The sequence below is a fragment of the Carcharodon carcharias genome, chromosome 10 (genome assembly GCF_017639515.1).
Source record: "Carcharodon carcharias isolate sCarCar2 chromosome 10, sCarCar2.pri, whole genome shotgun sequence".
In the NCBI taxonomy this organism is placed as follows: domain Eukaryota; kingdom Metazoa; phylum Chordata; class Chondrichthyes; order Lamniformes; family Lamnidae; genus Carcharodon; species Carcharodon carcharias.
The window spans coordinates 150,502,528-150,567,184 of NC_054476.1; the positions used below are offsets into that span (position 1 = coordinate 150,502,528).

Below are 64,657 nucleotides of genomic sequence, written 5' to 3' on the forward strand. Positions count from 1 at the left end.
GCAAAATTCTTAAGTTGCATCCAGGAGAACATTTTTAGCCAGTACGTAGAAAGCCCAACAAGGGAGAGGGCCGTTCTGGACCTAGTATTCAGAAATGGTGGGTGGGTAGAATAAAGGAAAACACAAAGGGGTTTTTTTAAATATATAATGAGCAAGAGAATAACTAGGGAAAGAGTAGGGCCAATTAGGGACCATAGACGTAACCTGTGTGTGGACCCGGAAGACATGAGTACAGTCCTCAATTAGTACTTTGCGTTGGTCTTCGCAATGGAAAAGGACGGCGCAGGTATAGACATCAGGGTGGAGGACTGTGAAATATTCAAGCAAATTAGCATAGAGGGAGAAGAGGTATTAGTGGATTTAGTGGCCTTAAAAGTGGATAAATTCGCAGGACCAGATGAGATGTACCCCAGCCTGTTGAGGGGGCAACGGAAGAGATATCATGGACACTGGCAATAGTTTTTAAATCCTTTCTGGCCACAGGTGAGGTGCCAGAGGACTGGAGGACTGCTAACTTTGTCCCATTATTAAAAAACGGAGGAAGAGATAGACCAGGAAATTACAGGCCAGTCAGTCTAACCTCAGTGATGGGGAAGTTACTGGAAAGAATTCTGAGGGACAGAATATATCTGTACTTGGAAAGACACAGATTAATTAGGGATAGTCAGCATGGATTTATCAAGGGAAGGCCATGTTTGCCAACTTTGATTAAATTTTTTGAGAAGGTAACCAGGAGTGTCAATGAGGGTAATGCATTTGATGTGGTCTACATGGGCTTTAACAAGGCTTTTGATAAGGTCCCTCATGGCAAACTGGTCAAGAAAGTAAGAGCCCATGGGATCCAAGACAAAGTGGCATGTTGGATCCAAAATTGGCTGAGAGGCAGGAAGCAGTGGGTGATGGTAGAGGGATGTTTCTGTGACTGGAAGTCTGTTTCCAGTGGGGTTCCACAGGGCTCGGTGCTGGGGCCCTTGCTGATTGTGCACATAAATGATTTAGACTTAAATGTAGGGGTATGATCAAGAAGTTTGCTGATGACATGAAAATTGGTAAGGTGGTAAATAGTGAGGAGGATAGCTGTAAGCTGCAGGAGGATATCAATGGACTGGTCAGGTGGGCAGAGCAGTGGCAAATGGAATTCAACATGGAAAAGTGTGAGGCAATGCATTTGGGAAGGGCTAACAAGGCAAGAGATTACATTATGAATGGTAGGACCCTGGAAAGTACTGAAGATCAGAGGGACCTTGGTGTGCATATCCACAGATCCCTGAAGGTAGCAGGGCAGATAGAAAAGGTGGTTAAGAAGGCATATGGAATACTTGTCTTTATTAGCCGAGGCACAGAATACAAGAGCAGGGAGGTTATGCTGGAACTGTAAAATGCTGGTTAGGCCACAACTGGAGTACTGCGTTTAGTTCTGGTCACCACATTATAGGAAGGATGTGATTGCACTGGAGAGAGTGCAGAGGAGATTTACCAGGGTGTTGCCAAGGCCGGAGGGTCTGAATTATGAGGAGAAATTGGATAGGCCAGGGTTGTATTCCTTGGAGTAGCGAAGGTTGAGAGGGGACCTGATAGAGGTGCATAAGATTATGTGGGTCACAGATAGGGTGGATAGGAAGGTACGTTTTCCATTAGTAAAGGGGTTAATAACCAGGAGGCATAGAATTAAGGTAAGAGGTAGAAGGATAAGAGGGGATTTGCGGAGAAATATTTTCACCAAGAGGATGGTGGTGGGAGTCTGGAACTCACTGCCAGAAAGGATGGTTGAGTCAGAAACTCTCATGACATTTAAGAAGCATTTAGATATTCACTTGCGTTGCCATAGCCTCCTAGGCTATGGGCCAAGTGCTGGAAAATGGGATTAGTAGGGTAGTGACTCGCACAGACACAATGGGCTAAATGGCCTCCTTCTGTGCTGTAAATATCTGTGAGTCTATGAGTCTACTTCGTCCCTTCATCTACGTTATATAGAATATAAATAGCTGAGACCCCAGCCTGCCAATCAGAAATGACCCATCTATTCCTACACTGTTTTCTGTCCTTTGACCAATCCTCCAACCATGCTAATATATTAACCTGATCTAATAAGCCCTTATCTTTTGCACCTCATTGAAAGCCTTTCGAAAAACCAAATATACTACATACACTGGTTTCCCTTCTTCGACCCTGCTAGGTAGATCTTCAAAAGATTCTTACTATATTTCTCAAACTAAGGTTTGATCCATAAATTATTTTCACTCTTATGCTACACTGGTGTGAGGTCTCTCTGGTTGTAGAGAGGAGATGAATGCTGTTTCTGATTGATGTTCTGCACAATGTGTGCTAACAATGACCAGATTCAAATTCCACTCACAGAAGTGAAATGACATGTTCTCATTTATTTTACTACCCAGCTCGCTATTATTTATTGTTTCACAACCAGTTATAATCAACAACCCGAAGACTCCTTTAAAATATCCGTAAGATTAATAACAGTATGTGGCATTAACATACCAATAATTTCCTAGGAAGATTTGGACCATTATCTTGCCCATTCACCCCATACCCTCAACCCTTTCAAAGAAAAAATCTCAAAACACAACGTACTGGATCAGAACCAGAATCTATAGGTTTACACTGAAGTTGAATAAATTATATATCCAACTTCATTGCTTTAAAATTGTAATTTTCACTGAGCATTTACAATTATAGAAAAGATAATGACCAGATTTCATGATCAGTGTGAAGCAACAATGGCCACCAGTGACCTCTAAGGAAGCTGCCCACAAAGATCTAGTGACCTCTGTGATGTGGATTTCCCCTTTCTCGACGTTCCTTTGATACTGGAGGTAAGTCCAGGCATCAGCAATAATGATGTCATCAATCAAGCAAAGCAGCCAGTCACATTGTATAATTCTCACAGTCAGCAAACAATAAAGAAAAATGTACGAATTATCATTCACTTTTTATAAATTTTACAGAAATTGAAGTAAAGATTAGGATATACACATGGGAATAAGGTAGAAGCTGAAATATAAACTTTTTCTAAAAAGTGTTTTTATTATATTAAAAACTTAAGGAATTATTTTATCATAGTATAGAGATTTGGCATTCTACATGTTTAAGGTTGGTTTTTCAGGGCCAGAGCAGTTGCCTATCAGTAGTTGTGACTTAGTAAGGAGTTAAAACTGAGTTACTTCTCACTCAGCAAGGCATAACATTTTCCTTTTTTTACAATGATATTACAGCTTATACAAGGACATTCACATCAGTTCACTTGTTTTATAAAGATTGCCATCTGTGGGGTCTTCAATAGCATACCTTGTGGAACAGTAGGAAATCCGTGGCAACAACTTCTGTATTGCTGTGTTTAACTGGATATTTGTGGGCTGATCAATCTTCTAGGCATTCCTTGCAAGAAGGGTTGTGAATCTTTGGAATTCTCAATTGCATATGACTCTGGATGCTCAATCGTTGAGTATATTCAAGACTGAGATCAATAGATTTTTGGATATTTAGGGAATCTAGAGATGGGGGTAGGGTGGGAAAGTGGAATTGAAGTAGAAGACCCGCCATTGAATGGCAGAGAAGGCCTGAGCCTATTCCTAATCAAACCCTACTTAAGAATCTCATTATTGTATTGATACAAGTGATTGAACAGAAAGTTTATATTAAGCAAATGATTTTTAATTGGTTGCTGAGAGAAGTTCATGCAAATTGTAGGGTCAACTTCTCTTTTGACCCATTTCCTCATTTTGGCAATTATTTGAATTATGGGTTTATATGATGGGCTTCCACTTTCTTTTTGCATTTACTTTTTTTTAACAATGCAAGTTATCATTGGTGGTAAATGGAGCAGTTTTTGTCTTTGTCTCTAAGTGTCTGCACGAAGTGTTCCCAAGGGTAGTGGTAGGGCAAAAAGTGGAAGTATCCCTGCATTACTCCAGTAATATGCCTTATTTCTCTCCTGACTCCAAGAATACACCCAGCGTGCTCTTTCCATTTCTCACACAACCCATCCGCCAGGCAAAACTGAGAAAAAGTGATGATTTAATTACGTTTAGTCACAATTTATCAGCATAGCCCCTCACCCACTGGGATTTGGGTTCAAACTATGTGATCCATTGCATATTGTGCTTTTGGAGTCAGCAGAGAGAACAGTTTGGTCCCTTTTTTCTGAGCTGTGCTCAAAGCCAGATCGCAGAGCTGAAAGAACAGTGTTCTGATTCAAATCACCTCTCAGTTCCCCATTTTTGGTTAGTAAGTAATGGTTAACTAAGCTTTAAAAAAACCCATTTAATATTCCAGTTGAAGCACCTTCTTCTATGTTTATATCATGGCCCTCCCACTCCTATTTGGGTTGCTCCTTCTTTACCCCACCTTCTCCCCAACAAGTTCTTTCTATCTCTCTATTTATCATCCCCTACCCTTCCTCAGCATAGGCATAGAAGAATGTTTGTGTGTGTCTTTCTCACTCCTTCCTCAGCATCTTATCTGCCCATCGTTCTATGCCTTTGTTCAAAATGGTTGTGTGTTTTTGTCTCTGGCTCTTACCCGCGCAGCAGCATCTATCTGTTAACTCCTCACTCCAATACTCTCTACTAAAAATTGTTGACACTAGTTTTGCTTAACTGAGACAACGATATATGTTATAAGTAATGTCATAAACTGCTGGAGTTTGTGCCATGTGTCCGGATGTCATTGACACACATGGGCTTCTAAACTCTCAATGACAGATGTTTTGCAGTGGTATTTTCCAAGTGGTTGTTTTGCTTGCCAAAGCCCCAAGGTCAACACATGATTTATTACTTCTCTCCACCCCATCCCTTGCCTGCAGAATGGTTATTCTCCCCTGTCACGAAGGACAAGGTATCTAAGGTGTTTCATATTCGTGTGCATATAGGTTTGCATACTCTATGTATGCATGTGTTTCATGTGTGTTTTTTCTAGATTACCATATGTATTAAAGCCGATAACACTTCCATAAAAACACACTGATGCTTTTATTTTACCTTTAGTCCACATGCGAGATGCAAAAACATCAGTGCTAAAGAACTATGAATGCTTTGCTTGTTAAGGAATGTTTTACATCTTAAAAACAATTTCTGCACATAGTTTCTTTGCACAGGCACATAATCAAACACACTTTCTCAAATCTGTTCTTTTTGTGTTTCATTCCAGTGTTGCCAAAATACAGCCTCAGTTGGAATGCTGAAATTATTGGGGGATGGAGAAGATAATGAGAGTGGCTGGCTGTGTGAAGCTCTTGTATTTTGTAATCTGGTCTCAGTAGAATTGCTGTTGACTTCAGCTAGTGGACCAGTGAATAAGAAGCTTCAGCTTTATTGTTGGTTCAGCTAACAGGTTATAGAAAGTGATGATCGGAGATACTCATTTGTTTTCCAGTGTAAATTTTATGGTTATCTTAGTCATAGAATCAGACAGCATTGAAGAAGGCCATTCAGCCCATTATGCCTGTGCCAGTTCTCTGAAGAAGCTCCCAATTAGTCGCATACCCTGCTCTTTCCCCATAGCCTTCCATTTTCTTTCTAAGTGGAGATCCAGTTCTCTTTCGCATGTTACTATTGAACCTGGTTTTGCCATCCTTTCAGACATTCCAGATCATAACAGCTTGCTGAATAAAATATTTTGAATTGGTTACCACCTCTCCTATCAGTGGAAACTCTAACTCTTTCAAAACTTTTCATAATTTGGAACACTTCTATTAAATCTCACGATAGCCACTGCTAATGTTTGAGCCCAAAATTGGATAAATTCTCTAGTTGAGGACTAGGTTGAAATCAACAAGAGTTTTGGAGACTAAAGGAATATGACGATAGTGCAGGAAAAACTGGTAAAAGAATAGACAAGATCTCATTGAATGACGAAGCAAGCTCAAGAGACTGAATGGCCTACTGGTTGCTATTCTTATGTTAGTTTTTTATTCATTCATGGGATGTGGGTGTCACTGGTTAGGCCAGCATTTATTGCCCATCCTTAATTGCTCTCATTTAGAGAGCCAACCACATTGCTGTGGGGCTGGAGTCACATGTGTAGGCCAGACAAGATAAAGATTTCCTTCCCTAAAGGGCATGAGTAAATCAGATGGGTTTTTATGACAATCAGCAAAGATTTCATAGTCATCATCAGAATTCAAACTTTGCTACCTGCTGTGGTGGGATTTGAACCTGGGTTCCCAGCATACTAGCCCAGTAACGATACCACTATGCCACCACCTCACCATTCTTAGCTAGTGATTGGTAAGAGTTTAGCATAACTTCCTTGCTTTTGTACACTATGCCTCCATTTATTTTCTAATCTTTCTAATAACTTTTATAAACTTCCCTGCCACCTTCATCAAGGTCTAGAAGTTTGAAACAAAAATAGTTGAACGTTTTACCTAGAGCAGAAATGACCCAGTAAATTAGCAGCTACAAGAGACACAATACCAGCACCAGCAACAAACTGAGTTCAAATAAAATGTCATAAAGAGTACTTTCTGATACCAATAGTTCATGTGGGCACTTATATAGCACTTCAATAAAACATGCCAAAGTGCTTCATGTTGGTGAGAATAACCAGGAGGGAGATAAATTAACGGTAGTAACCTAAATTAAGATCAGAGAGATAGATTTTGAAGAGGCTTTTGAAGGAGGGGAGAGAGTTAGAGATATTACAAGGCACATTATTGGACTTATGGAGAGTATTCCAAAGTGATGGCAAAATGGCTAAAGGCTGTGCTGTCAAAAGTGGAGCCTTGAGGCTTCAAACACAGTTTAAAAAATATTTCTGTTAATTTGCACATATCTCAAGCTGCAGGTAGTAACAGAACTCGGTGTTCTAAATGAGGATTCATCAACCAAAGGAGAAGTAGCACTAAGGAGAGCCTTTCTTAAAACCTCCAGGCACTCAATTAAAACTGGACAAATCTGTGTATCAGAAATAAATGCAAATAGAACTGAATAGTTTTTGCTTTGTGATCCAGATTGCTAAGACTTGAGGGATGAAAATGGACCACAGGTTGCAGCTTGCAAACCCCTGCATGAAAGGAAGCATCATTTTTTTAAGTTCACCATTAAGGTCCTACATGCACTGCATGTCCAGAAATACCATAATTTGAGGTTTATTGTCAAAATATAATCTGTTGAGTCAAAACATCAAGTGCACATAAACAGACTACAATTTCTCTTTATCATATTTATTGATCAGATTAAATGCAAGTTGACAAAGAAACTGATGCAATTGGTTTAATTTAAAAAGAGCCATTGATTCTCATCGCAGAATCTTCAGAACTGGAGACTAAGGGTTTCAGTGCCTCTTTGTATAACAAAATCAGGGCTGGCAGATATCATCATTGTTATTGCTGCAACTTTTTAAAAACATTTTAAAACTCACACAAAACATACATGAAAGTAAGTTTAAGATAAGTATTTAACAAGCAATGCAAAAACAACCTCAACCATAACTGGCTGCATGAACAAGGAAGTAAACTGAACAATCATGCTACTTGTCCAAAAATAAACAGTATACTGAATGTACCTAAGACACCAACTTGAGCAGTTACGTTGGCCAATCAACCTGAAATTTATTCACCTCTGCTGTAGTATGTATATTTCTCAGCTATAATCTTGGACGAGTGTGCTTTTATTTCAAGCAGTGCCTTTCTGGAAAGGTTTTATAATCACAGCTGCAGAGCACAGGGTTTGTGGGTGATGCCAGTCTCTCCTGGAAAGATATTTTGTCTTTAAAAAAGTGTAACAAATATTTGCAAAGTCCAGATGATTATCAGAGATGTGGATGATGCAGACGAGGTCTTCTCTCTCTGTCTGCCCTGCAAAGATGGCTTGAATCACAATTTGGCATGCCAGGCCTTTTAGAGGGCATTAAGAGTCAACCACTTTGTGCGGGATGGTAGGGACCTGAAATGTAGGGTGGCAGGTTCTATTCCCTGAAGGATATTAGTGAACCGGTTGGGTTTTTGGCTCATCAACAGCTTTCATGACTATTTTCCTGGTGCTAACTCACAAATCTGAACGTTTATTGAATTCAATTCAAATTCATAATTAGTTTTTTTGGGATCTGATTTTATGAGCTGTGAATTGCCAGTCTAGTGCCCTAACCACAATGCAACAACAATCATCTTCATAAGATGGTCAAATATCATTGAGGATTATTTGAAATGCATATCTACTAATGAGAAAGTCCAAAAATTAAAACTACTGTATCGACAACTCTTTGTAAAGAGCACAACATAGAAGGAATATACTTCAATACGTCACATACCCTGCCCAAAACAAAGTTACTTCCCAGTTTAACTGTTACTTAATTACTCCAAAGGTTTATCCAGATATTAGGTAAAATATGAGTTTTAACTTGCAGGGGCATGGTTGCATGACTGCTGGTAGCCCATTTAGTCACCCGAGCAGACATTCTTCATCTGTGAGCACGCCGTGACCATCAGCTGGCTACTTGGTCATGGGAGGCATCACAGGTAGGCTTGACCCTTTCCTCACCAGCTATCCGCATGCTCACTGGTCAGCTGGATAACAATAAGAAGCAGGGACCCTGGTCATTTATTTCTCCCTCCCGAGCTAAGCAGCGCTGAGGCCAATTGTAGCATCCTAACGACTTCCCAGCTAAGATCGGATAACTTGCTACAGACTGATCGAGTAGAAATATGAACAATAGCAGACTGGAGAAACAACCCTCAAGACCACTCAGCCCGTTCCATGCAATTGCGACACCTTGTGTATCCCAGTACCTCCCAACTGAAACAGTCAGTGTGTTCTCTTGGGAGAGGCATAGGACCAGATAAATTATCCTACTCTGCAAAGTGAAGGGAAAATGTTTGAACTGTATTTGAAAATGTTCAAATGCATGTGCATGTGCAGTGCATTCAGGGGCACCGGGGAGTATGATTAAGCACAAGCATTGCCCTGTACAGAAGTGCCATGGTGCAGGGTTGGTTTCTCCTCATTCTGAGTTTCTAACCTCAGCATTCTGCTGTAAAAAAATGACCAGATAATAACTGGAAATGAATAAGATTCAGCAATGCAGCTGCATGGACTCTGCAATCTGTTCTATTGTAACATGGATATTAAGAATGGCCGAGGTAAAGTGAATAACTAAACTGTGTGGTGATTATTTTGGGAATTCTTTAGGCACTGTATGTAACATATGTCTGCTGGAATTTATGTGACCCATGTCTATTGCCTTCTCGCTATTGGTTTAAGGGGTTCATCACTCGCCCCATGAAAAGCAGCGACTGGGTGTGATGCTCGAAGATGAGGAACAGGAATGGGCGATCAGCCATAAATTTGGCCTGTGAAGAGAGAGGCATGAACCCAGAAAGAGAGATGGCAGCAACTTCGCTACCTTCCTCGTCCACCTTCAGCGCAACGTGTTGCTTCAGCTGTGGGGAGAAAAAGGGGAAAAAAATTACGAATACATCGTGCGGACAATGGTAAAATCAGCAAATATTCACAACTCACTGGATAACTCAGTTGGTGCACACCACTGACCAATGAGGAACTGAAGTTATATGGATCAGGGAGGTCTCATGGTTCTGAATTAGCTCTTCTGAATGAACTGATCTCAGCTGGGATATTGACAGAACACCTGGCCTTAGAAGGAGAAAAATTAACAAGATTCATCTTAGTCATCCTAGAATTATACAGCACAGAAGGAGGCCTTTTGGCCCGCTGTGCCTGTCCCAGCTCTCTGAAGGGGCTACCGACCAGTCCCACTCCCCTGTTCTTTCCCCATTGCCCTGCAGTTTTGCTTTCCCCCTTTTTTAGTAGAGATTCAATTCCTTTTGAAAAGTTACACTGAATCTGCTCCCACTACCCTCTTACGCAACGCATTCCGGATCACAACAACTCGCTGTTTAAAAAAAAACATGTGGGAGTTTTTTTTGTCAATTAGTTTAAATCTGCATGCTCCTGTCAGTATCTCCTGTAGCAAACGGCATGCACGTGAGTATAGAATTGGACTTGGCTGTGAATCACCAGCCCCCAACCCCACCCCTACCCCTTTCAGTCACGTAACCTCCCAACACATTGTCCATGTCTATAAATGAAGGCTGGCTGGATTAGTAGAGGGCAGCTACCATCCATACCATTGGACGCCAGCATGTGACAGGATCTTCCCAAGCAGGGAAGGTTGTGACATACTTTCACGCTACTCACTGGAACGTGCTCCACCATCACTTACTTTCCCATGAAATTTTATCAGCACAAACACGCTACACTTAAAAGCTTTCCACCCATTGCAGGGGAATCCCATCCCTCAGTTAAATGAAGTGCTGACAGTGAACTACTTTGCGAGTCCCAGGAGAATATGAGGTATGCCTATCAGTAGGATTCCTGACTTTATGATTTTACTTATTTATTCACAGAATGTGGGCATCACTGGCTAGGCCAGCATTTTTTACCTATTCCTAAGTGCCTTGAAAAGGTGGTGGTGAACCGCCTTCTTAAAGCACTGCAATCTGTCACATCAATTTTGATCCAACAAAGTGGCTTGCAGAGGGCAATTAATAGTGAATCATTTTACTCTGGGTCTGGAGTCTCATAGACTCATACACATTTAGACCACAGAAGGAGGCCATTGACCCATTGTGTCCTTGCCAGTCAACAAAGATCTGACGACACTAATCCCATTTCCCAGCGCTTGGCCCGTAGTCCTGGAGACTATGGCAGTGCAAGTGAATATCTAAACAATTCTTTAATGTTATGAGAGTTTCTGGCTCAACCACCCTTTCAGGCAGTGAGTTCCAGACTCCCACCACCCTCTGGGTGAAAAAGTTTCTCCTCCACCCCCCTCTTAGCCTTCTACCTCTTACCTTCATCTATGCCCCCTGATTATTGACCCGTCTACTAATGGGAAAAGTGCCTTCCCATCCACCCTATCTATGCCCCTTATAATCTTATACACCTCTATCAGGTCCCCTCTCAACCTTCACTGCTCCAAGGAAAACAACCCCAGCCTATCCAATCTTTCCTCATAGCTCAGAACCTCCAGCCCAGGCAGCATCCTAGTGAATCTCCTCTGCACTCTCTCCAGTACAATCACATCCTTCCTATAATGTGGTGACCATGCAGTACTGCAGTTATGGTCCAACCAGCGTTTTATTCAGTTCCATCATAAGCTCCCTGCTCTTGTCCATGCCTCAGCTAATAAAGGCTAGTGTCCCATATGCCTTCTTAACCACCTTATCTACATGCCCTGTTCCCTTTGGCGACCTGTGGATATGCACAGTCATGTCTCAGCCAGACCAGATAAGAACGCCTGATCTCCTTCCCTAAACAGTACCAGTGAATCAGATGGGATTTTGTATCAAGCCAGTAGTTTCATGGCTACCATTACTGATACTATCTTTTTATTTCTGATTTACTTAATTAATTGAAATTTAAAGTAGTCGCTGTGGTAGGATTTGAACTCATGTGCCTGGATCATTTGTCCACTACCTTAACCACTTTGCTGCAGTACTTAATAGCCGACTTGACAAATTACCTCCTCTACCTGGTGGAATTTTCAAGCAGTGTTTGTATGTCAGACCATGTGGCGAAAGCACAACTGAACTACTCACCGAACTGACGTACAGGTTTCCCTGTTCACAAATACCAGACAAATCTGCTTCATTGTGGAAGAGGTCCGTCACACCCAGATCTTGGAACATTTCAATCAAGTCATAGTTGCCATGTAGAGTGAACTTTGGAATATAGATCTCCCTTGTCCTGTGAAAGAGCAGACATAAATCACTTGGACATCAAACACTCAACTAGAATTTACGCCTTTAGTTAAAATATTTCACTTAAAGGGAAAGATACAACATAAAATGATGATTTGTTCCTGGACCCTCAGTCATCACACCATCTTGCAATTTTAATGACAAGATTTTGGTTCCTCTGTTGTTCACTGATCTTCATTGTCAACCTTCCCTGCCTCTTTCCCCATTCCAAAGACGCTGACTCATTACTTATTGGGGATAAAAGCTTATAAACGTCAGGCCCCTTCTGAACCATTGCAGAGGATTTTATTGGTGTCAGTATCTGGGCAACGAGTGAGGCTGTCAATATATCAACCATGCTTAATCCAGTCCCCCACCACCAGACACATACGTTTTCAAAAAGGGTAACTGAGTAGCAATTAAAAGCCGGAGCCCAGGCTGATACTTCTCTGCCCCCATAATCCGGGGGGACTGAGATCAATTGTAGCATAGCTACTGTCTGAAACCTGCTGAGTCAGCACAGACTTAGAATTCTTCCCCAGGACCTCAAACCCATGAAACTTCTTATGTCCCTAGGGAATTCCTTCCACTAAAACCCATAGGGTTTTAAATACCCAAACGCGGCATCACCAAAACAATCACTCCCTGATTTACTTCACTTTCTTTTTCAGCGTTGCTCATTCCTACATCATGAAGCTTGGAGCTTTTACCTAGGTTTTCCATTTTTAAAAAATCAATGTATGTTGTCCTAAATACCTGGTTCATGTTACTATTTTAGAGGTAATGGTATTAATAATATTAAGAGGTAATGTTTAGCTCTGGGAAGATAGATGTTGTGAAAGTAAGTTGATTAAAATGCTGGGCTTTAGTGATTGCCAGAACACCTAACAAAACTGCCGGTTCAGAAGGTTAGCCATACTTGTTTAGTAGAGTCAGAACAGAAGAGGTAGAGCTATAAAACAGCAGGCGGGCTTACTTAACTTGAGCAATTGTAAATGAGGGATAAAAGCAAAAAACTGCAGATGCTGGAAATCCGAAACAAAAACAAAAATACCTGGAAAAACTCAGCAGGTCTGGCAGCATCTGCAGAGAGACATACGGACTCGAAACATTAACTGTGTTTCTTTCCGCAGATGCTGTCAGACCTGCTGAGTTTTTCCAGGTATTTTTGTTTTTGTTGTAAATGAGGGATAATCAGCTTCAAGGTCAGTCTGAGGATAGCCATGGGCAGGCTACGTCATCATGAGATGGGTGGAGCTAGGAAGGCTCTCTGGTTTCAGTTTATCTGGGTGTTTGCTGGGTGAGGTTCTTACTTGCAGTTTGGAACCTAGCAGAGTTTGCAGCTCATTGAGAGGAGTTAACCAAAGTAAATGACAGTTAGACAGACTTGCACTGTAAGCAGAGTAAAACACTAACTTCATCATTGACCACGTGTAAGACAGGCGAGGCTTGATCTCAGTTTGAATTTTGTGAGGAAGAGAAGCTGGAAGATGGGCCTAGCTTGAAGCTAGTGGGAGAATCTACAGTAGTAGATTCTCACAATGTCTTATTGCAAAAGTAAGTAACCAGCAGAGTGGTTTGGGATTATGGGGTAAGTAACCAAAAAAAGGAACTGAGACCTCCACAATCAAGAGAGGGTAAATGAAAGTTTTACCTCTGGAGAATTCTCCAGAGGATTGTGGCATACTTATGGGTAACCCCTACAGAAATGAATAACTTTAAGATTGATGTGTCTTATAAGGGAATTCTTAGAGGAAGTAAGAAGTAAACCTGAGTGCATAGTTAGTAGTGTTTTGCTTAAGCCTTTGATATAAAATTAAGTTTGGTTTGTTTAAAATAAAGTGAAATCTTGTGGTATAGTTCTATTGTCTAAAACGTGGCATTTGGATTTCCTTTTTAAATGTTAACGGTCCTTAACCAGATCGTAACTGTGTGGTGTATAATGCCATATCTGATTGTCCATCACAGAGGCAGTGATAAAATCTGAGAGAACGTTAACTAACTGGTGTCTCAGCCTGGGGCTGTTAATGCTATGTTAATTATATTGTTAAGATACATAGGTGAAGAGCATTGTTTAAGCAAGTACTTAGAGCATTTATAAAGAGAGACTCACCATGGGGACCAGCGTGCTTCATCAGCCCCAGAATTGACATTTTAATTTAATTAGATAAGTTTCCTTTAAAGTTTTATTTTGTTACAGTGCCCCTTTAAGGGGCTGGCATTTTGTTAATTCGCTTATTTTGGGATTTAAAATGATATAAAGAGAGACAACTGGGACACTGGGATGGTAGGTATGAAGCAGACATACATACTGCTGCATTCTGTGACTAAACTCCTTAGTTTTATAAATAAAATAATTAGTGCCTGGTTTCATACTTCACAACTGGCTTAGGATGGATGTGATGGGGTGAGCAGGTTACACAGGAACATTTAACAGCAAGTTATTAAAAAGCCATGGGTTAGTTGTATATTGTGTGTTAGTGTCTCACAATCTACATGTGTCCAACAGGTTGTTGTGATGTGCCTAGTGTGTGAGCGAAGAGGGTTAGCACGCTTTCCGCTTTTGTGTGCAGGTTTGCTTTTCATTTTCAGCCTACACAGCTGGCTAGCGGCAATGCGAAAAAGGAAAGCCAAATGTGTAAGTCTCCCTGTCAGTACACAGCCTCTCCATCAGCAAGGCCTCAGTTGTGCCTCTTTGTGGCAACAAAAAGAAACTGGGTCCCTCGCAGCCCCAGGCTAAAGCTTCAGATGAACTCGGAGGAGGTTTGACCCCCTGACATGCAGTGTGCAGGCCCACTGGCATGACAACATGCCCTGGCACTCATGAACCAAACTCCCAACTGTGGGTGAATAGCTCCACTGTCCTGTGGATACCTCGAGAGAGCTGAAGCTAAGGCAGTAAACCCTGACAAAAAATCTGGAGCAGAGCCCAAAGGCAGGCTCATGTCCAAATATGTCATCTTTTCGGCAACTCCTGCAGCCAAGCCAATGCCAAAGTAGAGTTTTGGATTCAACCAGGAAGGTTGAGAGGGATCCCTGATGCTTGAGCAGCCCAGGGTTTCCAAAGGTTTTGCCCCAGGCTTGCGCCCTGGAGAAGACACTCCAGTTTTGCTGCAGAGCATTAACACAGCATGGGAGACGGGCTTAACATAGAGTTGCCCAACATGTTGCAAACCTTCGTTTTACAAGACAGAAGGCGGCCACTGTTAATGTCTCCATGTATTGTATATTTGAAGCCCTGGGGTATTATGGGGTTCTGTGCCCACTGCTACAGTATTTTCAATTGTGATGCTAGTCTAAAAGCATCTTTTTAAAAAGTGTGTTTTTGGGATGTGGCTGGTAATATGGGCATTTATTGCCCATCCCTAGTTGCCCTAGGAGGGTGATGATGGCCTTTAACTATGAATCCCTGCAGAACTTGTGGTGATGGTGCTCCCACAATATTGTGTTGGGAAAATGCAGGATGTTGACCCAGCGATGATGAAGGTCACAGATACGTGGCCAAGTTAGCATACTGTGTGACTTTGACATGGCTGACCTTCTCATAGGCCTCTATCCGTGAAACATCCACATCACAGCTACTTTGTCTTCCTCGGTCTGAACATGCAAGGGAGGTGCCATTGAAGCAACATTGGTAAGTTGCTGTAGTTCATCCTGTACACACTGCAGCATGCACTGTGCCAAAAGAGCCAATCAAGTGAAGTACTCAATAATTTTGCAGACTTTAAAAAAAAATTCAATATATTAGCCAATCCAGAACCGTAGCCTAATGTCTCAATCTTCTGATGTCAGTAGTATATCTAAATTCACGAGTCTTGTTAACTAATTTGCACTGGATGTCAGATGTGTCCAATAAATAAATCCGAGTGTTATACACTGCAGGATACATTAAAATCCATAAGGTTCAAAAATACTATTTTCAGACTTCTAATGCTACATTTTTTTGTATTTCCCTTTTCCATATCTAATTTTAATGAGCTGGTGCCTACATTTCAGTTTCTTGACAGAGACTAGTTGGTGAGTAATCCAGCCTTTGATCCTGTATGAGACGATTTCCTGAACCGGGCAGCAGAATTCAACTATAAATAAAATAAAAAGTAAGACTGGCATTTTCACAGCACCTTACCAAGTCGCTCAACAATACCTCAAAGTGCTCCACACCATGAGGTACTTTGACATGTTGTCACCATTATGTAGGCAAACTCATCACTGGACAAATCTATCAGCCTCTGGTGGCTCCTCTATTGAGAAGCAAATATGGCATGTTTAACAATTCCGTATGCTTTTAGTTGGCTGCAGAATAAAATACCAACATTGAAGGATTGCTGCACCAATATTGTAATGGGAAAATGCACATATCGTTAACTTGCTGTTTGTATTCCCTGAGGACATTGCATGTTCAGTCAGCACTCGCCCAAGAAACCAATTTCTAAATGAACATGAACGTCCATCAAAGGTTCGGAAAAGTGGAGCTTGGGGCATCTTTTTTGCGAGGGATCAAGAGAATCAGTCCATTTCTGAACAATGAGCTCTGCAGCCTGATGGAGGGTGCTGAGGAGATTTACCACAATGGTACGAAGGATGGAGGACTTCAGTTACACAGAGCCTAGAGAAGCTGGAGCTGTTCTCCTTTGAGCAGAGAAGGTTGAAGGGAAGTTCATTAAAGGTATTCAAACTCATGCAGGTTTTTGATAGAGTAATTAAGGGTAAACTACTTACAGTAGCAGAAGGGTCAGTAACCTGAAGACAAGGTTTAGTGATAATTGGCAAAAAAACCAGAGGCGAATGAGGAGAATTTTTTTTTTAAAGAAGTGACTTGTGAGAATTCACTGCCTGAGAGGTTGGTGGAAGCCGATTCTATAATAACTTTCCAATGGAATTGGATAAATATTTGAAGGAGAAACATTTGCCGGGCTGTAGGGATAAGGTAGGGTAATGGGATTAATTGGATAGGTTTCAAAGAGCCAACATAGACACAATGGGCTGAATAACTTCCCCTTGCTGCATCATTCTTTGATTCTATGATAGGATTGAGAATGTCGGAAGTTTTCTGTGAGCCAGTCAGAGTTTTGTTGTGATGGAACAGACCCAGCAGTTTCTAATTCACCGCGGTCTCCATAAATCTTGCCACAACCAGCAGCAAGGACACTACAGCTAATAGGGTCAGATTTTAATCCCTTTTTAATGATAGTCATGTGAAAGTAGAGGCCCCTAGTGCAAAATGTTGGATATTATTTTTTTCATATGGAGCTTAAAACAGGCCAGAATATTGAGAATGCAAGAAGTGTCTTCAGGCCGCTACTTTATTGAAATAATTCTTTGTCTTGTACTTTGGGAAACAAGACACTAAAGTGGAGGCGTAATATGACCAGACCATTTCGATCGACCAGTTTCCTGCTGTGATGTACATGTGTTAATAGTTTTAGCAATTCCCTCACGTTTTTGATATGTTAATGCATGCAAGCTTTCAGGCTTATTATCTGTGCAATGCTGGCTGATCAGTTGGGGAACAACATTATTTGATCTTGATGGTGTCAAAAGAAGTGATAGGCTGGAAATTTGTGGATCACTCTTAACTGATGTAAAGGTAGATCTGAGTACTAAAATGCCTACACGGCTACTGTGAAAGGATTGTTTTGACCTACACACTGCTTCCAGGTACAAACAATAATCAGTGAGCTTATTTCCAGACCTGTGATCGTGCTAAGGAATGCTCAACAAAACTTGCCCTTTGATTTTTTATTTATTTCACTCTGCAGGGTGCTCTTATCCCCTTGACTAATTCCACGAGATGTTGTCATGTTTCAGGATGTTCTGACCTGTGTTTATCCACAGAAAGGATTTGGAGAGTATAGCAATATTTAATTCATTTTAAAAGCGAAAGCGCATTCTCAGATCTTGAAGATAAGGACCCAAAAGAAGATTCGTGTGGTACTTGGAAAGTTGTTTCTGTCACAGCGATCAGTTTTTAGCTCATTCAGATCATCATTTTTAAACCAAAAAGCAGTTCACATTCATTGTGTTGGAAAATTCCTTAACCTCCATGGGGAAAGATAAAAATGGAGTGAGAGCTTTTTGTAAGGGGATGCTTACACAATCAGTCAGGCAGAAAAAGGCAGGCGAGTTTTTTAAAATTTATTTGTTCTTGGGATGTGGGCATTGCCCGACTAGGCCAGCATTTATTGCCCATCCCCAACTGCCTTTGTTCAGAGGGCATTTACGAGTCAACGACATTGCTGTGGGTCTGGAGTCACATGTAGGCCAAATGAGGACAGCAGATTTCCTTCCCTAAAAGTATATTAGTGAACCAGATGGGTTTTTACGACAATTGGCAATGGTTTCATGGTCATCATTAGACTTTTAATCCCAGGTTTGTAAAAAAATTTGAGTTCAAATGGTGGGATTCAAAGCACGGTCTCTGGAATACCAGTGCGGTGACAATACCATTATGCCAAATGATTCCAAGTTAAGTAAAATGGTCCAGTAATGTGAGAAAAGCATGGTGCATTATTTGTTTCATTTTGCAAAAACAAGTTGTGTTGATCTAAGTAAATGAATCTGAGAATTACTGAAAAAAGAGACATGTCGTCGAAGCTTTTCGTTTTGCACTCAGTAGGATAGATTTGCAAGAATACCAATACAAAAGGGAACAACCATTTATACTGCATGAGAAGGGAGTGCTGATTGGTTGGCATGTGGGCTCTGTTTGTTGAGGCATTTTCCATGGCAACACCTCTACCAATCAGAGACCACTTTTTTCAGCAATAAATTAATCTGATCGCTCTGTACTTCTATATGATGTGTAATAAAGTAGTTTAGCAACTAGTTTCAAGCCATCTCTCACCAACTGATTTGCCTTTGGTGAAATTGGAAAAATCCACATGCATCAGACTCATAGGGCAGGATTTTACTGTTGGCGAGCGGGGGCGGGGCCTACTCGTCGACACGTAAAATGACGCGTGGTGACTTTGGGTGGAACTCCCCGAGCAACGCCACCGTGCCCCATTTAAATTTTCAGGAAGGCAAGGGCGCAGCAAAATCAGCTGCGCGCCCACCGACCTGTCAATGGCCAATTAAGGCCATTGACAGATCAGTTAAAGTAATTAGTGGACCTGCCCATCCGACCTTAAGGTTGGTGGGCAGGCCAGGAGTCCCGGCGGCAACTAGAAAAAACATGAAGCCTCTTCCACCGGCGGGTTGAGGTTTCATGTAGGGTTTTAAAAATTGTAATAAAGTTGTTATGGAAATTAGAAACATGTCCCAATTCATGTGACATTATCACATGAGGGGACATGTAAGGGCATATTTTTTTCTATTTTTAATATTGTTGACAGTAGAGGCAATCTCCCTGAGGCAGCACTTAGCCTCAGGGAGATGAGTGCGCTCTTGCGTGCACATGCGTGAAAGAGCGCACTCTTGATTTTAGGGATTCCACCCCACCCGCACAGGGAGTGCATAGCGCTTCACTGTGGATGTCATGCTGGCTGGGCCTTAGTTGGCCCACCCATGTAAAATGGCGCCGGGCCTCACATCAGGGGTGCCGATCAGAAGCGCGCTTGCACGCGCCCGCCCACCAACTCCCCCCATCCCCCAATGGGGGGAAAATTCTGCCAATAATCTATTCCAGATCACAAGGAGCTAATGTTGTGTATCTGGCTTGAGCTATTGATCATACACGTAGATATAGTACAGTGTGAGTGAACTTCTACAAGCGTGAGACCAGTTACCACCTTGGGTTAAGCAGTCATTGCAGTATCTACAGTTGATCCAAATCTGTAACTTAACATAAAGGGCATGCACCCTGCATTCTAATGTGCTGCACCTTCTGTTTGTATGTGAATAATATCAATTAATAATTTTTCCACACAAAATTCAGAAAATAGTGAAATCTTGGGCTGCATAGAAGGTTGGGGTATAGATTCACCTCTGCGATTCTAGTATTCTGTGAATCTCCATTCTCAGCTGCTAGGAAAACCAGACACCTTTCCACAGAAAGAAGGCAACATCAGAGTCTCTGTCACCCCAGACTACTCTGAGCACGTGCTTAGTATCTGACTAAAGACTTGGATTGGTGGAATTATTCTCTCTGCTGAACACTTTTGATGAGGAAAATCTACTTCTTGATTACCTGAGTCTGAGGCAAACATCATAATTAAACATCTACAAACTGAGCTACTGGTGAAATCTACACATGCAAAATTACTGTTTCTCTGATTTTGGTGCACATTCTCTCCTCATTAAGACACATATCATCTGCCTCAATCTAGAGAGTTCAGACAATGAGAATCCCAAGTGTGTCTTGGGATACTCCTGGAATTTTTCGAGCTAAAATCGGGACAGAGTGCTGGTGAGGTTCCTGATGTCAAACCGTGGCCACTCCCATCAGCTAGCGAATTGGTTCGAATGGTATCTGGAGATTAATGGGAAGAATCCCAACTCCCAGTGGCTGGTCAACCTCTCCATGCTCCATTAGTGAGCCAGGCTGGCTAGTCAATTATTAACCGTGGTTTGGGCAGTGTGGACCTGCCTGGTGTAGGTAACAGATTATAAGGTCTACCATAAGATGGTCAATTTGGTTCTGCACGTCCATCGCCAAACTTTTCTTATGTTGGCAACATCTGGACACCAAAGAAACCCGTCAAGATAAAGGGCAGAATATCATAAAATGTTGTAAAGGGTAAAACCTATAGTTCCCCAATGACCATCTTCATTGCACGGGCAGGTATTGAGCCATTGCATGACAGGCCACATTTTACGTTTTTCAGTAGGGTGAGGGAGGTGGAACAGAAACTGAGCAGTCCTCTCACTCCTACCCCCACCGTCGCAGCTCATCAAATCAAACATCAGATGGCCAATTAGAGGTGCAAAGGGGGGCTTCACACCCAGTCGGACTGTAGACCGGGTCATCGTGTGGCAGAGGGGTATTGATGTGAACAGGAAGTCAGTCACAGCTACAAGTTTAAAGACCCCCTGCTCTCTTTATTTTGTATGGCTGGCTCAAGAAAGCTAAAAAAAAAAGAGTTAAAAAGGAACATGCAGATACTGTCACCTTCACCAGCAGAACCTGCTGCCACACTCAGCCATGGTCCCAGTGGCAGGCCTTTTCTTTCCAGCCTTGTGCCACCTCATCATAGCTGCCATAAAACACCCCCAATCTTCTCACGCCCAATGCCCAAAAAATGCAGCGGGTGGCAAAAAAATTACAGATGACTGGGTCGTTAACAAGTTCAATAGCTTGTTAATTAGTCATTTGGAGATGGCAGGCAGGCTGCCGATTTCCACATCTGTTCACCTTCCTTTATTTCGGAGGCTGGCACGATGACGTTGTATTGCCGACCCAACAACACCGCACCCAAATGTTTGTTCGCGTGGGGAATGGTCTGCCCAATGTGCAGACGTAAAACCCAGCCCTGCATTTTATTCACTACCCTGTCCCACAGTTCAAGAATAGCTGCTCGAGAGAGGTATCAGAGGGAGCTGTCACACTCCCCAGGATTAAGTGTCAGTTTGGCTCAATAATTGTACTCTAGCCACTGATTCAGGAAGGACAAATCCCCTTCCAGGGCTAGAGCACACAATCTAGACTAACACCTCAGTGCAGCATTGAGGGAGTGCTGCACGTTGGTTGAAGTCTCATCTGAAAGATGAGACATTAAGCCGATGTCCTGTCTGTGAGGAGTTCGTCCAGGGTGGAGGTCAACGTTTATCCCTTAATCAAAAGTAAATCACCCAGTCGTTTAACTTGCTGTTGCTAGAACCTTATGTTTGTCTACATAGCAACAGTGACTATAGTTCATTGTTTGTGAAGTACTTTGGGGCATCCCAAGGTCAAGAGAGGTGCTATATAAATGCAAGTTCATTCTTTATACCTCCACGTCAGGTTGCTGCCTTGGAGGAGGGGAGATCTTGTATAGAAACACAGAACAACCTAGTGAGCCTGATCTTAATAGCTAAAGTGTTTTTTTTAAATAGTTCAGGGAAATGAAGTAAAGAATGAAATTGCCTGTAAACATAAGATGAATTATCTCTCCATTGCTCATCCTTCTTTATAAAAAATGTTTAATAAGGGACCTGCTCATAGCAGCTTGATGTTATCCTATTAGGTTGAGTCCTACATCAGTATCTGTACCATTTTAAAGTAGGCTGTAAATGTTAATTGGGTTTTAAATTTCAATTGACTACTCTAAATTTTAAATGTTAAAATTATAAATTTTTTATTGATTTCCCCCACAGGGACCAGCTACCTTGCAGATGAACAGTTGGCTTGTATGGAATTCCTTTGCTCTTTCTATCACTTTTCCCGTTTCCTCTCCTGAAGACAGTGCCTTGTAGAAATTCACCGTCGTGACAACACATTTAATCTCCCTGGGTGCAAATGGTTCTAATCACATTCACCCACCCTGGTCCCATATCCTGCCAACCTCTTTTTCTTTCATTCACATATCCAAACCAGTGCCTAGTTTGCTGAAATTGTTTCTGCCTTAATAACTTTGGAAGTGAATTCCGCAGCCTCATAACTCTCCATGTAAAGAAGATTGAGGTCCAGTTCCACAGGTTTGCTCGTGCGTGAGTGCTGACAGACGATTGAACCATAAGGCTTACTCAGGCTACACCCACGCAAGTGTGAACTCCCTTGCGCAGTCCTTGAACACTGAGAGGGAGGGGGATTCTTGCTTCACCCTCCTTAGACAGGGAACTTTGAGGCCAACTGGAGTCTCCTAATTAAACACAGTGTCTCAAAACTGGCAACCTCGGGACCAAGGCTGTGCTGCATCTTATCGGGTTTCAGGTCGGGAGATTTGGGCCATGGGTGGCTCGGGCCAAGCCGGATTGGGTGGGGGGGGGGTCAAGGTTCACTCAGAGCACAGGATAAGGCCGGCCCGCTAAGCAGGAAAGCCAATAACTAGTCAGGCGTCATTTCATGCCAATGCATCATCTAGCCAAATTGTCCAGGTGAGATATTTTCTATTTTACTGAATTAAGATGGTTGCTTGGCACATTCTAAAAATTACCGTTTGTGGGCAACTCCAGTTTTTGGATAGCTGGATTTGAGACACTGGATCCGTATGCTGATGTGGTATAGTGCAATCTAGGAGCATAGGAATAGCCGTGGACCATTTTACCTCCTCGAGCCCATTCTGTGAATCAATTAGCAGAATTGAATTCTGATCTGTGTCTTTATTTCATTTATCCACCTTGGCTCTGTAGTCCGTCATACCCTTGCCTAACAAATATCAATCAACCCAGTTTTTAAACTTTGCAATTAAACCCCAGCCTCAGCAGCTTTTTTGTGAGAGACAGTTCCAGATTTCCACGACCCTTTGTGTGAAGTGGTACTTCCTGACATCACCCCTGAATGACCTACCTCTAATTTTATGGTGATGCCCCTTGTTCTAGGCCATCTCTGTCTACCCTATTACATCCTTTAGTAATCTTTAACACCAGCTGCTTGAGCCACATCTTTATACAATGAATAAAAAGTTTGGTTCAGATACAGTGTAGCGTTCTGAAAAGAGATAGACAGAATTCAATAATTGGAGATGGATATTCACATGGCAGAGAGAGGAAGCCTAAAGAAAGGGAAATGCCAATTACTAAGGGTTAGATTTTCAGATAAGTGACTAAGATTGGCTGTGAAACCTTCCCGACTATGGGCATTGTATCCCTCTACTCCTACTTTCACCATATGCTGTCACCATAACCTGATCCTTTAACTTGATCATCAGAACTACTTAACAGCCAAGTTTTCCCCATCCCTCTACTCATCTTTGTCCTTATGTCTCTCAGCAAGACAAGCTTAATATAAACTATAGGTGCACAACCCTGAACTCCCAGTATCAATGGGAGATTGTGAGGATAATGAGAGTGGGGATTGGAAAGTTGACAGGAACACAGCTCGAACTGCCTTTTAAAGGTTAGCAGTGAGGTATATCATGCAGCATTTGATGATGATATAGCAAAGAACGAACCTGCATTTCTTTCACAATTGCAAGATGTCCCAAAATTGTTTATGGCCAATGATGTACTTTTGAAGTGTGGTTAATGAGTCATGAATACAGCAGCCAGTTTATGCACAGCAAGCTCCCACAAGCAGCAGTGTGGTAATGACAGCATCGTCTTTTTAGTGACCTTGGTTGAGTGATAAATATTAGCTGGGGCAAACTTACCTGCTCTTCTTCAAAATAGTGCTGTGGAATCCTTGAAGTCCACTTTAGAGGGCAAATAGGGCCTCGCTTTAAGTGCACGAAGGACGCAAAAAGTAAAATATATCCCACTCCCCAGTATTAGTCACCCTCTGTTTATGAATTAAAAATTTACACCACCTTTTCCGGGGAAAAAAGATAGTTTCTGTAATCATCTGAAAAGTACAACCTTGCAGAAACACACCCAGATACACAAATATCCCACTTTCTCAGTCATTAACTAGATCCTTTCAAGGAAGAGAGTGAAGTGCAAATGCATCCTTAATGCTGCCACGCTACCTGTTGGTCATGTCCTTGAGCCAGTTGTCAACCATTTCCCAGCTGAGTTCTCTCTCAATGTGCCTCAGGCCAAAGGTTTTATAGGGGACTATGAGCAGCATACTGGCATTGGCACTGTACGGAAGGCTGATGACGTCGCACTCGTGGATGTGATCCGTGGTGGCAAGCATGGTTGCTTTGACATACATCATCGGCACCTTCACCACTGCTGACTTGCCGGTGTGGAAATGGAGCACAGCGGTCTTGCTTTTAATAAATTTATGCTCCCACAAGCCTGCAAACAGAATGGATTTGCAGAGTAATAACAAAGTCGTGTACCATTGCACTGTGAGCTAAGATTGATGACAATGACAAGGATGATAACGCTGTGGAAAATCATTGCATTAGTTACTGCAATGATCCAAATAATAGTAGAGTTGTCTCCCAGTGCATGAATTCAAAACAAACAACAGGAGCCCACAAACATTATTGGTGTTTTTTAATACAAAGTCCCCTCAAGAATATTTCCACTATCAGAATTGTTCTTTATTGCTTAAAGCAATCTCCTTGATGTTTCTTTGAGTCATAGGGAATGGCCACAGGGAAAGAGGGGAAACGGGGAAGTGTAGCTAATTGGATAGCTTTATCAAAGATCTGGCATTGGCTTGGTGGACTGAATGGCCTCTTTCTTTGATCTATGAGTCTAATTTTTCCTACATTTTTTCCGCTCCTCTCCTGCGAGCCAACGGCTCCCACAATGTCTTGGGGCACTAACAGATCGCTAATTGCCTGATCCTGTCCTTGCCAATCTTCAAATACATTGTATTAGGCATCACTATAGCAATCAGATGAAGGAATTTTAGCTGACAATTTTCAACTTTCCATAGTTTGGAGACACTGAATAGCCAACTTCTGCCTCACTAAAATCAGCTTAATGCAAAATTGGGCATTGAAGCTGAGGGGCAATGTTGTGGGGGTGGGGTGGGGGTGTGTGGAGATCTCAGCCAGGCTGAGATGTTTACTTGGTGTATACCTCTGAATCAGAGATTGTGGGTTCAAATCTCACACCAGAGACTTGCGCACAAAGATCTAGGCTGAACTCCATCCCAGTACTGACGGAGGGCTGTCTTTCAGATGGGATATTAAACCAAGACCTTGTCTGCTCTCCAAGGTGAATAGAATAGATCCCATGGCATTATTTCAAAGAAAAGCAGGGGCGTCTCCCTGATCTTGAAGCTGATATTTATTTCTTAAGCGACATCACTAAAAAATATTATCTGGTCATAATTACATTGTTGTTTGTGGGAGTTTGCTGTGTGCAAATTGGATGTTGTGGTTCCTACATTACAACAGTGAGTACACTTCAAAAAGTACTTCATAGGCATTAAAGCGTGTTGGGTCTTCCTATTTTCCTGGTCTGCCCACTGAATCATCATCGAAGCAGACTAAAAATATTTTTTTAAAAAAATTGTTCCAGAAACATTCTGTGGCTCAGGGCACATAAACATTTCTTATTGCAGTCAGCATGATTAATGTGCAGAAAATAATTTCCACAAACGTTTACATAATGGCCAGAATGGGTGAAGGCTTGTTTTGAAAGTTGCTAACAAATCAGTAGTCTTGGAGATGGTGCAACTCAGATTTGACAGAATTCTAAGAAGGATGAGGAACATCAATTATGTGGAGAGACCAGAAAAGCTGAAAGTGTTCTCAGAGCAGAAAGGTTAAGGGCAGATTCAATAGAGGTGTTCAAAACGGAGTAAATTAGCAGAAATGTTTCTGGTGGTAAAGGGTTGCTAACCAGAAGACACAGACTTAAAGCTAACTGGCAAAAGAATCAGAAAAGAATCAGGAGATGAGGAGCATTTTTTTTTACACCCACGAGGAATGTGCCACCTGAAAGGGCGGTGGAAGCAGATTCAATGGTAACTTTGCAAAGCCATTTAGATGTAAATTTGAGAAGAAAAAATCTAATTGCAAAGCTATGGGGAAAGAACAAGGGAGAGAGACTAGCTGGATCATTCTTTTGAAGAGCTGGCTATCATAATTATAGCTTTGAGAACCATAGGACTGTAGCTTTAAGAATAACCCTGTGTTGTAAAGTCACATGATCTGTGGAAACCAAAGAATTAGCAGCATGGGGAGCCTCTGGGAGAGAGTTCTTCTTTAGTTATAGAGTTTGATGTATACATATAGTTGCTGCTGCTGTCTTGTAAATAAAGTTAAATGTATCCACCAAGAAGAGTTGCCTGGAAGATCAACTCTATAACAAACTGGTGACGAGGATAAATCAGATCTGATGCTGTATCTTGCCAAGCAATTGTGAGTATCTAAGATTATTTAAAAAAAGGAAGATATACTCATCCAAGATGCCACAGTTTGGCAGCATTGATCCCTTTGAAACAGCCAGAGACGACTGGTCTCAATATATAGAAGGTCTTGCATTTTTCTTTCAAGCCAACGAAATGATGGGGGAGGAAAAGAGGAGAGCGATTCTCCTGAGTATTTGTGGGAGCAAGACCTACAGTTTAATTCAAAGCTTGACAGCCCCCAGTGCCCCAGATTCAAAGACCTTCAGTGAATTAATAGACTTTGTTAAGGGACATTTTCAATCCAAGCCCTCAGTCACATTGGAGAGGTTCGGATTCAATTCACGGAATAGAGGCCCGGGAGAGACCTTTGCAACTACATGGTGAAATTAAAATTAATGGAATATTGTGATTTCAGTGAAACTCTCAATGACATCTTCAGGGACCTTTTGATATATGGCACGCAGGAGGACGCTATTCAGCGAAGATTGCTGGCTGAAGTGAATTTTGATTTAAAGAAATAGCACTGGTGATGGAAAGCACTGTAAGGGATTCACAAGTGATTCAAGGGGCGCAAAATGGTGCCATTCTCCTAGTCAGGTGGGAACAGTCAGCCAAAAGTGACGTGAACAGTCGGGACTCTACCGCAAAACGGGAACAGCCCCTGCTAACCGAAAATTTAGAGGAAACAGCTTAGCAACAAAGTCAAACTAATTTTTATCAAAGTGGAAACAATCATTCTCCTAATGATTGGCAATTTAAAAAGGTAGAGTGTTATTTTTGTCACAGAAGTGGACACACATTGAAACATTGCAAAGCAAGATTTAAACAGGCTTCCAAGCAGCAAACAAAGTCCAATGAAGTCTATAGTGTGGAAGAGCCAGAAACGACCAATTCTGAAATTAATTCATTATTCAACATGAAATTTGGGAAGACAGAACCAATTATTGTCACAGTGCAAGTGAATGGTAAACCATTAAAAATGGAAGTAGCCACGAGTACTTCTACCACTGTAATAGGAGAACACATTTTCAGATATTTAAATAAAGGTGATCAGCAATTAAATTTTGAACAAACATCTGCCAAGTTGGAAACGTATACAGGCAAAAGTAATCCAAGTAAAAGGTATCACCAGAGTGACTGTTCATTATAGACACCAGTTGGCACAGCTACCAGTGATGGTGGTAGAAGAGAGAAGACCAAGCCATCTAGGTCAAAATTGGTTGAGGAAAATTAACCTCGATTGGCCAGTGAGATTTCAAAAGGAAGCTGGGAGAGTTCCTGAGTTGAAAAAGGAACAAGGCAAGGTACTTCAGAAAGAGCCTGGAGAGTCCAAGGACCACAACTGGATGAAAAATGAGTGTGTAATCATTCAGCAACCTGAAGAAATGAAGACTGTCTTAAACAACAACATGGAAGAACAGCAGAAGAAACTCAAGGAGACTCTGCTGAATGACAGAGTTCAAGATGAACTGTGAGTTTCGCGAAGAAAAGGAAAACCTATTGAAAGACTTTCACATGCTACAAGGATCCCTCAGGTCAAAGTTTGTATCTCTGGAAAATTACAAAAAGAAACAGGAAGAATTTAACAGAATTTAACACTTTGACAAACTGAAGAACCAGTTGACAGAGAAGACTCAGCTATGTTCAAGATTCCAGGAGGAAGCCAGCAGATACAAGAAGGAGACAGAAGAGCTGAAGGATCAGCTAAATGAAGCTAAAGAGACTTTGAAAGCAAAGTCGCAGAACTTTCAAGATGCAAGTAGATAATGAAGTCTTGGGTAGCTCAACTACTGAACTAAGACAAGCTGAGATTGCATCTGAGAGAAGTCTGGCTGACAGTGAAGTCAAAAAGAAGGCCAAGACTAAATTCTGTGGTAGAAAGAAGAAGATAAGTAGAAAAAAGATGCAGAATTACTGATGAGGCACCGTCTTCGGACAAGACTAAGCCTGATACTTCCCAATTTGGAGGGGAAGGTGGAGAAAAGTCAAGGGAACCAAAAAGCAACTTGTGATTTGAATATTCGTGAGTGACAATTTACTGTCGGAGAAGCAGTATATGTGAACAATTTTGGTGGAGGACAGAAGTGGTTACCTGGTATAATGAGTTCAGTGACTGGGCCATTGTTGTACCACCTGGAAGTGGAGCGCCGGATCACCCGTAAGCATGTGGATCATTTAAGAAAAAGAGAAATACCCCAACAAGATATTTTTCCACCTGTAACCATTACTGAACTTGTGGTTCCTGTTGAAGTTGTTCAGCCAAGAACAGACATGCCCGATGTCTTTGTCGGAGTGGAAGATACTGAACTACATGTGCCTAACAAGGTACCTGATGTTAATATAGTTCCAGAGAATTTGGTTCCTGCCAAAGAATCGGAAGTTATGGAGCAGTGACATTCCACGTGGATCGGGAAACCACCTGAAAGACTCAACTTGTAATTTCATGACCTGTGTAAATATTGTAATGTCATGAGATAAATATCCTTGTAAATATAACATGTACAGAACAGTTAAAGTCAGGGGGGAATTTAGTAATTATATTTTTGAGAAACATAGGACTGTCGCTTTAAGAATAATCCAGTGTTGTATGATCACATGATCTATGTAAACCAATGAGTTAGCAGTGCAGGGAACTTCTCGGAGAGAGCTGTTCTTTAGTTACGGGGCAGAATTTTCTGCTTGTCGGGTGGGCGGGCCCAACCCAATTGCCGGCTGGCATGGAGCTGATCACCGCCATTTTACGTGGGTGGGCAAATTAAAGCCCACCCAGCGTGATGTCCGCTGGGAAGCGCTGTGTGGTCCCTGTGTGGGCAGGAGGAATCCTTGAAATCAAGAGTGCGCTCTTTCGCGCATGCACATGAAAGAGTGCACGTTTCCCTGAGGCTAAGTGCAGCCTCAGGGAGATTGCCTGGACTTTGAAAAATATTAAAAATAGAAAAAAAAAATTCCATTACATGTCCCCTCGAGTTGGGACATGTTCATAATTTACAGAACATCTTTTTACAATTTTTAAAACCCTGCATGAAACATCATCCCGCCGCTGGATGAGGGTTCATGTTTTATCTCTTTGCCACTGGGGCTTCTGGCCGACCCGCCAACCTTATGGTTGGACGGGCAGGTCCTTTAATTGTTTAAATGATCCTGTCAAAGGCCTCAATTGACTATTGACAGGTCAGCGGACCCGCAGCTGATTTTGCTGTGCCCCCACCTTCCTGAAAATTTAACTGGGGCGGGATGATGTCGGGGGTTCCACCTGACATCATCCTGCGTCATTTTACGCATTGGCGAGTGTGTCCCACCCCCTGCTCGCCGATGGCAAAATTCTGCCGGTGGAGTTTGATGCGCACATGTAGTTGCTGCTGCAATCTTGTAAATAAAGTTAAATGTGTCCACCGAGAAAAGTTGCCTGGAAGATCAACTCTGTAACATTGGCACAAGCGCAATGGGCCAAACGGCCTCTTTCAGTAACATTCGCTGAATCTACCAAGATTTGGAAGTGTTCTGTAACTGTTTTGAAAAGGTTTCCTCTGAATAGCAGGCAAACTGAGAATATCACCAGTTTACATCCAATTAAAATAGGGGCTACTGTGCTGGGACACATGTTTTAAAGAAAACTGCCATCTAAGAATTCAACAAAATTCATTGCTGCTGAACGCTCTGCAGGCTGTTTCCTGCATCCTACCTTGTTGCTTTTAAATTTCCTTTTGCTGCGGGATTATTATTACTTAAGGTGATCCCATGCAATCCCTCCACCTGCCATTCTTCTAGAGGTTGAAACCTCTGTTAAAACAGCAAGCTATGGAACTGCACAAGAATGTCTTTTTACTTGTGGAAGCTAATATTCACACAGCACAACATCAAGGTGTCAGAATCCGAGAAACTCCAGCCCTCCACGTGGGAGGTTGAATAGTCTGATCTGGTGATGTCTCTCCTGTGGGGCTCTCCTTTAGGAGGATTAGAAATACCTTCTTTTTTTTACCCCTTTTTGTTTTCTTATTCACAGTGATTGTTGGAAGATGGAATGTTACAATTCTTGATGTTAATACTTGCAGGCACAAATTAAACTATTGCAATCCTTAACATCAAATAGAAAATGACAACCATAAGCTGTTCCATGAAGCGACTGCATCAAAGTCATCATTTGGGGTGGGAATGAGGCATGCAGAGCAAAAGGCAGAGATTTGATCCCTGGTCTATGTCGAATTAGCCATTCAGATTGGGGTGTCATAATTAGTGCTCCTGGACTTGGGAATGAGAGAAAATAAAGATCAAGATTATTTCTCCTTGTGGAAGGTATGTGGTACCAGGTGAGAGAATACAACTGAGTACCAATATCGCATTGGGTGTGAGCATAGCTTTTTCTGGAGCTGGACTTGACCCAAAAATCTTTGGAGTCACAGACACCAATGGAGGAGAGCTGACAACTAATTATGTTTTGAGAGCTGCTGATAGTTACTGAACTCGGAAGAGTCAGTGTCTTTGGAAAGAAAGCCTTGCATTTATATAGCACTTTTCACAACCTCAGCTTTCCAAAGTCTAATTAAACACTTTTGAAGAGCAGTAACCGTTGTGATGTAGGAAACCAAGATGCCACAAACAGCAATGTGATAATGACCAGATTTTCTGAGGAGTAAATACTGGTCAGGACACTGGCGGGGGGAATGGAGTGAGGGGTGGTGGTGAAGAACTCCCCTACTCTTCTTCAAAATAGTGCTATGGGATGTTTTACAACAGGCAGGACCTCAGGTTAATGCCTTATCTGAGAGATAGCACCTCTAACAGTGCAGCACTTCTTTAATTCAGCACTGGGAGTGCCAGCGTAGGTTTTTGTGCTTATGTTCTGGAGTCAACTTAAGACCATAAGACATAAGGGCAGAAGTAGGCTATTTGGCCCATCGAGTCCGCTCCGCCATTCAATGGGATCATGGCTGATCTGATAATCCTCAACTCCACTTTCCTGCCTTTTTCCCATAACCCTTGGTGCCCTTACTGATTAAAAAACTATCCAACTCAGCCTTGAATATACTTAACGACCCAGCCTCAACAGCGCTCTGTGGTAGAGAATTCTACAGATTCACTACCCTCTAAGAGAAGAAATTCCTCCTCATCGCTGACTTAAACGGGTGACCCCTTACTCTGAGATTATGCCCTCACATTCTAGACTCTCCCACAAAGGCAAACAACCTCCCAGCATCCATCCGGTGTCATGTTTATAATGTTATTGGAAATTATTTTTAAATTAGAATTGTATTAGGGCCTGTGTCTATGTGTGTGTCTTAATTGGATTAAAGCCAGCTAGTCTGGGTGCTTTGATGTATAGCAGTTTGAGATGTTAATTAGATAAAAGTAAGGAGTAAAAGATAAAGTGCAATTTGCATTTGTTGAATAAACCATTCAGAAGAATGGGTAAAATCTTGCACCCAGCTAGGAGCCACCAAGCAATGTGGTTATATTACTAATAAAATTGGTGTAATAAAAGGATTATTGTTGGGAGAGGTAAAATTTTAAAAACCTAGTAATACAATGGAAAATTTACATTCAAAGGGAAAGCTGGGGATAAACCAAAAAGAGTTTGTGTGTGTGAGTCAGAAGCATGTAAGAGCTAACCAGCCTGTAAGCCTAGGACTGTGTCTACAAAGGAAACAAATTGCAAGGGACCTATTTTGAATTTGCAAGGTCAAATGTGCTTATGGGTTAGTGTTGCCTTGGTGAAGATTTACCTGGGAGTGATTAATTTGGGGATTTATTTAAATGTTATTATGGTAGTAATTTGTAGACATATGTATGTGTTTAATTTGCTGTTAAATTAATAAAAGTTTAATTTTGTTTTATATAAAAAACCTTTTGAGGCTTGGTGGTTTTATTTCTGAATTCAGAGCTGCATCTCAAACATATCAATTGAAAATATAGGTTATGACTGTTGTTCAAGTTTCCCACTGGGATTTAAACAACTCAGCCTTTACCAACTGCTGTGTCATAATAATTGGGAGCTTTTGACAGGATAATATTTGTAATTCCTTGATTGGTTTGGAATTGGTGAATTGCAAGGTTACGAGTATGAGAAGCACTTTGATTTCAGGAGCTGGTGAGGATTTTTTATAAGTGGTGAGACTGCAAGATGGCTTTGGCAATTGCTAAGACTTGTCTGGGAGGAGAAGATACAACTCTAATTGGGTTACAAAAAATAACGAAGAGTAAATTAACAGAGTTGGCGGATAAATTACAATTGGGGTTACATGCGGGGGTTGGGAAATCCGATATAATTAAAGGTATAGCACAGCCTCTAAAGTTGGAAGGGACACCTGACACTACTGAGTCACAGCTGGAGGTAGTGAGACTTCAGTTACAAATGAAGATGCCCAAACTTGAACAAGCAAAGGAACTGAAAAAACTTGAATTAGAAGCAAAGGAAAGAGAAAAAGCATTTAAAAGGGAGAAAACAGACAGGCAGGAGAAAGAAAGGAAGCTGGAACTGGAATTTCAGGCAAGAGAGGAGGATAAAGAAAGAGAGGCAAGAGAAAGAAAGAGAAAGGGAATATCTGATTAAAAGGTCGGAAGTTAGAAAAGAGAAGTCAGATTCTGAGGAGAGTTCTGATGATAAAAAAACCTTTAACCTTAAACCTAGTGGGGAGATGTTTAGATTTGTACAAGCTTTTCCAAAGTTTGAGGAAAAAGACATTGAAGCATTCTTCATTTCATTTGAGAAGATAGCTAAACAGATGAAATGGCCACAGGAGTGCTGGATGTTATTGTTACAGTCTAAGTTGGTGGGTAGAGTGCATAAGGTATATGCTTCGCTGTCTGAAGAAGTATCAGTGAATTATGATGTGGTGAAAAAGGCTATTTGTAGTGCATATGAGTTGGTTCCTGAAGCATACAGGCAGAAATTTAGGAATATGAGAAAACAGCAAACTTATATTGAGTTTGAGATAATGAAACAGTAATTTTGACCAGTGGATACGGGCATTAAAAATAGAGACAACATATGCATCTCTTAGGGAAGTAATTCTTTTGGAATAATTTAAAGACTCAATCCTTCAGTAGTGAGAACTCATGTTGAGGAACAGAGGATTCAAACTGTAAGATAAGCATCAGAGATGGCTGATGATTGAGTCAGTTCATATAGCTAAATCTTTTTTTTTTGTCACCCTTTCGAATTGGAAAAGGAGAGAAAGTGGGAAGGTGAAAGGAAGGTAGGAAGTCAGGGAAGAGGATTAGCTGGAAATTTCCAGGAAGTTTTTTCTCAGAATAAAAAGGAAGGTGCTGAGGGCAGGAGCTTCATTCAAAAATTGAGGTGTTTTAATTGTAATAAAGTGGGGCACACAAAGTCAGTGAGTTGGAAATTACAGGGAAAATCTGTTGGAATTATTGGGGTACTGAAAAGTTCTGGAAATAAAAGTACTGTGGGTTCTGAGGTTCAGGCGCAGGAAAAGCCAGTGGTTCACGCATAGGTAAAACAGGAAGAATCACTGGTAGGTAACAAAGTGGGAATGCGTTCACAGTTTAACCAAGAGAATCCTGGGGAGCAGGTTGCAGAAATGTTTAAAGGCTTTGTGTGTGAAGGGAAAGTCTTTCCATGTGTATAGGGTGGAGAGACACAGGGGCTAGTCAATCCTTAATGCTATGGGATAGTGACATTTGTTGTTCAGAGGGAGTATTGCAGGGGCAGGTGATAATAAGCGAGGTTCATGGAGATGCTAAACCTATCCTCTTGTGAAAGATAAATTTAAAGAGCAAGTAGAAAACAGGTGAAGTTATTGTTGGGATGGTGGAAAAATTGCCCATTGCAGGGCTTCAATTTATTTTGGGTAATGATATAACTGGGTCACAAATGTGGGTGAAGCCTATTGTAATTGAGCAGCCTGTAGAAGTGTTTTCAACAGCCGTGTTACAGAGAGAGCATTCTGGATTGTTTCCAGATTGTTTGATAATGAGGTCACAGGCACATAGATTGAAGCAAGAAAAACAAAAAGGACAGGCAGTTCGAAGGAAAGAAGAAGGTATCAAAATCCAATTAGCTGGCACTGTGTTTGATAATATTGTTCAGGAAGAAAAACTATAGGACAATTCAGCTGAAATGTTTAACTCAAGGAGGTTAGTGGAGTTACAGAAAAATGATTTGCAATTAAAATAATTATATCAGAAAGCTTACTCAGAAACAGAAGCAAAATGTATTCTAGTATGTTTTTACCCTTAAGGGAGATATTTTAATGAGAAAAAGGAGGCAGGATCATGTCTCAGCAAATGAAAGCTGGAATGAGGTGCAACAGATTGTTATCCCATTAGGATATAGAAATGAGATTCTGAGAATTGCTCATGAAATGCCAATGGGGGACATTTAGGAATTAGAAAGACATAGGAAAAGATATAGAGGTATTTTTATTTGGACTGGATTGTATAGGGGTGTAGTCAAATTCTGTAGAACATGTCACACATGTCAGGTAACAGGGAAACAACAAGCAACGACTAAGCCGGCGCCTTTAATCCCAATGCCAGCATTTGAAGAACCTTTTACCAGGGTCATGATTGATTGTGTAGGACCCCTCCCTAAGACTAAAGGTGGAAATCAGTACCTACTGACAATAATGGATGTATCTATCAGGTTCCCTAATGCGATACGTTTAAAAAATATTACAATGAAGAAGATTACAGAAGAGTTAACTAAATTTTTTACAAGATATGGGGCAGAATTTTTCAGTAGGCGTGCAGGGCTGAGCCCGACACGCCAACGTGTAAAATGATGCGCTATGACGTTGGGTGTATGTCCACTAAGGCCATTGAGGATCTAATTAAAGTTATTGTAAACGCTACCTGTCCAACCTCAAGGTTGAAGTGCTCTTTCATGCACATGCGTGAAAGAGCACTGACCCCCCAATCTTCCTCCTCCCCTGCCCGCACAAGTAGCGCTGAACGCTACTGCTCGCTTATTATGCTGGACGGGCCTTACTTGGCCCACCTGCGTAAAATGGCGGCATGGAGCCGATCGCAAGCCCGCCCGCCAACTGAAAAATTCTGCCAATGTACTTCCTTGGGTAAACCATCAGATCAGGGTTCAAATTTCATGTCACAGCTGTTTAAGGAAGTAATGAACAGCTTGGGTCTAAAACAATTTAAGTCAACAGCTTATCATCTGGAATAATAAGGAGTTTTGGAAAGATGGCATCAAACTTTAAAAACTATGATGAGAGCGTATTGTCAGGATTATCCACAGGATTGGGATACAGGAATTCCATTCTTGTTATTTGCTATTACAGATGCTCCTATTGCATCGACTGGTTTTAGTCCTTTTGAACTAGTTTATGGTCATGAGGTAAGGGGACCACTATAATTGGTTTCTTGAGAAATCGGTGGGTCAAAATTCAGAAGCTATTCTCCTGGATAATGTATCAAAGTTCAGGGAAAGATTGAACAGAGCATGTGAGTTGGCTAGGGAATATTTAAAGATATCACAGCGAGTGCTGAAAGTGAAGTCAGATAAGAAAGCTAAGGCTCACAGTTTTGTTTCTGGAGAGAAAGTACTAGTTCTGTTACCAGTTCTAGGTGATTCATTAAATGCAAGTTTTAGTGGATCTTACAGGATTGAAAAGAAATTGAGTGTAAATTATTTAATAAATACTCCAGATAGAAGAATGAAGCAGAGGGTGTGTCATGTAAATGTGCTTAAAAAGTACTTTGACAGGGAAGAGGAACAAAAAGAGGTATTAGTGATAGTGAATGATGAGGAAGAGGTAGAAGTGCAGGACTCTGAAATTGATTTTCCTCAAATCAAATTGGTTAATGAGTGAGTACTTGAAAATTTTAAATAAAATATTGAGTTACCTTCCAAAGTGATTTGGAAAAGCTATTGCAGTCACACAAACCCATTTGTGGGAATAAATTGGGGAAGACAGATTTAGCTATACATTATGTGTCTGTACAGGTTTCATCTTCAATAAGGCAACATCCTTATAGATTAAATCCAGCAAAGTTATCACAAGTTCAAAAATAAATTGATTTCATGCTTCAAAATGATATCGAGTCTAGTTGCAGCAACTGGAGTTTGCCTATTGTGTTGGTGCCAAAACCAACACACAGACTGTGTGTGGACTATCAAAAAGTGAATGCAGTGACAGATTCCTATCCTATACCACAGTTGGAAGATGCATTGAGAAAGTGGGACAATCAAAATTTATCACAAAGATTGACTTGCTAAAAGGATATTGGCAGGTACCGTTGTTGGAAAGAGCAAAGAAGATATTAGCTTATATGATGCCAAATGGACTATATCAGTTTAAAGTCATGCCATTTGGTATGAAGAATGCACTTGCGACATTTCAAAGACTGACGAACAAAGTAGTTGCAGGTCTAAGTGATTGTGCTGTTTATATTGATGATCTGATAGTTTTCAGTCAGGAGTGGAGGAACATTTACAGCATCTGGAAGAATTGATTTTTCGATTACAAAAGTTAATTTGGTGATGAACTTGGCTAAAAGTGAATTTGCAAAAGCGCAAATTACATATCTAGGCCATACCATTGGACATGGTAAGGTGGCTCCGAGAGATGCGAAAGTCAAGCCTATCGTGGATTTCCCAGTGCTTACAACAAAACAAGAAGTTTTGAGCTTTCTGGGCATGTGTGGGTTTTACCAGAAATTTGTTCCAAATTTTAGCAGTGTGGTTGCTCCACTGATTGAACTATTAAAAAGGAACAATAAGTTTCAATGGACACTGGAGTGTCAGAAGGCTGGGAGTCCTGGTGGGCTTAAGAAAAAGCATGAAACCTCATCTACGGGCGGGATGAGGTTTCATTTTGGTTTTAAAATTTAATAAAATTGTCAATCTAAGTGATGGACATGTCCCAACTCATGTGACAGTGTCACATGAGGGGACATGTCAGGGAAATTTATTTCTGTTGTTTTTAAAAATTTTTTCAGACAGGAGCCAAACTCCCTGATGCAGCACTTAGGGAGATGAATGCGCACTTCCGTGCGCATGCACAAAAGAGTGCACTCTTGGCTCAGGGAATCCTTGCGCTCCCTTGCAGACATCATGCTGGGCGGGCCTTAATTGGCCCGCCTACGTAAAATGGCGGCGTGCGCCAGTTTGGGGGTGCCGATCGGAGGTGCTCCTCTACCCGCCCATTCCTAAACATCCCTAAACATTGGGGGGAAAATTCAGCCCTATGTGCCTGTCTATGTGTGCCTTAATTGGATTAAAGCCAACTAGTCGGGGTGCTTTGATGTATAGTAGTTTGAGATGTTAATTAGATAAACGCAGGGAGTAAAAGGTAAAGTGCAATTTGCATTTGTTGAATAAACCATTCAGAAGAATGGGTAAAATTTTGCACCTAGCTAGGAGACACCAAGCAATGTGTTTATGTTACTAATAAAATTGGTGGAATGAAAGGATTATTGTTGGGAGAGATAAAATTTTTAAAAATCTAGTAATACACTGGAAAATTTACATTCAACGGGGAAGCTAGGTATAAACCAAAAGGAGTTTGTGTGTGTGAGTCAGCGGCATTTAAGATCTAACCAGCCTGTAAGCCTAGGACTGTGACTACAAAGGAAACAAATTGCGAGGGACCTCATTTTGAATTTGCAAGGTCAAATGTGCTTTGCCTGCTGTCTGTTTAAAGGTTATTGTTGCCTTGGCGAAGATTTACCTGGGAGTGATTAATTTGGGGATTTGTTTAAAAGTTATAATGGTAGTAATTTGTAGGCATGTGTATGTGTTTAATTTGCTGCTAAATTAAATGTTTAATTTTGTTTTATATAAAAAACCTCTTGAGCCTTGGTGGTTTTATTCCTGAATTCAGAGCTGCATCTCAAACATATCAATTGAAAATATAGATATGACAGTTGTTCAAGTTTCCATCTCGGATTTAAACATCTCAGCCTTTACCAATGGCTGTGTCATAACACCTGTCAAACTCCCTAAGAATCTCTTATGTTTCAATAAGCTCAGGTCTCATTTTTCTAAACTCCAATGAGTATAGGCCCAGCCTACTCAACCTCCTCATAAAAAAAAATCCCTCCATACCCAGGATCAACCTAGTGAACCTTCTCTGGACTGCCTCTAATGACAGTATATCTTTCCTTAGATAAGCGGACCAAAGCTGTTCATAGTATTCTAGGTGTGGTCTAACTAGTACCTTGTATAGTTTTAGCAAGGCTTCCCTATTTTTATACTCCATTCCCTTTAAAATAAAAGCCAACATTCCATTTGCCTTCCCTATTACCTGCTGAACTTGTATGTTAGCTTTTTGGGATTCATGCACGAGGACCCCCAAATCCCTCTGTGCTGCAGCTTTCTGCAGTCTTTCTCCATTTAAATAATAGTCAGCTTCTCTATTCTTCCTGCCAAAGTGTATAACCTCACATTTTCCCACATTATATTCCATCTGCCAAGTTTTTGCCCAATCACTTAACCTGTCTATAACCCTCTGTAGACTCTGTCATCCTCACCCTTGCCCTCCCACCTATTGTTGTGTCATCTGCAAACTTGGCGATAGTACATTCACTTCCCTCATCTACAACTGCCGTAACTCAAAGACTACAGCGCTACCAACTGAGCCACAACCAAGAGGAGTGGATCAAATAAAAAGGAAAGTGTGTTTCAAAGGCTCGCTTTACCTCCAACCTACAGTTTTTGACAGACGATACATAAATATACTGCGGTAACATCTGTGAAGTTTGGACCCTGTCCAGTAGTAATATATGATCAGGATTTTCCAAGTTTCTCGGGTTACACTATAAACAGATACATTTGATGTGTCGCTGTCTTATTCTCTACTCTCATGTCTGTGCTTCTGGAATTAGTATTTGGTTTTTAGTTCTTCCTAACTGATGGGCCCCTCTAGGCAACATCACACTGCAACTGAAGTGGCCCAGTAATGCAGACAGATATGTGTTCTCACCACACCAGTGAAACAAGGTTGAGTGTCAGAACTTGGGCTTGTTATTTAGACTAAGAGCAGGGTGTTTTGGATGGAAGGTTTTCCCTTCCCACCATCTGGGGAGTTAGCCTCAAACACATCCCCACCCATACTGCCTGCCCCACAGCCATTTAGTGCTCCAACGAGCGTAACTGGCTGGAAGTGGGTCTTCTGCCCTCTGTTGGGAGGAAGTCCCGCCTCAGGGAGCTGCCGGCCAATCTGATTGGCCAGCAGCTCCAGTCCTGCCAGTGCCAGAAGCTGCAGTGGTCAGGACTGAGGCTGCAAGAAGTCTCCGGAGCCTAAGTTCCGGGATTCCAGGACCAGATAAGTTTTGAGGGTCTCAGGGTGGGGAGGATAGGTGAAGCCTGGAGGGGTGGGGGGGGGGGGGGCTGGCCAGTAGGGGGTAGGGGTGTTCCTGGAGAAGCTGGTGGGGGAAAATACCCGCAGCAGCCAGAGATTTTGAGGGAGGGCGCCTAATGTTAAAAGGAGGCTGTTGATGAAGACTCTTCACACCGCCCCCCCCTCTACCCCCCTACTTCCTGCCAAAGGCCTGAGCAGGGTCACTTTTCGGACTCCCCCCCGACCCCGAACTCCTCCCACCAGCCTGAAAATTGAGTCTGCGCAGGCAATGGCCCCTTAAGCAGTCTTAATTAGCCACTTAAGGGCATCATTTGGGGGCGAAGGCTGTAGGGTGGGTGCAGTGGGGCGGCCTGGGCCTCACCTGTCCCACCATAAAATTGTGGAGAGGTCGGGAGGGGTGAGAACCCAGCGGGAAGATCATCCGAAGAATTTTACGCGTAACCTCCACCTACCAGCCTGCCGGCAGGGGAATATAAAATGCTGCCCTAGGTTAAGCCAGTTCCTCCGTTGGTGAAGTATGGAGACCAGGGCTATTTAACTGGATATCAAGCATTCCCCCAAAGTGTGAACCACTTCTGTATTCCCTAATGGATGTTACTATAACAACAACAACTGACCTTTATGCAGCACCTTGAAAAGAGAGAAAGATTTGCATTTATATAATGCCTTTCACAACCTCAGGACATCCCAAAACTCTTTACACCCAATGAAGTACGTTTGAAGTGTCGCCACTGTTGTAATGTAGGAAATGTACCAGCCACTTTGCATAGAACAAGCTCCCACAAACAGCAAATGATAATGACCAAAAACCTGTTTTCGTGACCCTAATTGAGGGATAAATGTAGGGCTAGATATTAGGGATAGCATCCCTGTTCTTCTCTGAAATAGTGCCAAGGGATCTTTTATGTTCATCTGAGAGGGCAGACATTAGTGTTTCATCTGAGAGACAGCATCTCTACCAGTGCAGCATTCCCTTAGTACTGCTTCGGGAGCATTAGCCTAAACCTTTGTGCTCAGGCCTCTGCACCCACTGCCTTCAGACGTGGAGGCAAGCATGCTCTCAACTGAGCTGCAGCAGACATATCATTTAGGGTAGTAGAATACACAATAAACTTTGCAAGAACATAATCAGACAAATAATTGATACAGTGCTGAAGAGGGCAACATTACAGCAGGTGACCAGAAGCTTGATTAATGAATTAGGTCTCAAGGCATTTGACAGGAGCAAAATTAGACAAAATTGATACTGAGTCAAAGAAAAGAGTATTTGGAGCGATGACTAAAAGCTTAAGGAGCATCCTAAAGGAGGAGAGAAAGGTGGCGAGGTTTAACGAGGAAATCTCATGCTATGAGTTTATGGCCTGAGCAGTTGGAGGCAGGTCTCCAGTAATGGATTGAATGCTGTGGGGTGATGAATAAGAGATGATGTAGGAGCACAGGGTTCCTGCAAGATTACAGGACAGGCTGAAGGTTACAGAAATATGAAAAGGTGAGACTGTAAAGAGGTTGAAGCACAAGGATGAAAGTTGTAGATCTGACGCATTCAGGGACTGACAACTGATGTAGGTCAGCGTATACAGGGATGATGGGTGAAGGGGACTTGATGTAGGTGAGGATACCTGCAGAGTTGAGCTCAGGTTTACGGATGGTGGAGGATCAGAGGCTACCAGGAGAACATAGGAATAGTCAAGTCTGGAGTAACAAAATGATGCAGGAGAGTCTCAGCAACAGATGTGCTGAGGCAGAGGTGGATATGAGCGATGTTACAGAGGTGGCAGAAGGTACTCCTTTTTGTAGTGTCCAATGGTTTGATTGAGCTGTGTTTGATTATGTTAGTAAGATGACACCCCCACCCCCCCCATTTAGATCAGTGATGGGCAACCTAGGTTAGTGAGTGGGCCGCATGAGTGACCCTCCTTCAACTCAGTGGACCCCAAGATTGAAATCGGGCACGTGCACTAACCTTGCCCCCATGAATAAGATTAAATACATTTAATGCACACCAAATATTTCATGATGAATTATAGAAAAGGTTTCCACGCCCTCCTTCAGATTTGGAAGCTGTCAAGCAAGTTGGGAAGAACCTATTGGAAATTTTGCTATGTGAAAGGATTGGCATGTTTCGTAATGTCTTAATGTTGTATTTTTTTTGGAACTGATATCACCTCATTGCAAATTAAGCAAAATGGCCTCCCTTTCTGTTCAATAATTGAACCGTAGCTGTGCTTTGATTGAACGCAGAGGGAGTGCACGGCTCTCACAGTCAATGTTGTATACAATCAGCACACACCTCACTTCACATGCTGTTGCTTCACATGTGTATAACTTAATAATACCAATAGGCAAAAAAACTACGTGGATGGAAACCAGCAGAATCTGGCAACCCTGAGTGCGCACAAGTCAGCAAAATGTCTCACAGGACGCGCTCAGAACCTTGATGGGCTTTATCCGTGGGCCACATGTTGCCCACTGCTGGTTTAGATCTTCTTGTACCCCACCATCCATAACTGCCCAAGAGAGTAGGCAGACAAAGCTACCAATGCTGCTAAACAGCCTGAAATTACTCCTACTTTATAGTTTCTACTCTGTCCCCATCCCTCCCTTTCCCTTTCCCTATGGCTAAAATGTCTGGCTTCTGCTTGGCATGTGATTGGTTGCAGACAGAGCCCCATGTACTGCCATGGGGCACAACATATTGGAACGCTAATATGCTACTGTACCTCTTGGAAATGTCACACTTTACATAGTGTAATTCATTTACTAAGGACCTAGCAGCCTTGTCACATGAAAATATTACTGCCTTTTTAATAATGGGCCATAATTTGCTGTGGCAGGACATGTAATAGTGTCTGCTGTTAGTTAGTGTTGACCTTACATGGCAAGTTCCTGAAAGTACAAGCTGATGGCATCACAGTGAGAGAAAGAGGGCATCTCGAACCTGAGTGAACAGAGCCAGGAACTGTAGCTCCTTAATCAGGATTGAGGGATTGTGAAATTAACAGTGTAAGGACCGGGAAGAAAGTGTAAATTAAACTGGATGAATTCAATGTCAAGTCAGATACAGAAAGATAAACAGAGGGAGAAAGAATGATTAGATTAAGAGGGAGAGAAAAAAGACAGAATGGAAAAGTTAAAAATTTGACATTTTAAAAATGTCCAATAATTAAAATCTGAAAGAATGAAACTTGACAAATGCAATTGTTCATTTGCAGTGCCAGGGGGGTTGTTTGGCAATCATTAGCACTTGTCACATTATTAAAAGGTGCTTCCATTGAAATGGACAAGACAACTTACTGTGGCGAATTTAGTTCATGTGTATACCACACAATACAGCAGCCAGATGCCACTGAACACATTTCAGAAGCAAACTGTGAGATGTTGTTGTTGCGAAGCTAACTGCAGAGCCAGTGCAACTCAGGCAGCAACTTTTAATGGCGCATCTGCCCCGGTTTGAAGTGGCTGTAGCATTTGCATATAAATACTAGTGACACCATTACGCTCACTATTATTTTGACAGTCAATTCTAGCCCTGTGCCTGTAAAAATATGTTTCAATCAATGGTTAGAATAACGACATGTATCCTGAAACACTGACCTTTGAAGTGGAGTGCCTGGTAGATGAGCATCACCGTCCGGGGGTCAATGTCCTCCACCACATCCTGAAGCTTCCCCTTTGTGGCCTTTGAAATGAGCTGGTTGAACTTGGTGACTGTTTGTGGGTCCAGAAAGTCCACAGACTGTGCGTGTGCCCCGTAGTAATGTATCAACCACTCCTTAAAGGTTTTCCTGACCTTCAGCCCATCCTTGACATAGATGCCAGAGAAATCTTTGAGTCTGTATCCAAAGTGGTGCTTGAAGAGTCTGTGGATGAGCTTGTGGAAGATGTCATGAAGGACCTCGCTGCCAGTCACCCCTGGTTTGGTGTTGGTAAAATGATCAAAGCCCAGAACCCGGGAGATCTGCTCCTGGGTCTTGTTTGTAGCCCCTACCATAACCATGGCCATCATGGTGGAGAGGCCGAATGGAGAGAAGACCACATTCTTGGAGCCTGACTGGGACCTCAACAAGCTCCTGTAGAAATTGAAGGCGAAGTCAGTGTTGACCAAGGCCAGGCGCTGGACCCGAGATTTGCCCCTAAATCTTTTACGCATGGATTCAGAGTTCTTGGGAGCTGCAAATTGTTTCTTGGTCACTAACATGTCTTCTGGAAAGCTATAGTTGTCTTCTTCATCTTCATAGTCTTCAGGTTCAGCGTAGTCATACTCTTCTAGCTCAGGGACGTTGAGCTCTCTGGTCAGAGTGTTGCTTTCTATGGGCACCACATGTCTAGTATCTAAGCTAGCTGCAGCTGCTGTGTTGCTGAAGAAAGATAGGCCACACAGCAGAAAGCAAGACCAAGAAAACATCATTTTACTCTCCTTCAATGCTCACCGCTTAGTTAGTCCTAGGTGGTAAAGAAAAGAAGACTGCAGTTTTTGAGGAACCTCCTTATAAATCCAAAAAAAGCAGAGATCAGTCCACTCCCTCTAGCATGTAGCTGAACTTAAAAAGCTTCACTTCTCAAATCATCATAGTTTTTTTTTAATCACAGCTGTTACACAACATGGGGTGACCCTGTAGGCTAAATAAATCCCACAGGTTAAAGGCAGACACACAAGAATTCCCTAAACTGTGCCAGACAACTGAAATTAATTACGAACAGAGCTATGGTCTGTTTTGACAGAAAGAAGACTTCCTTACTTTAAATTGTTTCTAACATTTGGTGCAGGAGCTGTAAGTTGTAGCAATTTTTTTTTCCATTGCTAACTATTTCCATGTGTAGGGTGTAGTTCGTTTGTCAAGAGCAGCTGCCAAATGCTTTCTGCTTTGGCTCGGCTTTGACAATCTCTTTACAACAGGTTTTACTGAACAGTTACTGGGAACAGAGTCCTGTTGGCAATTTTAAGGAACTTCATTGGTTTGCAAAGTGCCTTGGGACATCTAGAGGTCACGCCAAGCGCTTTCCTTTGCTTGATTTTTGAACAAAGTTGCTATTGAAATCGAAGTAGGCAGCACGAGTCAGTGGCTCCTGCTCACAATCCTCCAATGCACTTACTGTTCTAAGCTGGCATGTTGTTGGGTTAGTGGCAAGTAAGAGACCTGACACTTCCTAAAGGGGAGGGACAGGAGGAGGTAGAGTTTTTCACTGGAGGAGTGCATCTCACATGCAAACAGGAGGAACAGCGAGCAGTCAGGATCAATATTGAGAAGGTTCAGGATGTGAGAGAGAACATTTACTTGTATTGATGTGATACTTTATCATGCTGTTAAAATGGCTTAAAATGCTTCACACAGCTTTTCTTACATAGAATTTAGAGCACAGAAAGAGGCCAGCCTGCTCAACTGCTCCATGTTGGTGTTTAAACTCCACACATGCCTCCTCCCACCCTAAACAGCTCATCCCATCAGCGTATCCTTCTATTGCTTTCTCTCTCATCTGTTATATCTAGTTTCCTCTTATATCCCTCAATGTTATTTGCCACAACTACTCCATGGGCTAGATTTTACAGTCCCTCACTGGTGGGTTTGAAGACAGGGGCAAGAGTTGAGGGGGAGGCACATAAAATCCAGCCGGTATTGTAAGGTTGTTTGCTGCTTCATTAAGAAGTCTGGAGGCTTGTGTGGTTGAACATAAACCATTTATTGTGAGCACATAAATATACATATATCTCCAACGTACAGCCTTGGTGCTGTCTTCATGCTGACTTCTCCTAGACTGTATACACAGTCTACTATCATGTGACTCTCTACACCATAATGTGGGTGGTACTGTTTCATCAGTCCTACATTAACCCTTGCTAATTCCAATATCTTTACGCTACATCTTCCCTAAGTCCTTACCCAAATATTTTACAATATAATATTTCCATTCTACCCCTTCTCCCTCCCCCAACTCTCTGACTTTACAAACTCAGGTGGTCTGGAGTCTTTACAGCTCTTCCAGATCTCACTCTCTTCCCATTTGGAGGAGTGGGCTGACTTTGTTGGTTCAGAATTGAGATTGTAGTACGTGGTGTTTCAAATACTTGGGTTTCAACGTTTGGTTTACTTCTTGCACTCTTTAGTGTTATGCTTTTCTTTGCCCGCAATCTGTCTTTTTTTGAGTGGATATCATAGGCTTATCCCATTCCTCCCAGAGGGAATGTTCACTCCATTCATTCATAGAGTGGACTGAGTCTGCACCGATTCAGATTTTCACTTATTGCATTCTTCTCAACATTTAACTTCACTTTTTGTTTCATAGCCTTCTTGTACCTTTGTGACATCTCAGAAATTCGTTTGTTCGGATCTTGAACCGTTTGGTTCATTGAAGACTTTTGTTTATTGTGTGTTTTCAAGGTACTAACTCTGTTTGAATCTTGCGTTTCAAGTCTTCCAATTCAGCTTTGAGATGAACATTTTCCTGTAGAATTGTTTCAGGTTTTGTTGCTTTGGGTTACATCAGATAACTTTCCTTCATTCACAGCCATCTGCTCCCTCCACGCTGCCACCTGTTGTTGCAGTTTGCGTACTGTGTGACAGTTTCAAAAAGCTCTCTGTTTAAACCTTTCAGCTGCTTCTCAGCCTTTTCTTTCCTCTGCACTAAATTTTTCAGCTTGAGCACTCTATTGCACTGATATGGCCTATGACCATCTTGTGTTTTGCTCGGGTGTTGTCTCCCCCCTCCCTTGCCCTTTTGGTGCTTTATTGGGAGTGTTCTATACTTTTTCTTTTGGTCTGCGCTCTCCACAACTTGGAATTTAAAATACTTGTCAAAGGCTTTTAATACCTCACCAAATGCAGTTGAAGATTCATCTATACCTTGCCTTATGATTACCTTGTACTTATTTAGTGAAATTGCCAACAAGAATGTATTAACTTGCACTTCTCTGATTACCTACTTAACCCTGATCTAAATGACATCCAATTTTGCATCTAGTTTGGTCCTTGCATTTGCTCACATTGTTCTGGTCATTCTAATTTACTATCCATATCCCTGCTTCATAACAGGGGAATATAGCATTTTTTTTCAAGATGGCGCCATAGTAACATTTTTCTCTCTTCTTCCCATGCTTCTTGGGGTTCAGTAGGCTCCCATTGCTATCCCGGAGCCAATTTTAAAACGTTGTGATTCAAACTAACAGTGCACAATCATTATGCTCTATGTGATTACTGCCGAATATTTTTAAAAGGTTAGTTTAGTCTTTTAGTGAATTTTGCTCACTCTTTTTGTGAGCTGGCTAGGTCCTTTGACTCTGCATTTGATCAGGTCTGGCAATGGATCTCCATGTGCTCTGGTGGAGTCCTTCTCAGCTGCACAGTGGATTTTCCTTCTACCCTTCAGCCTCCACATCTGTAACGGAGCTTTTTTTTAGGCAATCTCCAGCTGTGTCTTCAATTTAGGTGCATTTCTCATAGGTCAGACTGCAGCTTCTTTATTTTTTTCATGCCTTGGGATTTCAGGGTCCTTCGCCTTCTTGGGGTTTTCGGGGGTCCTTCACTTGCTGCCACCATGTTGTAAGGTTGTTTGGTGTCTCACTAAGAGGTCTGGAGGCTTGTGTGCTTGAAAACAAAGTGTTAATTGTTAACACACAATCATGCATATCTCCAAGGTATAGCCCTGTCCAGATGCTATCTTCTTGCTGACTTCTCTCAGATTCTCTCTGCTCACACAGTCTACTCTCATATGACTCTACATCAATTTTTTAATTAATTCGTGGGATGTGGGCATCGCTGGCTAGGCCAGCATTTATTGCCCATCCCAAATTGCCCTTCAGGAGATGGTGGTGAGCTGTCGTCTTGAACGGCTGCAGTCCATGCGGTGTAGGTACACCCACAGTGCTGTTGGTCACAATGTAAGCTATACTGTTTCCCCAGTTCCATTTTAACCCTTACTAATCTGAACACCTATATACTGCAGCAGGGCCCCTGCATAGGGCAGAATTTTACTCTGATTGGGTGGGCGGGCACCCGACCCGATCGGACATGAAATTGCGCAAGATGATGTCGGGTGAGCATCCCGACGTTATCCCGCACTTGCTTGATATTTCGGTCAGCAGGCGCGTGCTAAATTCGGAAGCGCACCCTGGACAATTAATAGGCCAACTAAGGTTATTAAAGGTGCAATTGTCTCTGATTTCTCGTGATCCGTCCAACTTTACGGTTGGTGAATTGGCCGGGCGGACTTTGCATTTTTCATGAACCCTCATCCAAGGGCGGGATGAGGTTTCCATTATTAAATGAAAGAAAAAGAAAAATCTATGGGCAGCATTTTTATCACGTCTGCGTTCAGGTGACTGATTGTGACGCTTGCACATGTTTTTCCCCTGATTTTAAAAACATAATTTAATGCTTTTCAGGTCTTCACCTCCCTGAGGCAGCTCTCTGCCTTCAGGGATCTTTCTGTCAGCGCTCGTCCCCACCTCGCACCCCAGCAACGCTGAGCTAGTCAGCGCGCGTTTCACGCTGGCCGACCGTTAATTGGCCAGCCGGCATGAAATTGCGGTTGGGGGCCAATTGCGGTTGGCAGTCTGTTCCCCAGCCAATCGCGCCCCCACCTGCCAACCTAAAAATTCTGCCCATAGGGTTGCCAACTGTGATTAAATGTATGGGTAGAGATTTCATTGCGTGACTTGCCCCACCTCCAGCCATTAGTCAGCCAACACATCCATCCTTGTGCGGCACTGCCTTTTGACACCAATTGGAAAGCCAAAGGACTCATTACTCAATTGGATGATGCTTGACTGTAAGCCAAACAGACCCCCCCCCCCACCCCCCACCATTTTCAACATTTTTCCATCTGGTAAACAGAAATGTTCAAAGAAATTTACAAAAAAAACAACGATGTTTTTCATGTCCTGGTGCTTTTTCTCCAGGGTTTCGCACAGCAGTGTCTTGCAGATTTATCTTCAATTCCTGGAAACTCCAGACCAATCCTGGAGGGTTGCCAACCCTACCAACACATGGCTGTCCATCCCTGCCCCACCACAATTAAATGGAGAACGGGGGGGAGCTGTTGCGTGGCTTGCCTGCTATTGGACCAATTGAGGCCCTTAAATGGCCAATATACCTGTGGCATTATACCTGCAGAAGGGGGAGATCCATGCCATTTGGTAGCTTAGAAGCTTCAGCTGTGCGAGCTGGTGTTGAGCAAAGGTGGTGGGGGTAGGGGAGCTACCCCTTGCAGAGCCCTGCTGTGTCCATTGGATGCAACCTCGCTATGGTTATCCCGTCTTAACCCTCCCGCCTCTCAAATTAACCCTCTCGTTGGAACCCGCCAGTCCAGCCCCAGTCACCTCTCAGTCCGGCTCCTTGGAGTGGCGGGACAGCCTGTAGTTCCAGCAATGGCCACCGCTCCCGGTGGCGCTGCCGGGAGTACAGAGCTGCCAGTCATCTGATTGGCTGACAGCTCTCCAAGGCAGGAATTCCTTCAGAGAGAGAGGAGAAGAAATCTTGCCTCCAACTACTTAACATCGCACCCAGCATTATATGGCTGCAGGGGGTTGGATAGTCAGTTGCGGCAGGCAAGTGGTCAGTGTGGGGGTTAGGTAGTCAGTGGAAGGAGGGAGGTGGCCAGTGGGGGGAGTGGGTGGTCAGTAAGGGGAGGTGGGTGGTCAGTGTGTGAATCAAGTGGTCAGTAGGGGGTTGTGGAGGTAATCATGGGGTAGAGGTTAGCCAGGGTTGGGGGCTATAGTCGGAGGGGGGGTCGTCGAGAGGGTAGTCCGTGGGTAAGGAGGTAGTCTGGAGGTCGGGAGGGTGGTCAAGGTTTAGTGGGGGGGTGTTGGGAGGGTAGTCAGGGGTCAGTGGTTCCTGGGCGGTCAGGAGGTTGGTCAGGGAAGTATTCAGGGTGTTGGGAGGATAGTTGCGTAGTTGAGGGTTCAGAAGGGTAGATGGGGGGGTGGGGCAGGTAGATGGGAAGGTAAGGGGGTAGTCAGGAGTTCATGAGGATGGTTGGGAAGGTATTTGGTGGCTGGGGGATAATGAGGGTTTCCCGTGGGGGGCCAGGAGGGTGGTTGGGGGATAGGAAGGATGGTTGGGGGGTAGTCAGGGGGTCAGGATGGTGGTTGGGGGTGTTCGGGAGGGTTGTTGAGGGAGGAGTCAGGGTCAGGAGGGTAGATGGGGGTGGGGGGTGGGGAGGGTAGTTGGGGGCTGAGGGGGTAGTCAGGGATTCCTGTAAAGGGAAGGAGGGTTTTCGGGGGTCGTGTTAGTCAGGGGATGGAAGATATTTGAGGGTAGGCGGGAGGTTGGGAGGATGGTCGGCAGGTCCAGTGCATATTCCAGGGGTTGTTGGAGGGGACTGGGGTGTGGTTTGGGGGGGGCGGGGGTGGGGGGGGTGATGGTTGTGGACAGCACTATAGGGCAGAATTTTCAGATTGGTGGGCAGGCGTGATCGGTGGGCCCAGGATCGGCTGGGAAATGGGCTGCCACCCATGGTCAGCCCATGACCGCGATTTCACGCTGACAAGCGAGTTAATGTGGCTCCCCAATGATCGGAAAGAGGAGGGTGGGGACAGGGGCGGGGGTGGGGCTGGGCGCGGTGTGGAGGCGGGGACGGTGGCGGGGGCAGGGCCGCGAGTGGGGGCGGGGGCCTGTCGACCGCTGGGTCCGATGGTGACCCAGTGGCCGGGTTAAAAACGGCCCAGGCGGCCCCTGGAAGGCTGCCTCTGTGTTGTCAACACTCAAGTTACCTCCTGACTGCCCCCTTACCTTCCCGTGTACCTGCCCCACCCCCCATCTATCCTGAACCCTCAACTACCCGACTACCCTCCCAACTCCCTGAATACTCCCCTGACCAACCTCCTGACCGCCCCATCACAGGAACCACTGACCCCCGACTACCCTCCCAACCCCCCCCTCCAACTAAACCCTGACCACCCTCCCAGCAGGTGGGGGAGCAGGTCTGGTGGGCGCTTGGGTTCCCAATTTTCAGATGAGTGCCTCGCTGTCCTCCTGGAGGAGGTGCTGCCAGGAGGGACACCCTTGTCCCCAGAGGTGAGAGGAGGAGGCCACTGCACCTCACAAAGCGGGCATGGAAGGAGGTGGCAGCGCTGGTTAGCAGCCATGACGTGGTGCAGCGCACATGGGTGCAGTGCTAGAAGAGATTCAATGACCTGCTGCGCTCAGGAAGGTTGAGTGCCGTGTTGGCATGGGTCAGGGTGTTGAAGTGTTAAGGTGTGGCCATCCCCCATTGAGCTCAGGGGCGTTAGAGTCTGAGTGCCATCTGTCAGTGACGCCAAAGCTGGCCAAGGGGGTGAGCCCTGGCTGCTTGTACTGAGTGCCTTATGGCTCGAGGACCATGACTCGGATGTGCCCTGGGAGGTGTTCCTCAGCTGGGGTTGACCAGGCTGTAATGGTGCTGCAGATAGCGAGTGGACTAATCAATGCTCCTCTGTCCTTTCAGGAGAAGATGAGCTTTAACCAAGCAGAGAGCTCAAGGGCAGGCAGGGGGCCTACCCAAGCTGCTGCTGCTCACCAGATTCGAGCAGGATGCCCTCAAGCTGGAGAGCTGGCATGGTCCCCGTGCAACCATGGCACCTGATGAGGCTGTAACGACTGGGGAGAAGCCAGCCGTGGCACTGGCCGCTCCCTCCTGGGCGGGATCAGCACAGGCTCCAATGGCCAGGGGGTGACTGCCAAAGTCAAGGCCAACAGGACAGCAGAGTCAGCAAGGTGTCTCCAATGCTGGTGACAGTGAGGGGTGGTGGGGGTTGGTACCAAGACGTAGCACTCGGAAACATAAGTTAAAGGCACCATGAGGACAAGAGGGACAGTTCGCGGGTGATTTTCTGTTCATCTATGTTTGGTTTATATGTCTGCTGGTGTGGACATCAACACCAGTAATGGTAATGTCATTATGCATTCAATGTGACAATAACATTAAATATGCTTTGGCTCTGATGGCCTGAGTATGCTTCACCTTTTTTCTTTCTGGTGCAGGGTTTGCCAGTCTGTAATGCTGGACGTGAGTGGCTGGATATTTTACTGCACAGGCACTGAGTGGACTTTGGATGCCAATGAAAGGATCATTTCAGACACCCGGGATGGAGGAGTGTTGGATCAAGGTGTCCCTGGTGTCCCTGCCTCCCTGGAGGTTCCAGAGGTCTGCCTCCATGCCCTCAGCATTCTCTTCACTGTTCTCCTCTTCTAACTCACTACTGGATTAGTCCCCTGTGGCCTGTGCAGCTCTATCAAGATCCTGTTCCTCCTGTGGGTACCCCCTTGCCAGTGCCAGATTGTGGAGAGCGCAGCATATGATCATTATCAGTGATGCCCACTCTGGGGGTACTGTATCTTTCCCCATGAACAGTCCAGGCATTGGAAGTACATCTTGAGAAATCCTATGGTTCTATCACCTCCCTTGTGGAGGCATGACTCCTATTATAACGCTGCTCTGTCTCTGTTCTTGGATGGCAGAGAGGCCTCATGAGCCACCTATTCAACAGATAGCCCTTGTCACCCAGCAGCCATCCATCCAGCCGGGCTGGAGCACTGAAGAGCCTCGGCACCTGGGAGTGTCTGAGGATGTAGGCGTCATGGGAGGTGCCTGGGTATCTTGCACAAACTTGTAGAATCTGCATCATGTGGTCACACACTATCTGCACGTTCATGGAGTAGAAGCCCTTCCCGTTGACGAAGGTACCCGCTGGCGCCTTGATGGCCACATGTGTACAGTCAATGGCACCCTGAACTCGGGGGAACCCAGCAATCACTGCAAAGCCTCTGGCTCGCTCAGCCTGGCTGGCCTCATCCATATGCTAAAGAATAAAGGTCAGTGTCCACCTGAACAGAGCTTCTGTCACCAGGTTCACACAAATGTGGACAGCTGATTGGGAGACTCCACACAGATTCCCCCACTGATCTGTGGAAAGAGCTGGAGACACAGAAGTTGAGGGCCACTGTAACCTTCAGAGCCACTGGCATGGGGTGTCTACCCACCCAGTCGAAGCTGATCTCAGGGCCGATCCTCTGACAAATGGAGGTCACTGTCTCCCTTAAGAGGAGGAGCTTCCTTCGGCATCGCACCTCAGACATATTGAGGTAGCTGTCTCACTGCCTGTAAACTCTGGCAGCAGGATAGTGGCGTCTTCTACGGCCTCTTCTGTCTTGGACATCCTGCTGGTCCTGTGCTCCTTGTGCCTGCACCTCTCCTCCCACAGGCCCCTACCCTGGAAGCTGCACTGGGACACCCGGCCTCCTCTCCCTTCTGCTCCTCTCTTCCTCCTCAGAGGAGCTGCCACCAGCGGAGAGCACAATCCCCACTACCAGGGTAACAGGAGGCTGTCTGATAGCTGGGGCCCTTGGAGACACCAATCAGTCCTGAAGTGAAGGCTGGAAATGCTAAGAATGAAGCCCTGAGCAGAGATCAAGCTGCCAAGTACCAATAAGCAACCAGCAGCAAACGATCTCCAAAACTCCTCACTGCTCACACTGGCAATGCTGCTGATCCTTGGCTGAGGTTTAGCAAGTTGTGGGCTGCCCGCCTGCCCATTTTGCCCATGCGACGAGCGCAAAATTGCACGGGCAACGTAAAATCTAGCTTAATTGCCTTTTTAATGGCCTTAACTGGCCTCGTGATCAATGGCGGGCGCAGCTCCAACTCCGGCGCCTGCCTGCCGACCGAAATATTGCGCGATGACGTTGGGACACTCACCCAACATCACAACGCGCTATTTTACACTCGAGCAGGTGGGGTGCCCGCTCAGCCCATAGTTACCCAGGAGTTAGAAGCAGTTTATAATTTTTCTAACTTTCCTCCTGGGTAACTATTCTGCTAAGACAGTCAGAGCCATGTGGATTCTGAGATTTAAATCGGAGTATCAGATGGTTCCCAGGTCACACTAATTGCCCAATAGAACTTTGAACTTCCGAAGCAATCCTTCCTTGGGGACTGGTGTCCACCAGCACGTCTTCTGGGGTATGGCCCCAACTCCCCAGGGATCGGATGTTATGGGCCACGATCATCTTATAGAACCTCACAACCATAACAATAGAGAGCACCTCTGACATTGCAACATCCTCTCAGTACTACAACGCGAGTGTCAGCCTGAATTACATCCCCTAGCCTCTGGAGTGGGGCTTGAACCCATGACCTCCTGATTCAGAGACAGCTGTGCTACCCACAGAGCCAAAGCTGACACAATTATTGAGTAGCCAACAGCTAATCATTAAAAAGTTGGAGGACATATATATAACAGCACAGGCCCTTGATAAGATTGAGGCGTTGTGGAAGTTCATGGTCAGGTCAGTCCACACACTGGGCCACTTCCAGTTATTTCCACTACTGCAGCCAGACCTTAGACAGCTGTTTTGGAACTGATGTTGGAAAAGCATTTATAAATCTTGTTTCATTGGATGATGAATAAGTGTGCTCATTTTTATAAAAACACCTACCTTTTTGAATTTGCACTCTGAGTGAGATCTGATGGGGAGCAAATGGAGCTCAGGAACACGGGTTAACATTGACGTACTTCAGTAATTCTCTGTTCCATGTAATAGTTTTTCAGTGAGATCTCCCTAACGGCTTAATGGATGAATCCATCACCTGTTATACTGCTCAGGAGCAAGAGGAGCCCGAGTCCAATGCCTGGTCTGGATTGAGCTCTTGGATATTAGTTGGAGCCTTAGTAAGAGTGATAGAACGAGGGAGGGGAGAATCAGCCAGGATTCTCACTCCTGATTGTTCTCTGGTGACTAACAGCCTGTCACGAAGTGTATGCAAGTGTCTGTGTTTATTTATGTGTAATTGTGAGTTTTTGTGTAATTGTGTCTATGAATGTGTGTGAGTGCTTGTTTCTGTGCGAGTGTGAGCGTTTATCTAATTTTGTGTGTGAGTTTTTGTGAGTGAGTGAGCAAGTGTGTGTGTGTGTGTGTGTGTGTGTGTGTGCAGGTGTGAGTGTGTGTGTAATTATGTGTGAGTTTCCATGATTGAATGCGTGTGTGCAAGTGTGAGCGCTGGTGTAATTGTATGTATGAGTTTTGGTGAGTGTGTATGTGTGTGGGTGTTTGTGTAAGTGTGTGTGTTTATGCCTCTTGGCTTATGCGTGTCAATGTATATGTGAGCATTGGATGTGGTTATGGCTGATGCTCCACCCCACACCCCTGCCTGTTTACACACTTACTGTCAGAACTCACACACTAACAATATGAATAAAGCCAGTGCCCATAGGACCGCCTTCTTTAAGTGAGGAAAGAAAATTGAAGGGCTGTGAAATCCTTCTACTCCTTGTGCTATAAATAACAGCGCTCTCTAAGGTGTATACAATGGCAGTAATAAATCTTAGGGTTGAGATCCCAGGTACAACGCAGACATCATCTCAACCCGTCAACATGTTATATTGCCTTGTGTCGGTCTCCAGAGTGTGTGATAGTCCCTTTTCCACATATCCATTACCCTCTATAAAAATGAGCTCTGAAGCTTAGCAGCTTAAGATGCATGGGCTGCAAGATAAGCGTTATCAGTCCAGCACTCAAAAGATTATCGATCCTGGCTGACAAAATACTACTGTATAATGAACTGTTCAGATGGTCAATTCGCTGTTTTTCTCTGAAACTGTTTTGAGTTCACTGTTAATTCATTGGAAAAGCAATTCTTCTGTTTTGTTCCCCTCTTATCCTACTGCTTCTGACTCTTTTTTTCCACCAGATGCTCTACTTGGCTGCTGCTAATGGAATCTGGCAGTGCAACCACATGAATAAATTTCTCACCAGCTTCTCTTGGGAGCAGTACTGAAGCCTAGAAAGGAACCGACTCTGTCCCCACAAACTCGTAACTGCACAATTGCCAGTGGAAATCAAAGAGAACGGGAATGAACCTAGCATGATTTTATTTTACTCTCCAGCCAGGCGATACCAAGGCCAATTACAGTCCCCAACCACAGTGGCTCCATTGGCCACATCAGTCATGGCTTAGTGGGTAGCTGTCTCTTGCCTCTGAGTCAGAAGGTTGTGGTTTAAGTCTATCTGCAGAATCTTAAGCACAAAATGTAGGCTGACACTCCCAGGGAGCCCGAACGATCAGAGATGCTGCCTTTTGGATGAGATGTTAAACCGACTCTCAGGTGGACATAATGATCCCACTGTCACTATTTGATGGAGAACAGGAGAGCTCCCCCTGGTGTCCTGGCCAATATTTATCCCTCATTCAACAGCATTAAAATTGATGATCTAGTCACCTAATTCACTGTGAATAATGGGAGCTTGCTGTGCACAAATTGACTAACAGGTTTCCCTAAATTGCAGCAGTGACTACAAGCCCTAAAGTACTTTGTCAACTCTAAAGCACTTTGGGAAGTCCTGAGGTGTTGAAAGGTGCTATGTAAACGCAGGTTCTTTATTTATACAACACTTAGACAAGGTTCTTCATGGAAGAGAAACAGACTCTGAGCAATGGCCAGATTGCTCGAGGACACGAACGGTTGAGCGGTTGAAGAGATGGGAAGAGGATGTTTTCGAAGATGGTGAGAGGGGCATCATGAGAGGAAGTTCCAGAGAGCTGGGCTAAGACAGCCAAAGGCTCTGCCTCCAGTGGTGAAGAAGGGAAAGGCCAAAGGTAGAAGTCTAAAGGACTGTGGGTGAGGTGGGCTGTAGAGTGGTGGAGGTACAAGAGCTATGATGGACGAGGATTTTGACTTCAATGAGTCAAGCCACAGGGTGACAGGGGGTTTTGGAAAGGCTGTCATTGAAGATCGAGTGAGACCGAGTATGGGACAGAATATAGGCAGCAGTTTTTGGTTGAACTGGAGTTTAGATATGCTGGGGACCACCTAGGAGGGTATTGGAAAAGTTCAGCATGGAGGTAACAAAGGTGTGGCTAAAGGCTTGAGCAGCTGTGATAGGATTTGATAAGGGCAGAAATAGGCAATGTTGCAGTGGTTGGAATAAGGTGTCCCAGTGATAGTCGTAACATGGGATTTGCGTTAAAAAGGACACCAAAGCCAAACACTGCATGTTGGGGAGAGTTCCTGATCACCCATGACTTGATGTTGGACAAGTTAAGTAACAGAGCAGTTTCTGAAGATTTGTGGATATTTGCAGAGAGTGAGAGTCATTAGACTGTGGAATTCTCTTCCCCAGCGAGCAGTGGAGGCTGGGTCATTGAATATATTGAAGATTCAGTCAGACTATTGATCAACAAAGGAGTCCAAGGCTTAAGACAGGAAAGTGGAGTTGAGGCCACAATCAAATCAGCCATGATCATATTGAATGGTGCAGCAGGCTTGAGGGGCCAAATGGCCTACTCCTACTCCTCGGTCTTGTGTTCTTATGAGAGGCCAACAGGGGATTAAAGACACTAACTGGATACTGTCCCTCCATCTCAATCCTGGAGAATGCTCTGGTGATTTTGGCCAGATTGTTCCTGGTTCTGTGGCACGGCGGCTCGGGGGAGCCAGAGTGAGGGGAACAATGGGAGGGTTAAACACAGCTTTAAGGGGGATTTGAAGAAGCAGGATGCTTTAAAGAGGAATCTAGGCAGGGCTGTTTGAACAGGGAAGGTGATGATGGCAATTCTGAAGAGGACGAGAGGAAAGTCCATTCAAAGGGATCTCAGCGACTACTGGGGCACAAAGGGAGCAGCTGCAATAGAAGGACGGAGATGGGTCTGTGGAGGAATGGAGCCTGGTGAGAGCAGCGGAGAAACTACAGAGTGGAGGCTCAGAGTGAGGGCTGCATTCTGGGAGTCTGTACATCCCTATAAGGGAGCACACGGTCGGCCAACCCACTTAACTACTGGGGCAAGAATGAAGAACCAAGCTCCACAAATGGTTTTGTTTACAAAGGCACTGCTTGGTGCTTCAAGTCATGGCAGCCAGGAAGGCCTCAGACCTGATTTCTGATCTGTACTGAGTTGGCTGTTCCTGGTCAGTGCAAGAGTGGGGTAACTGGCCTTGGTACATTGGCTGTGTGGAGTGGGGAGATCAGCACTGGTTCTTGAATCCTGTATGAGGACATCAGCCTTGGTTGTGACGTACCTCTTGACAGTCAGACAGTCTCAACAGTCCAAGGCCACACTTAAAGGCGTTTCACTGCGGTGAAGTACTGGAGGTAACTGCCCCCTTACCTGAGTCTGCAGAGTTGGCTTCAGAGGCAGGGGAACGAAGTTTCTACACGTAAAAGAAAAGAATCCCTGGCAGTTTGAATCTGTGTCAGGTTAAGCCGAGAGTCTGACCTTTCATGTGTGGCTGGTGTTTGAGATTGTGTGCTGGTACGGTTATCTGTGTCAACAGAAGCAGACCACGGTTTCCAGTGGCTCTGAGCTATGTCCCCGCTTAAGATGCACAGTGTCAAGCAGGCAGTAGGTGACCGAGGATGATTCAGTCAGCCTTTTCCCTTGGGATCAGTAATTCCTGCCCTCCCGGCATTCTGTCTCCTCTGCTCCTGCCCTATGGATTTGGGAAAAGGCGAGGGGCGCGGAACCAATTGAATAGTTCTTTCAAGGCGCTGGCACAAACGCGATGAACCGACTGGCCTCCACCTCAGCTGCATGAAGAAAGAAAATGCTTTTTAAAAACCGGAGAAGGTAACATCTTTGTTCATTCTTCTCCCTCCTCCTCTCACCCAATACTGCCTTGTGAAATGGGTACAACCTGTTGATTACCCGCTGATAGCTCACTTTACTGGCCATTCTTCATTTGCGCAAGATTGGAACAAGTGCAGGCCACCCAGCTCCTCAGAGCCTGTCCTGGCCAATGTGTCAGTGTGGACAGCAAGTATTGGGTAGGGAAATGGATGTGACCTTCAGGCTCAGTTGGTAACACTCTTGCCTCTGAGCTGGAAGACCTAGATTCAAGTCCGCTCTGGGACTGGTTCACCGTGGGAGGACCATGCAGTTCAATAGGCTGTTTTTCAGCCAGCAAATCTTTCCTCCAACACTCATGCATCATAATCCAAGGGGAGGAACGAGTATGAAGCAGCGCACAATAGCTATTTCTGTTATTCTTCTGAGTCACAGAGGAAAAGACTTACATTTATGTGGTGCCTTTCACACCCTCAGGGCAACCCGAAGTACTTTACAGCCAATGAAGTACTTTTTTGAAGGGAATTCGCTGTTGTGATGTATGAAAACCAGCAACCAACTTGTACACAGCCGCCTCCCACAAACAACAATGTGATAATGACCAGGTAATCTGTGATTCTCTTAGTGATCCTAATTGAGGGATAAATATTGGCCAGGATACCGGGGAGCACTCACCAGCTCTTCTTCAAAATGGGATCTTTTTCATCCATCTAAGGGCAGTAGGACCCTGGCTTAACATCTCATTAGAAAGGTGGCACCTCTGACAGTGCAGCATTCCCTCAGTTCTGCACTGCAAGCTAAAGTAAATCACCTATTTCATTGTCCTAGGCCTACATGTTAATTGTATTTAATGCAGGTTGTGGTCATTAACTGGGGATCCACTTGACCCTCTATAAATAAATACAGACTAAAACTCTGTTTGTTTGTTTGAGGTATTTGCTTGGAATGTGTAACTCTGAAAATACATTGTTAAAGTGTCTAAATATTGGCTCAAGTTCTATCCTTCACCAACTGGCTTTCTGGAATAGAACGCTATCATCAGAGAAGCAACAGTTAAACCCTCTTCTCTTCCAGCTTTCTCTTCATGACACACTGAAGAACATTGGGATATTTTTCTACATGAAATCCAGGATTTGTTGTTGTAAATAAATGAATCTTGTCATATTGGCCCCTGGAATGTACTGGAAATAGGGTTTCCTGATCAAAGTGATATGTAATTTCAGCCACGCAATTCTGACGCAGGGACACAGAGTCAGGACTGGGCCCTGTTCTGTGAAAGAATTGGCTCACTGCAGATCTGCCTACTTCACTGCTGTTTAGACACAAAATATTTATTAGGACATTAACGGACTAGCAGGTTTTCTTATCCGAATCTGTCCAGTTCTTTAACGCGGCCCCATGGAGTCTTAGGTAGCCAGTTCTGATGGCTGTTGCAATATTGCATGAAGTTGGCATAGTTATATATACGTATATTTACAGTATGTTGCCCTCTCTGTCACTCTCTATATGTTGCAACCTATGGGATAGCCTCTGGTCAATCGATAAATATGTTTCAGTCATGCACCAGATGGTAGCACAGAATGGCAAGGGACTTCAGAGCCCTCAAGTGGCCAGAACTTGTTACTAAATCGTGACAGTTGACATAGCAAAATTGAGTGGAAAATGTTGACATAGCAATTTACAATTTACAATAAATGACGACAGAAGAGTGTGACTAAAAAGCGTGACCAGAGGAAGTGGACAGGAATTTGGTCCCTATATGACATATATAGTGGGTGTCTCTTTAAAAAGGTATAAACAAAGTAGATGTCTACACCACATTGACATCCCAACGCTTTCTGAATACAGGCTGCTGCCAATGCTACTCTTTAACTGGCTAACAGGAGATGCACTAGAACAGCCTGTTCTGGGGACACAAAATTACTGTGTTCTGTTTTGGGCACTACAACTTAGCCTCTGGAGGGAATGCATTGCCAATTGACCTGAATGGCACCGGGACTTTATAAGAATTATAAGGACAAATTCCATAAACTATGTGTATTCCCTTGTGTTCAGTAGATTGGGGCGTTGATCTGATCAAATATTAAAAGGATTTGAGAGGGTGGAGGAAATCGGGGGTTAGAGGGGCACCAATTTAAAATGAGAGCTTGGGGAGTGAAATTAGGAAGCATCCTTTCGCACAAAGGGTCGTAGGAATCTGGGGGAATCTGGTGTTCTTGGAAAGAGTTGTAGATATTCGAAGTCAGTTGCCACATTCGAGATTGAGACCTATGCATTTGTGTTAGGCAAGGGTCTCATGGGATGTGGCACAAAAGCAGATAATGGAAGTCAAAGTGCAGGTCAGCCAAGATCTAATTGAATGGCGGGGCAGGTTGGAGGGGCAGAATAGTCTCCCCCTGCTCTGACAAAGTCGCCCTTCTCCTTACCCTGACTGTCCCTGGTGCAGCTGAGATCAGGGGCTCACAATGTGGGTGTGGGGGGGGGAACCCTGTGCCCCTTCTGTCATGCAAGGCTCCTGCAACCCTTCACGTAACTACAGGTGCTGGCAGGCAGGAGAGTCCACTGACTTTCAGCAGATGGAGGTGAAAGCAGGGCCAGGCGAAAATCAAAAGGGAAAGGTTCAGACATTATCAGGGGGTGGGACGGGGAGGGGATAGTCAAATTCAAAAAAATAGTTCAATAGGATGAGTTGACTCAGGGGTAGAAAATAAATGAAAGAAGACTGAAATTAACTTTCAGGCCTTTAACCATTGTCTGATGAATATCTTACTGTATTCAAATATAATTGTTATTCAGGAAACTTTCCATTGAAAACGAGGGACTTTTTTTCCACACTCAGTATCACCAAACAGTGTTAAAGCCTCAACCCAAACCACTATCCAAATCTATGTTCCCACAATAAATATCCAGCTGAACCTTGTTCAGGAGGATGTAGGTGAATGTTCCTTGATTGTATTGATGCACCTCAGGGTGTGACATGATCCATCTGGAAAACCTGAATATTATTGCACTCTTTGTAATGGCCATTTTGAAATGTATTGTCGTGCTCTTTCAGATATTTTATGAATAAAGCATATTTTTGCAAAAATCAAGTATGTGTGGGGTAGAACGTATTGGCCAATATTTAGTGACCAACCCCCAATCATTCTCACCAAAAATAAAAAGACAGATTACCTGGTCATTCACCTCATTGCTAGCTGTGGGATCTTGTTACACTCAAATTAGCTGCTGTGCTTCCTACATTACCAAAGCTACCACATTTTAAAAAATACTTCATTGGCTGTAAAGAGATTTGGGACTTTCCGGGATCATGAAAGGCGCTACATATATTGAGGATTTTGTCTATTAATTGGAAAAGTCTGTAACTTTTGAAGTTTTATTTTAATTGGAAAGTCTGTAGCTTTAACAAAGGTTAAACCATTAAAAATTAATTAGTCTTTAAAATAAAATAAAAAAGGAGTTTAATATGGACAGATTAACTAATATTGCATAGTAAACCTCATAAAATGTATACACCACTCTCACTCTAGCAATGGCACAATGGTATTGTCGCTGGACTAGTAATCCAGAGACTGATAGTAATGCTCCTGGGGACATGGGTTTGAATCCCACCATAGCAGTTGGTGGAATTTGAATTCAATGAAAACCTGGAATTACAAAAGTGACCATGAAGTGATTGTTCTAAAAACCCATCTGGTTCACTAATACCCCTTTAGGGAAGGAAATCTGCTGGCCTGTCCTACATGTGACTCCAGACCCACAGCAATGTGTTTGACTCTTACATGCCCTCTGAACAAGGGCAATTAGGGCTGGGCAATAAATGCTGGCCTAGCCAGTGATGCCCACATCCCATGAATGAATAAAGAGAAAGTCCAGGGCAATCAATCTGCTTTCAAGAGACTGATTTTGATCAGAGGAACATGTACAAGTTCAGCCTCCATCTTGCCCCACACATAGAAAATAAATACCTTGTTTGACTGAAACGAAACTCTTCACAGCTACAATATTCTAGGGCACGACTGAGGAATGATGCAGAATATTTAGTGAACACTGCCACCTACTGGAAAAGAATAAGACCTGCATGCTTTTAACAAGAAAGGGAAATTGATGAGAATGTGCTTTAATTATTAATGTATACAAGACATCCTAAAGAGCTTTGCAACCAATGAAGTGCAGTCACAACACACCCAGAGATGAGCTTCCGACTACATATCTGCTCCATCAGCAAAACTGCCTTCTTCCACCTCCATAACATCACCACCTCCACCCCCGCCTCAGCTTATCGGTTGCTGAAACTCTCACCTGTACCTTTGACACTGACCTAATGCTCTCCAGCCTCCTACCTTGAAGTCTCTGCAAACTTGAGCTCATCCAAAACACTGCTGTCGAATCCTAACTCGCATTAAGTCCCTTTCACCCATTGGCGGCCTGCACTGGCTCCCAGTCCAGCAATGCCTCGGTTTTAAAATTCTCACTCTTGTTTCCAAACCCCCTCCCAGGGTTTCCCTCCCTCTAATTTCCTCCAGCCCTGCAGCCCTCTGAAGCCCTCCAAATCTACCTTCTGGGCAGCCTTGACTTTAATCGTTGCAACATCAGCGGCTGTGCTTTCTGCTGCCTGGACCCTAATCTCTCTTCCATTAAGACACTACTTAAAAGCTACCTCTTTGGTCAAGCTATTGGTTATCTGTCCTAATATCCCCGTATGTGCCTCCATGCCAAATACTGATTGATAACACTTCTGTGAAGCCCTTTAGGAACTTCTGTTAAAGACGCTATATAAACGTGGGTTGTTGTTTTGATGTGGGGAAGTGTGGCAGCCGATTGCTGTTTAGGGGACTGCTGCAAGCAATGAAATAAGTGCTCGGACGATCTATTATTTTCGTGACACTGGTTAAGGAATGATTATTAACCAAGAGAACTCTGCTCTTCTCAAAATCGTGCTACTAGATCCCTTTTGTCTACCGGAGAGACAGATGATGCAGCATCAGCATCGCCTCCAATAGCTCCTAGATTTTATCCTGGTTAACAACGTGAGGGTCTTAGTCTCTGTGCATTACTTCTGCCTGGTGACAGGACACAGAGTTCTACGCTGCACGCAGGGCATGGGTCCTGAAACCATGTCCTAGTACAGAGGTTCTGACCCTGGGGAAGGCTTCAAGGGGTCCACCGTCTGCCCAGTAACACCTCTTATGACTGGCACCTTGCTTAAAGCAGGGCACTGAAAAGTAGAAAGTTCTGCATTTCTATAGCGCCTTTCACAACCACTGGGGATCTGGGTTCGAATCCCACCATGGTAGATGAACTTGAATTTAATAAAATCTGGAACTTGACCATGAAAACCATTGCTCACTGTTGAGGAAAAACTAATGCCCCTTTAGGGAAGGAAATCTGTCATCCTTGTCTGGCCTGTGTCTGACTCCAGAACCACAGCAGTGTGGTTGACTCTTAACTGCCCTCTGAAATGAAATGTCCTGTCCCACTGGCAGGACTGACCCAGCAGAGGTGGCAGCACAGTGCAATACAGTCAGAAGCGAGTTACCCTGGGAGTCCTCAAAATTGACTCTGGACTCCCATGAAGTCTCATGGCATCAGGCCAAACAAGGGCAAGGAAACCTTCTGCCAATTACTCAGTAGCACCACTACTGACCGAGCTGGCTGAGTCCTAAATGACATAGCTGCTAGACTGGGCCTACAGCAAGTGGTGAGGGAACAAACAAGAGGGAAAAACATATTTGACCTCATCCTCACCAACCTGCCTGCTGCAGATGCATCTGTCCATGACAGTATTGGTAGGATTGACCACCGCACAGTCATTGTGGAGATGAAGTCTCACCTTCACATTGAGGGTACCCTCCATCGTGCTGTGTGACACAACCACCGTGCTAAACAGGATAGATTTCGAACAGATCTAGCAACTCAACACTGGGCAACCATGAGGTGCTGTGGGCCATCAGCAGCAGCAGAATTGTACTCGAAGACAATCTGTAACCTCACGGCCTGGCATATCCCCCACTCTGCCATTACCATCAAGCCAGGGGATCAACCCTGGTTCAATGAAGAGTGCGGGAAGGCATGCCAGGAGCAGCACCAGGCATACCTAAAAATAAGGTGTCAATCTGGTGAAGCTATAAAACAAGATTATTTGCATGCCAAACAGCATAAGCAGCAAGTGATAGGCAGAGTAAAGCGATCCCACAACCAACAGATCAGATCTAAGCTCTGCAGTCCTGCCACATCCTGTTGTGAATGGTGGTGGATAATTAAACGACTCACTGGAGGAGGAGGCTCCACAAATATCCCCATCCTCAATGATAGGGGAGCCCAGTGCATCCGTGCAAAAGATAGGCATTTGCTACAATCTTT

The 64,657-nt window shown here is 43.7% G+C and overlaps 1 protein-coding gene across 1 annotated transcript; it reads right to left on the reverse strand.

The window, feature by feature from the left end:
* Positions 1-7,164: 7,164 nt before the first annotated feature.
* LOC121283542 (heparin cofactor 2-like) lies at positions 7,165-44,369 on the reverse strand. The gene is made up of 4 exons (XM_041198245.1): positions 43,358-44,369; positions 24,196-24,469; positions 11,573-11,720; positions 7,165-9,394 (listed from the first exon to the last, which is right to left on the reverse strand). The coding sequence occupies exons 1-4, from the start codon at positions 44,169-44,171 to the stop codon at positions 9,203-9,205; spliced, it is 1,428 nt and encodes a 475-aa protein (XP_041054179.1). The 5' UTR covers positions 44,172-44,369; the 3' UTR covers positions 7,165-9,202.
* Positions 44,370-64,657: the final 20,288 nt, after the last annotated feature.

What these genes read in the sequence shown, in the direction of transcription:
- LOC121283542 (XM_041198245.1), bottom strand. Translation starts at nt 44,171, where the DNA reads ATGATGTTTTCTTGGTCTTGCTTTCTGCTGTGTGGCCTATCTTTCTTC. An exon ending in CCAGGCACTCCACTTCAAAG is followed by an intron (nt 24,470 to 43,357) that starts GTCAGTGTTTCA and finishes TTCTGTTTGCAG; the next exon opens with GCTTGTGGGAGCATAAATTT. An exon ending in CTCAAGGACATGACCAACAG is followed by an intron (nt 11,721 to 24,195) that starts GTAGCGTGGCAG and finishes GCTCTTTCACAG; the next exon opens with GACAAGGGAGATCTATATTC.